Source organism: Phyllobates terribilis, unplaced genomic scaffold, assembly GCF_046119375.1.
Source record: "Phyllobates terribilis strain yellow unplaced genomic scaffold, ASM4611937v1 Scaffold_2__4_contigs__length_985480577, whole genome shotgun sequence".
NCBI lineage: Eukaryota > Metazoa > Chordata > Amphibia > Anura > Dendrobatidae > Phyllobates > Phyllobates terribilis.
The window spans coordinates 43618822-43690910 of NW_027362762.1; the positions used below are offsets into that span (position 1 = coordinate 43618822).

Below are 72089 nucleotides of genomic sequence, written 5' to 3' on the forward strand. Positions count from 1 at the left end.
ACCCCCGTAATCGCTCGGAGAACCTTATCTTTTTTGTTTGTACTTTCCACGTCTCGTATTTTCTGTATATTTTATTTCTTTAGTAGAAAAGAGAGATGACTTTGTATCCATAGGACTTTGCGCCATTGCTGGTATTATCCACCCAGTTTGCCGCCATCTGCCGTTTTCTGCGGGCAGACATTTTTGTTGGGCGCTGTTCAGAGCCTCGCTACTTTGTATCTTCTTTGAAGATTTCATTTTTTATCGCCCGTCCCCCGTAATCCCCTCTCTAGCTTCGAGGGGCACGTTTAGAAATATATTATAAGCAGATATTATTTAGCTTTTTATAAAAGGAACATTCAGTAGCCATTTATTCGCCCAACTTGGGGCCGTTTTCAAGCCCGTGGGGCGTAAATTAAGCAAGAGCAATCGCACACCATGGAAGTCACAATTTTTGAATTTTGGTTGCTCCCCAAAAGTTGTATGTAAAAGTTACATTAATAAAAAAAATGGCACACTTTTTTTTTTTTTTTGCATAGGGGGGGGGAGAGAGCTATGGTTTGGCCAGTTTTATTTCTTTTCCTACCTTTAAGATAAGTGTTATTTCCAAAATTCTGAAAAAGAAAGAAATTCCGTATGAGCTGCTAACTTTATTTAACAAAAAGTTGTAGAAAAACAAAAAAAAAAGTCTTTGTAACTTCATATTGGACATGATTCCATATATCACGTGTACAGCGTCAATGCAGAGCGAGCGGGGGTGGGGGGCTTCTTCCTTTGTATTGGCTGTAAAAAGTTTGTATTTATTATGTATAAAGTTGTTGAATAATTAAAAAAAAAAGAAAAAGTGGATCATAGAGGAGACTCGTGATGTCGTCTGATGCTTGTGTGTGCCGATGAGTGAGTGTCGGCTCACCCCGGTTGTATCTGATTTTCTATTGATTTAGATGAAAGAAACCAATTGGGAAGCCTCCTCAGATTATGGTTTTTAGATGGTTCCACAACCCTAAAAAAAAAATGTGTTAATAATGGAAACTAAGAAACCCATGAACATCCCTAAGGGGCATCTCGCGTTCCTTAAATTGGAGTAAAAGATTTTGAGTTCCTTTCGTCAAGATCTGTTACTGGAGATCTGAAGGCTCCTACCTTGAGGTCTAGTCTAGTTTGGTGGCCCTTTGTTCAGAACGTCCAGTGATGTCATTTAAAGAAATTTAGAAAAAGTCAGGAGCTGGAGCGATCAAGTGATTGACCAAAGTCCCGTTCCGGTTACCCACATCAGTCACTTTGACCTGGGAAAAGCCACAAGTCACCTGGAAATGTGGTGTCACATGTGGCCATTCCAAATTCCAACCTTGGCTCCAGTCTTGCAGAAGTGGAGCCACTCAGACTTAACAGCTCTTTATTTTGGTTCGTAGAGGGCAGTTGATCCCAAACGAGAGACCCCGCTTCTATGAATTCCATATAAAATATGCATCTGGACAGGAATGATATTTGAGAGCTTGGTGCCAAAAGAGGTTCAAGTATATTCATTTTAGGCCAACGTGTTCTCCTGACGAGAGTCCAGGATGTCTATTGACAGTGGCAAATGAAGCATTGTTGGCACCTTTCTCACTCACTATGCATTATCATCCTTCTAGAAGACCTTCTGAGCCAAATATTACTGGGTTTTGGCTTTGGATCCAATAGGTCCCTCTTTAAGTTGAATGTATAAGCCACCACTACTGAAGTAAACTTTGGTCACCATAACTTGCCTTGCGTCACTTCCAAGAGGTTGTCACCACCACCAACACCACTGTTGGACCAGATATGGTTACATTGAGCCAGCTGAGAAGAACGAAGGTTTGGGGTTTGGATATTTCAGCCTATGGGCTATGCAGATATCTGGAAAACCTTGGATTTTTTTGACCATGTATCACCACCACTTCTTCCCCAATTTTCAATGGGATGACACAATCTGTGATAACTTTTATGAAGTGCTGACGATTATTTCACGTCGTCCTTTCCTGGCACATCTGTCCGCCATCCTATATAATTGAGGTTGTTGCATAGGATTACTTTGGCGTCTTCTTCAGGGACCCCCATGAATGAAGTTGGTTAACACCATCAACTGATACTTCGACTTGCCCCGGGGACGGTGGAGAACTTGTAAAGAATCCTATTGTTCTGTAGAGAATGTAGACTCGTGGGATCGCTGAATTTTTCATGTACGGCCGAGGGCTGCAGGTAACGACTTGTTCTAATCATAATGGAGGTTTACTGCCCTCCGGATACATAAAATAATACACTATATGGCCAAAAAATGTGATCCCCCAACCCCCCTTACCCCATTCCAAATTATTGCATTTGAGCCAAAGCCATTAGTATGGTGGTGCCTCCACTGCACCAGAACTAATAAGCTGGTGGCACGGGGTTTACTGGTCTGACTGCGGCGCAAGTTGGTGTCTCTGCATGCCACCCTGTGAGGACCACACGGGCAGACTCAAAATTGTTCCCTTGGGCTCGTCGTCCCTTTTGCCCATTTTTATTATTCCAAGCTAAAGAGCATAAACTGAAAAATCAAAAACGCCATTAAAAAATAATTTCCACTCGATCTCCCAGAGACACCGCAGGACCATTCTAGCCGCACACTGATGCCAAATGCAAAAAGACAACAGCCATTAAGGGTCTGCGGCTGGAGCGACGGGCGCGTTCTGTAAGTGCAGGGACCCCCCTCCCGGATAGCGGATGCCTCCATTGTCCCGGCCGTGAGATTTTTCGTCCATACAGTATTCCATTGTGTAGAGACAAAGAAATATCTGCTCACATTAAATTCAGACCTTTTTACACACGACAATGGCCCCCAGTCCTTTCCAGCCATAAAAGGGATTAGTAGGAATTTTCCTCCTTTTCAGGGGGGCGAGTGAGCCACCTGCTGCCATATATCACCCGCTGCATGGCAGCCGCTTTGTTTTCTGCTTAATTAAAAGGATGTTTTGCTTCTTGGCCGCCCCGGATCAGAGATAAAGGATGATAAGAGGAGGGGAAAAAAAAAGTTCTGTCTCTGCCCAAAAGTTGCAGCCAAACAAACTGTGATCAGGGACTTTGAGGAAAGTTCACGTCGGAGCGGATTCTCTCCAAAAACTGCAAAGCTCTACCTATTTATTTCTATGAATAATCCACATTGCTGTCCATATGAGATCTTTTATAAGGTTTTTTTTATTTTAAGTGCTTGTCAGTTCTTTGAAAAGGATCTTGTTAGAATCTGCTGCAAACTCTGCACTGACCACTCAAGACTGCAAAAAAAACGCTGCAGGAAAAGAAAATGCAGTCCAAAAGATGCCTGAAAAATCGCTCAAAAAACTCTTAAGACTTTTCCTTTTCTTTTTACGGTTAAACCACTATGCTGTTTATATGTTCAGTCTTTTTAGCTTTTTTTTTTTTTCTTCTACATCAGGTTTTGAAAAACACTTGTTGGGAAAAAGCAAAGTATTTGTCACTTCTGGAAATCGTCTGTCGATGGAATCCGCTCCAAACTAAGCACCGATCAATCAGAAGGCTACAAAAATACACTTAAAAAAAACTTGAAAACCACATTTGGAAATTAAAAACTCCTCCAAAAAAGCAGCGTTTCCTGAAGCAGTTTCCACTAGAAAACGCAGCAATTTTGATTTCTCAAAAAAACTCTTGTGCCCCGAGCCGTAGGGGTCTTCCAAGACATTTCATAATTTGGAAGAGCAAAGGGATTATTAATAATATTGCGTACCACCTGCCCTAGACCACCAGGGATACTGATATTAACTGCATCCTGCCCTGACCACCAGGGATGCTGATATTAACTTCATCCTGCCCTGACCACCAGGGATGCTGATAGTAACTCCGTCCTGCCCTGACCACCGGGGATGCTGCTATTCACTCCATCCTGCCCTAGACCACCGGGGATGCTGCTATTCACTCCATCCTGCCCTAGACCACCGGGGATGCTGCTATTCACTCCATCCTGCCCTAGACCACCAGGGATACTATTAACTCCATCCTGCGCTAGACCACCGGGGATGCTGATATTACCTCCATCCTGCCCTAGACCACCAGTAATGCTGATATTAACTCCGTCCTGCCCTGACCACCAGGGATGCTGATATTCACTCTGTCCTGCCCTAGACCACCGGGGATGCTGCTATTCACTCCATCCTGCCCTAGACCACTGGGGATGCTATTAACTCCATCCTGCCCTAGACCACCAGGGATACTGATATTACCTCCATCCTGCCCTAGACCACCAGGGATACTGATATTAACTCCGTCCTGCCCTGACCACCAGGGATGCTGATATTCACTCTATCCTGCCCTAGACCACCAGGGATACTGATATTCACTCCATCCTGCCCTAGACCACTGGGGATGCTATTAACTCCATCCTGCCCTAGACCACCAGGGATACTGATATTAACTCCGTCCTGCCCTAGACCACCAGGGACACTGATATTCACTCCATCCTGCCCTAGACCACCAGGGATACTGATATTCACTCCATCCTGCCCTAGACCACCGGGGATGCTGATATTAACTCCGTCCCGCCCTAGACCACCAGGGATGCTGATATTAACTCCATCCTGCCCTAGACCACCAGGGATATTAATAATTCCTTCCTTCATAAAACAGCAGGGGTGCTGTCATTAAAGGGGTATTCCCAACTCCAAGATCCTATTCCAACATTGCAGTAGGTGTAATATTAATAATATTAGCAAATACCTACAATTAGAAATGTATAGTTCTCCTGATTAGCTGTGTTATTTACCCCATGTGCAGGGCATTGCAACAGCTTAGGTATCCTGGTTAGGACCACTAGCTGTCACTATATGAGTGGTCATAACCATGGATACCATAGCTACAGCAATGCCCTGAACATGGGGTAAGCAACATAGCGAATCAGAAGAACCGTACTACATTTCTAACTGGGGGTATTTTCCAATATTATTATTATTACACCTACTACATATTGAGATAGGATCTTGGAGATGGGAATACCCCTTTAACTCCTTCCTGCCTTAGACCACCAAGAACAATGTGATGCAGCTTATTGGAGATGGACTAATAAGATAGCGGAGACCACCATAGAAATTCCTATCATCAACAAGAGACCTGAAGACCAACCAGACGGCAGGAGCCAGTGGCCATCGAAACCTAATAATGACTACTAATATACTGACTTCCAACTGGAGACCGTCAGTAAGTAGCTTCAGTCCATTATAGCAGTTCCTCTGCTGTTCCTGAGGAGGCGAAGAAGGAAGCCTAGGGCTAAACAATCCTCCATTACCAGCCGTCTTGCTTTCCGGGGTCTTGTTGTGAAGACGACTTGTAGATTTAAATTTCCTCCAGGAATTTCCTGTTAGAAGTTGGGAGAAAAATGTGTTCGTAAGAAGATTGGGGGTCAGATCCCTGCCGGGGGTCAGTCTGCATGGAAGACGATGGAGTCCTGGAGCGAAACGTATTATGGGGGGACTTCAGCCACATCCAGACTGCGAAGGAACGGGGACTGGTGAAGGTTTTCCTGTGTGCGGACCCCCGAGGTAAGAAAGCTCAGAGCCGAAGATCTGTATAGGAGCAGATTAGATACAGTATCACACAGGACAGGATTAGATACACAGCTCAGCAGATAGTATCACACAGGATAGGATTAGATACACAGCTCAGCAGACAGTATCACACAGGATAGGATTAGATACACAGCTCAGCAGACAGTATCACACAGGATAGGATTAGATACACGGCTCAGCAGACAGTATCACACAGGATAGGATTAGATACACAGCTCAGCAGACAGTATCACACAGGACAGGATTAGATACACGGCTCAGCAGACAGTATCACCAGAGGATAGGATTAGATACACAGCTCAGCAGACAGTATCACACAGGATAGGATTAGATACACGGCTCAGCAGACAGTATCACACAGGATAGGATTAGATACACGGCTCAGCAGACAGTATCACACAGGATAGGATTAGATACACGGCTCAGCAGACAGTATCACCAGAGGATAGGATTAGATACACAGCTCAGCAGACAGTATCACCAGAGGATAGGATTAGATACACAACTCAGCAGACAGTATCACACAGGAGAGGATTAGATACACGGCTCAGCAGACAGTATCACACAGGATAGGACTAGATACACGGCTCAGCAGACAGTATCACACAGGATAGGATTAGATACACGGCTCAGCAGACAGTATCACCAGAGGATAGGATTAGATACACAACTCAGCAGACAGTATCACACAGGATAGGATTAGATACACAGCTCAGCAGACAGTATCACACAGGAGTGGATTAGATACACGGCTCAGCAGACAGTATCACACAGTATAGGATTAGATACACGGCTCAGCAGACAGTATCACACAGGATAGGATTAGATACACGGCTCAGCAGACAGTATCACACAGGATAGGATTAGATACACGGCTCAGCAGACAGTATCACACAGGATAGGATTAGATACACAGCTCAGCAGACAGTATCACACAGGATAGGATTAGATACACAGCTCAGCAGACAGGATCACACAGGAGAGAATTAGATACACGGCTCAGCAGACAGTATCACACAGGATAGGATTAGATACACGGCTCAGCAGACAGTATCACACAGGATAGGATTAGATACACGGCTCAGCAGACAGTATCACACAGGATAGGATTAGATACACGGCTCAGCAGACAGGATCACACAGGAGAGGATTAGATACACGGCTCAGCAGACAGTATCACACAGGATAGGATTAGATACACGGCTCAGCAGACAATATCACACAGGATAGGATTAGATACACGGCTCAGCAGACACTGGTGGTTTGGTTCCTTAGTCCCTGGAGTCTGGTGGTTTGGTTCCTTAGTCCCTGGAGTCTGGTGGTTTGGTTCCTTAGTCCCTGGAGTCTGGTGGTTTGGTTCCTTAGTCCCTGGAGTCTGGTGGTTTGGTTCCTTAGTCCCTGGAGTCTGGTGGTTTGGTTCCTTAGTCCCTGGAGTCTGGTGGTTTGGTTCCTTAGTCCCTGGAGTCTGGTGGTTTGGTTCCTTAGTCCCTGGAGTCTGGTGGTTTGGTTCCTTAGTCCCTGGAGTCTGGTGGTTTGGTTCCTTAGTCCCTGGAGTCTGGTGGTTTGGTTCCTTAGTCCTTGGAGTCTGGTGGTTTGGTTCCTTAGTCCCTGGAGTCTGGTGGTTTGGTTCCTTAGTCCCTGGAGTCTGGTGGTTTGGTTCCTTAGTCCCTGGAGTCTGGTGGTTTGGTTCCTTAGTCCCTGGAGTCTGGTGGTTTGGTTCCTTGGTCCCTGGAGTCTGGTGGTTTGGTTTCTTGGCCCCTGGAGTCTGGTGGTTTGGTTCCTTGGCCCCTGGAGTCTGGTGGTTTGGTTCCTTGGCCCCTGGAGTCTGGTGGTTTGGTTCCTTGGCCCCTGGAGTCTGGTGGTTTGGTTCCTTGGCCCCTGGAGTCTGGTGGTTTGGTTCCTTGGCCCCTGGAGTCTGGTGGTTTGGTTCCTTGGCCCCTGGAGTCTGGTGGTTTGGCTCCTTGGCCCCTGGAGTCTGGTGGTTTGGTTCCTTAGTCCCTGGAGTCTGGTGGTTTGGTTCCTTAGTCCCTGGAGTCTGGTGGTTTGGTTCCTTAGTCCCTGGAGTCTGGTGGTTTGGTTCCTTAGTCCCTGGAGTCTGGTGGTTTGGTTCCTTAGTCCCTGGAGTCTGGTGGTTTGGTTCCTTAGTCCCTGGAGTCTGGTGGTTTGGTTCCTTAGTCCCTGGAGTCTGGTGGTTTGGTTCCTTAGTCCCTGGAGTCTGGTGGTTTGGTTCCTTAGTCCCTGGAGTCTGGTGGTTTGGTTCCTTGGTCCCTGGAGTCTGGTGGTTTGGTTCCTTGGTCCCTGGAGTCTGGTGGTTTGGTTCCTTGGTCCCTGGAGTCTGGTGGTTTGGTTCCTTGGTCCCTGGAGTCTGGTGGTTTGGTTCCTTGGTCCCTGGAGTCTGGTGGTTTGGTTCCTTGGTCTCTGGAGTCTGGTGGTTTGGTTCCTTGGTCCCTGGAGTCTGGTGGTTTGGTTCCTTGGTCCCTGGAGTCTGGTGGTTTGGTTCCTTGGTCCCTGGAGTCTGGTGGTTTGGTTCCTTGGCCCCTGGAGTCTGGTGGTTTGGTTCCTTGGCCCCTGGAGTCTGGTGGTTTGGTTCCTTGGCCCCTGGAGTCTGGTGGTTTGGTTCCTTGGCCCCTGGAGTCTGGTGGTTTGGTTCCTTGGCCCCTGGAGTCTGGTGGTTTGGTTCCTTGGCCCCTGGAGTCTGGTGGTTTGGCTCCTTGGCCCCTGGAGTCTGGTGGTTTGGCTCCTTGGCCCCTGGAGTCTGGTGGTTTGGCTCCTTGGCCCCTGGAGTCTGGTGGTTTGGCTCCTTGGCCCCTGGAGTCTGGTGGTTTGGCTCCTTGGCCCCTGGAGTCTGGTGGTTTGGCTCCTTGGCCCCTGGAGTCTGGTGGTTTGGTTGTAATAATCATCTATTTCCTGTGATTACTCCTGTTCAGACTCCATGAAGGCGAGAGCGGCTCTGCACACCGAGGTCTGCCCCAAGCTGCGGGAGTACTGCCGCCATCAGCACGGGGTGGAATTTCAGGTAAAATAATGCAAGAAAAACTCCTTCTATCCGGCATCTATGTGTCCAGCATTTATATTGCTAATAGCAGTGGTATAAATGACACCGCCTCCCCCGTCCTCTCCACGTCTTGATTTCGGATCTTCAGGCTGTTGATCTACTGTAGCTGAATATAATGGTGGAGCAGGGAGCCATCGATTCCCTGCTCCACCATTCAGCCTGTGTCTCATTCTCAGCAGATTGTGGCTTCTGTGCAGAACCTCAGTGCACAGAGCGGAGCAGCGCTTCGGGGGGACAGGATGAGGAGTGGGGGTACACTATATTATGGGGCACCATATAGTGCTGGGGGCACCGTGGAGTCATCATACAGGAGGTGAGGGGGGTACTATGGGGGCAAATTGTGTGGTGGATACTGTGGGCTCACCATACTGTGTGAGTGGCATTCTATGCCATGAAAGGGGTATATAAATGGATGAGAACACGAAGGGGCTTCAGTAAAGACACAATCACTGTGTGTGTACATGCCAGGTATTCCTTCTGCAACTGCACCTATGCGACATGAACCCCTCTACTCTGATTTTTTTTTTGGGGGGGGGGGGTTTAGGGGTAAGAGAGTGCCCTTTTGCTATAGGTGCCCATAGGATGTATCATCTACATATTATTCCCTGCAGGTCATAGACGGATATCATGGAATTCATCCTGGAGACTTTTACAGCACAAAAGTCCAACAGATCCGTATGCAGCTGCTGGAGGAATGTCTGCACACCTCAGCGGGGCCATGCTTCGTGGTAAGGAGAAAGCAGCACTCAGGACAGCAGCAGAGGGATTGGGGAGGGAGCAGGACTCACAGACTTTCTCTATGATTGGGGGGGAGCAGGACTCACAGGCTTTCTCTATGATTGGGGGGGAGCAGGACTCACAGGCTTTCTCTATGATTGGGGAGGGAGCAGGACTCACATGCTTTCTCTATGATTGGGGAGGGAGCAGGACTCACAGGCTTTCTCTATGATTGGGGAGGGAGCAGGACTCACATGCTTTCTCTATGATTGGGGAGGGAGCAGGACTCACAGGCTTTCTCTATGATTGGGGGGGAGCAGGACTCAGGCTTTCTCTAAGATTGGGGGGGAGCAGGACTCAGACTTTCTCTGAGTGGGTGAAGAAAGCAGGACTCACAGGCTTTCATTATGAGTGGGCGGGGAAGCAGGACTCGCAGGCTTTCTTTGTGTGGGCGAGGAAGCAGGACTCACAGGCTTTCTTTGTGTGGGCGAGGAAGCAGGACTCACAGGCTTTTTCTATGAGTGGGAGGAGGAGGCAGGACTCACAGGCTTTCTTTATGAGTGGGTAAAGAATGCAGAATTCACAGGCTTTCTCTGAGTGGTAAGAGGATGCAGGACTCAAAAGCTTTCTCTATGATTGGGGGGTAGGACTCACAGGCTTTCTTTATGAGTGGGTGGAGGAAGCAGGACTCACAGGCTTTCTCTATGATTGGGGGGGCAGGACTCGCAGGCTTTCTCTATGAGTGGGCGGAGGAAGCAGGACTCACAGGCTTTCTCTATGATTGGGGGGCAGGACTCACAGGCTTTCTCTGACTGGGCAGAGGAAGCAGGACTCACAGGCTTTCTTTATGATTGGGCGGAGGAAGCAGGACTCACAGGCTTTCTTTATGAGTGGGCAGGAAAGCAGAACTCCCAGGCTTTCTCTATGAGTGGGAGAAGGAAGCAGGACTCACAGGCTTTCTCTATGATTGGGGGGGTCTGGACTCACAGGCTTTTTCTGAGTGTTTGGAGGCAGCAGGACTCACAGGCTTTCTCTGAGTGGGTGGAGGAAGCAGGACTCGCAGGCTTTCTCTGAGTGGGTGGAGGAAGCAGGACTCGCAGGCTTTCTCCACGAGTGGGTGGAGGCAGCAGGACTCAGACTTTCCCTATGAGTGGGCAGAGGAAGCAGGACTCACAGGCTTTCTCTATGAGTGGGCAGAGAGAGCAGGACTCACAGGCTTACTCTGAGTGGGTGGGGGTAAGTTGCATTTCTGGCAACTGTGCAACAATTGTTTACACGGGATATCCTAGAATATTACTTATGTCCAAACTTAACCCCTGAGAGGTTTAATGAATGGCCTCTTTTCTTGATACTTGTGTTTTTTTAAAGGGACCTGACATCAGGATCTACTCTAAGAAAGTATTAGGAGCACTTTATTAGCCTTCTAATACCTTCTTTAATATTGTCCGTATTATCCCTAAACCCTAAATGGAAGGGTTTTATGATCGTGTCTGCTCTCTTTGCCTGCAATCAGTGGACAAGTCCAGGACTGGTGTCAATCAATGTGAGTGCCATCCTGGTGTGTGCAGGGAGGACAGGGACTGCCTTTACCTTGTCTCTACCACTTATTGTATTTCACGGAGAAAGTAAGGTGTTTCTCAAGTTCCTTAACTACTTTCCCACATCTGAGATCCCTGGAACAAACTGTACAACATCTGGATACAATGGATATTATGTTTTCTAGGCTCTTATAGGAGAAGAATATGGACAGCCATGTCTACCCACAGAGATTGACTGTCAAGAGTTTGAGAATGTTCTAACCATTGCTGAGGAATATAAGATCTGCACAAAGCTTCTCCAGACCTGGTACATCCGAGATGAAAACGCCACCCCGCCAACCTATAATCTACTGGATGAGGGGGAACAGTTGCAGTGTGATCTAGGGCAGGTACCGACATCAAAACTGTAACCAACATGTCAAGATTCTATATACAAGAATATAACTACTACAATACTGCCCCCTATGTACAGGAATATAACTACTATAATACTGCCCCCTATGTACAAGAATATAACTACTATAATACTGCCCCCTATGTACAGGAATATAACTACTATAATACTGCCCCCTATGTACAAGAATATAACTACTATAATACTGCTCCCTATGTACAAGAAAATAACTACTATAATACTGCCCCCTATGTACAGGAATATAACTACTATAATACTGCCCCCTATGTACAAGAATATAACTACTATAATACTGCTCCCTATGTACAAGAAAATAACTACTATAATACTGCCCCCTATGTACAGGAATATAACTACTATAATACTGCCCCCTATGTACAGGAATATAACTACTATAATACTGCCCCCTATGTACAGGAATATAACTACTATAATACTGCCCCCTATGTACAGGAATATAACTACTATAATACTGCTCCCTATGTACAAGAAAATAACTACTATAATACTGCTCCCTATGTACAAGAATATAACTACTACAATACTGCCCCCTATGTACAGGAATATAACTACTATAATACTGCCCCCTATGTACAAGAATATAACTACTATAATACTGCTCCCTATGTACAAGAAAATAACTACTATAATACTGCCCCCTATGTACAGGAATATAACTACTATAATACTGCCCCCTATGTACAGGAATATAACTACTATAATACTGCCCCCTATGTACAAGAATATAACTACTATAATACTGCCCCCTATGTACAAGAATATAACTACTATAATACTGCTCCTATGTACAAGAATATAACTACTATAATACTGCCCCCTATGTACAAGAATATAACTACTATAATACTGCCCCTATGTACAAGAATATAACTACTATAATACTGCACCCTATGTACAAGAATATAACTACTATAATACTGCTCCCTATGTACAAGAATATACCTACTATAATACTGCTCCTATGTACAAGAATATAACTGCTATAATACTGCTCCTATGTACAAGAATATAACTACTATAATACTGCCCCCTATGTACAAGAATATAACTACTATAATACTGCCCCTATATACAAGAATATAACTACTATAATACTGTCCCCTATGTACAAGAATATACCTACTATAATACTGCTCCCTATGTACAAGAATATACCTACTATAATACTGCTCCTATGTACAAGAATATAACTGCTATAATACTGCTCCTATGTACAAGAATATAACTACTATAATACTGCCCCCTATGTACAAGAATATAACTACTATAATACTGCCCCTATATACAAGAATATAACTACTATAATACTGTCCCCTATGTACAAGAATATACCTACTATAATACTGCTCCCTATGTACAAGAATATACCTACTATAATACTGCTCCCTATGTACAAGAATATAACTACTATAATACTGCCCCCTATGTACAAGAATATAACTATTATAATACTGCCCCCTATGTACAAGAATATAACTATTATAATACTGCTCCTATGTACAAGAATATAACTACTATAATACTGCTCCTATGTTCCAAGAATATAACTACTATAATACTGCTCTTGTGTACAAGAATATAACTACTATAATACTGCTCCTGTGTACAAGAATATAACTACTATAATACTGCCCCTATATACAAGAATATAACTACTATAATACTGCCCCCTATATACAAGAATATAACTACTATAATACTGCCCCCTATGTACAAGAATATAACTACTATAATACTGCCCCTATATACAAGAATGTAACTACTATAATACAGCCCCCTATGTATAAGAATATAACTACTATAATACTGCCCCCTATGTATAAGAATATAACTACTATAATACTGCCCCCTATGTACAAGAATATAACTACTATAATACTGCCCCTATGTACAAGAATATAACTACTATAATACTGCACCCTATGTACAAGAATATAACTACTATAATACTGCTCCCTATGTACAAGAATATACCTACTATAATACTGCTCCTATGTACAAGAATATAACTGCTATAATACTGCTCCTATGTACAAGAATATAACTACTATAATACTGCCCCCTATGTACAAGAATATAACTACTATAATACTGCCCCTATATACAAGAATATAACTACTATAATACTGTCCCCTATGTACAAGAATATACCTACTATAATACTGCTCCCTATGTACAAGAATATACCTACTATAATACTGCTCCCTATGTACAAGAATATAACTACTATAATACTGCCCCCTATGTACAAGAATATAACTATTATAATACTGCCCCCTATGTACAAGAATATAACTATTATAATACTGCTCCTATGTACAAGAATATAACTACTATAATACTGCTCCTATGTTCCAAGAATATAACTACTATAATACTGCTCTTGTGTACAAGAATATAACTACTATAATACTGCTCCTGTGTACAAGAATATAACTACTATAATACTGCCCCTATATACAAGAATATAACTACTATAATACTGCCCCCTATATACAAGAATATAACTACTATAATACTGCCCCTATATACAAGAATGTAACTACTATAATACAGCCCCCTATGTACAAGAATATAACTACTATAATACTGCCCCTATGTACAAGAATATAACTACTATAATACTGCTCCTATATACAAGAATATAACTACTATAATACAGCCCCCTATATACAAGAATATAACTACTATAATACTGCCCCCTATGTACAAGAATATAACTACTATAATACTGCCCCTATATACAAGAATGTAACAACTATAATACAGCCCCCTATGTACAAGAATATAACTACTATAATACTGCCCCTATGTACAAGAATATAACTACTATAATACTGCTCCTATATACAAGAATATAACTACTATAATACAGCCCCCTATGTACAAGAATATACTGTAACTACTATAATACTGCTCCTATGTACAAGAATATAACTACTATAATACAGCCCCCTATGTACAAGAATATACTGTAACTACTATAATACTGCTCCTATGTACAAGAATATAACTACTATAATACTGCCCCTATATACAAGAATATAACTACTATAATACAGCCCCCTATGTACAAGAATATACTGTAACTACTATAATACTGCTCCTATATACAAGAATATAACTACTATAATACTGCCCCTATGTACAAGAATATAACTACTATAATACTGCCCCCTATGTACAAGAATATAACTACTATAATACTGCCCCCTATGTACAAGAATATAACTACTATAATACTGCCCCCTATGTACAAGAATATAACTACTATAATACTGCCCCCTATGTACAAGAATATAACTACTATAATACTGTCCCCTATGTACAAGAATATAACTACTATAATACTGCTCCCATGTACAAGAATATAGCTACTATAATACTGCTCCCATGTACAAGAATATAGCTACTATAATACTGCCCCTATGTACAAGAATATGACTACTATAATACTGCCTCCTAAGTACTAGAATATAACTACTATAATACTGCTCCTATGTACAGGAATATAACTACTATAATACTGCCCCCTATGTACAAGAATATAACTACTATAATACTGCCCCCTATGTACAAGAATATAACTACTATAATACTGCCCCCTATGTACAAGAATATAACTACTATAATACTGCCCCTATGTACAAGAATATAACTACTATAATACTGCTCCCATGTACAAGAATATAGCTACTATAATACTGCTCCCATGTACAAGAATATAGCTACTATAATACTGCTCCCATGTACAAGAATATAGCTACTATAATACTGCTCCCATGTACAAGAATATAGCTACTATAATACTGCTCCCATGTACAAGAATATAGCTACTATAATACTGCCCCTATGTACAAGAATATGACTACTATAATACTGCCTCCTATGTACTAGAATATAACTACTATAATACTGCTCCTATGTACAGGAATATAACTACTATAATACTGCCCCCTATGTACAAGAATATAACTACTATAATACTGCCCCTATATACAAGAATGTAACTACTATAATACAGCCCCCTATGTACAAGAATATAACTACTATAATACTGCCCCTATGTACAAGAATATAACTACTATAATACTGCTCCTATATACAAGAATATAACTACTATAATACAGCCCCCTATGTACAAGAATATACTGTAACTACTATAATACTGCTCCTATGTACAAGAATATAACTACTATAATACAGCCCCCTATGTACAAGAATATACTGTAACTACTATAATACTGCTCCTATGTACAAGAATATAACTACTATAATACTGCCCCTATATACAAGAATATAACTACTATAATACAGCCCCCTATGTACAAGAATATACTGTAACTACTATAATACTGCTCCTATATACAAGAATATAACTACTATAATACTGCCCCTATGTACAAGAATATAACTACTATAATACTGCCCCCTATGTACAAGAATATAACTACTATAATACTGCCCCCTATGTACAAGAATATAACTACTATAATACTGCCCCCTATGTACAAGAATATAACTACTATAATACTGTCCCCTATGTACAAGAATATAACTACTATAATACTGCTCCAATGTACAAGAATATAGCTACTATAATACTGCTCCCATGTACAAGAATATAGCTACTATAATACTGCCCCTATGTACAAGAATATGACTACTATAATACTGCCTCCTATGTACTAGAATATAACTACTATAATACTGCTCCTATGTACAGGAATATAACTACTATAATACTGCCCCCTATGTACAAGAATATAACTACTATAATACTGCCCCCTATGTACAAGAATATAACTACTATAATACTGCCCCCTATGTACAAGAATATAACTACTATAATACTGCTCCTATGTACAAGAATATAACTACTATAATACTGCTCCTATGTACAAGAATATAACTACTATAATACTGCCCCCTATGTACAAGAATATAACTACTATAATACTGCCCCCTATGTACAAGAATATAACTACTATAATACTGTCCCCTATGTACAAGAATATAACTACTATAATACTGCTCCCATGTACAAGAATATAGCTACTATAATACTGCTCCCATGTACAAGAATATAGCTACTATAATACTGCCCCTATGTACAAGAATATGACTACTATAATACTGCCTCCTATGTACTAGAATATAACTACTATAATACTGCCTCCTATGTACAGGAATATAACTACTATAATACTGCCCCCTATGTACAAGAATATAACTACTATAATACTGCCCCCTATGTACAAGAATATAACTACTATAATACTGCCCCCTATGTACAAGAATATAACTACTATAATACTGCCCTCTATGTACAAGAATATAACTACTATAATACTGCCCCTATGTACAAGAATATAACTACTACAATACTGCCCCCTATGTACAAGAATATAACTACTATAATACTGCTCCTATGTACAAGAATATAACTACTATAATACTGCACCCTATGTACAAGAATATAACTACTATAATACTGCTCCCTATGTACAAGAATATACCTACTATAATACTGCTCCTATGTACAAGAATATAACTGCTATAATACTGCTCCTATGTACAAGAATATAACTACTATAATACTGCCCCCTATGTACAAGAATATAACTACTATAATACTGCCCCTATATACAAGAATATAACTACTATAATACTGTCCCCTATGTACAAGAATATACCTACTATAATACTGCTCCCTATGTACAAGAATATACCTACTATAATACTGCTCCCTATGTACAAGAATATAACTACTATAATACTGCCCCCTATGTACAAGAATATAACTATTATAATACTGCCCCCTATGTACAAGAATATAACTATTATAATACTGCTCCTATGTACAAGAATATAACTACTATAATACTGCTCCTATGTTCCAAGAATATAACTACTATAATACTGCTCTTGTGTACAAGAATATAACTACTATAATACTGCTCCTGTGTACAAGAATATAACTACTATAATACTGCCCCTATATACAAGAATATAACTACTATAATACTGCCCCCTATATACAAGAATATAACTACTATAATACTGCCCCTATATACAAGAATGTAACTACTATAATACAGCCCCCTATGTACAAGAATATAACTACTATAATACTGCCCCTATGTACAAGAATATAACTACTATAATACTGCTCCTATATACAAGAATATAACTACTATAATACAGCCCCCTATATACAAGAATATAACTACTATAATACTGCCCCCTATGTACAAGAATATAACTACTATAATACTGCCCCTATATACAAGAATGTAACAACTATAATACAGCCCCCTATGTACAAGAATATAACTACTATAATACTGCCCCTATGTACAAGAATATAACTACTATAATACTGCTCCTATATACAAGAATATAACTACTATAATACAGCCCCCTATGTACAAGAATATACTGTAACTACTATAATACTGCTCCTATGTACAAGAATATAACTACTATAATACAGCCCCCTATGTACAAGAATATACTGTAACTACTATAATACTGCTCCTATGTACAAGAATATAACTACTATAATACTGCCCCTATATACAAGAATATAACTACTATAATACAGCCCCCTATGTACAAGAATATACTGTAACTACTATAATACTGCTCCTATATACAAGAATATAACTACTATAATACTGCCCCTATGTACAAGAATATAACTACTATAATACTGCCCCCTATGTACAAGAATATAACTACTATAATACTGCCCCCTATGTACAAGAATATAACTACTATAATACTGCCCCCTATGTACAAGAATATAACTACTATAATACTGCCCCCTATGTACAAGAATATAACTACTATAATACTGTCCCCTATGTACAAGAATATAACTACTATAATACTGCTCCCATGTACAAGAATATAGCTACTATAATACTGCTCCCATGTACAAGAATATAGCTACTATAATACTGCCCCTATGTACAAGAATATGACTACTATAATACTGCCTCCTATGTACTAGAATATAACTACTATAATACTGCTCCTATGTACAGGAATATAACTACTATAATACTGCCCCCTATGTACAAGAATATAACTACTATAATACTGCCCCCTATGTACAAGAATATAACTACTATAATACTGCCCCCTATGTACAAGAATATAACTACTATAATACTGCCCCTATGTACAAGAATATAACTACTATAATACTGCTCCCATGTACAAGAATATAGCTACTATAATACTGCTCCCATGTACAAGAATATAGCTACTATAATACTGCTCCCATGTACAAGAATATAGCTACTATAATACTGCTCCCATGTACAAGAATATAGCTACTATAATACTGCTCCCATGTACAAGAATATAGCTACTATAATACTGCCCCTATGTACAAGAATATGACTACTATAATACTGCCTCCTATGTACTAGAATATAACTACTATAATACTGCTCCTATGTACAGGAATATAACTACTATAATACTGCCCCCTATGTACAAGAATATAACTACTATAATACTGCCCCTATATACAAGAATGTAACTACTATAATACAGCCCCCTATGTACAAGAATATAACTACTATAATACTGCCCCTATGTACAAGAATATAACTACTATAATACTGCTCCTATATACAAGAATATAACTACTATAATACAGCCCCCTATGTACAAGAATATACTGTAACTACTATAATACTGCTCCTATGTACAAGAATATAACTACTATAATACAGCCCCCTATGTACAAGAATATACTGTAACTACTATAATACTGCTCCTATGTACAAGAATATAACTACTATAATACTGCCCCTATATACAAGAATATAACTACTATAATACAGCCCCCTATGTACAAGAATATACTGTAACTACTATAATACTGCTCCTATATACAAGAATATAACTACTATAATACTGCCCCTATGTACAAGAATATAACTACTATAATACTGCCCCCTATGTACAAGAATATAACTACTATAATACTGCCCCCTATGTACAAGAATATAACTACTATAATACTGCCCCCTATGTACAAGAATATAACTACTATAATACTGTCCCCTATGTACAAGAATATAACTACTATAATACTGCTCCAATGTACAAGAATATAGCTACTATAATACTGCTCCCATGTACAAGAATATAGCTACTATAATACTGCCCCTATGTACAAGAATATGACTACTATAATACTGCCTCCTATGTACTAGAATATAACTACTATAATACTGCTCCTATGTACAGGAATATAACTACTATAATACTGCCCCCTATGTACAAGAATATAACTACTATAATACTGCCCCCTATGTACAAGAATATAACTACTATAATACTGCCCCCTATGTACAAGAATATAACTACTATAATACTGCTCCTATGTACAAGAATATAACTACTATAATACTGCTCCTATGTACAAGAATATAACTACTATAATACTGCCCCCTATGTACAAGAATATAACTACTATAATACTGCCCCCTATGTACAAGAATATAACTACTATAATACTGTCCCCTATGTACAAGAATATAACTACTATAATACTGCTCCCATGTACAAGAATATAGCTACTATAATACTGCTCCCATGTACAAGAATATAGCTACTATAATACTGCCCCTATGTACAAGAATATGACTACTATAATACTGCCTCCTATGTACTAGAATATAACTACTATAATACTGCCTCCTATGTACAGGAATATAACTACTATAATACTGCCCCCTATGTACAAGAATATAACTACTATAATACTGCCCCCTATGTACAAGAATATAACTACTATAATACTGCCCCCTATGTACAAGAATATAACTACTATAATACTGCCCTCTATGTACAAGAATATAACTACTATAATACTGCCCCTATGTACAAGAATATAACTACTACAATACTGCCCCCTATGTACAAGAATATAACTACTATAATACTGCTCCTATGTACAAGAATATAACTACTATAATACTGCCCCCTATGTACAAGAATATAACTACTATAATACTGCCCCCTATGTACAAGAATATAACTACTATAATACTGCCCCCTAAGTACAAGAATATAACTACTATAATACTGCCCCCTAAGTACAAGAATATAACTACTATAATACTGCCCCCTATGTACAAGAATATAACTACTATAATACTGCCCCTATGTACAAGAATATAACTACTATAATACTGCCCCTATGTACAAGAATATACAGTGCCTACAAGTAGTATTCAACCCCCAGCAGATTTAGCTGGTTTGATAAGATGCAAATAAGTTAGAGCCTTCAAACTGCAAACGAGAGTAGGTTTTATGAACAGAAGCATAAATCTTACAAAACAAAAAGTTATGTTGCTCAGTTGAATTTTATTAAATTTTAAACATAAAAGTGTGGGTCAATTATTATACAACCCCTATGTTTAATATTTTGTGGAATAACCCTTGTTTGCAATTACAGCTAATAATCGTCTTTTATAAGACCTGATCAGGCCGGCACAGGTCTGTGGAGTTATCTTGGCCCACTCCTCCATGCAGATCTTCTCCAAGTGATCTAGGTTCTTTGGGTGTCTCATGTGGACTTTATTCTTGAGCTCCTTCCACAAGTTTTCAATTGGGTTAAGGTCAGGAGACTGACTAGGCCACTCCAACACCTTGACATTTTCCCTCTTGAACCAGGCCTTGGTTTTCTTGGCTGTGTGCTTTGGGTCGTTGTCTTGTTGGAAGATGAAATTACGACCCATCTTAAGATCCTTGATGGAGGAGCGGAGGTTCTTGGCCAAAATCTCCAGGTAGGCCGTGCTATCCATCTTCCCATGGATGCGGACCAGATGGCCAGGCCCCTTGGCTGAGAAACAGCCCCACAGCATGATGCTGCCACCACCATGCTTGACTGTAGGGATGGTATTCTTGGGGTCGTATGCAGTGCCATCCAGTCTCCAAACGTCACGTGTGTGGTTGGCACCAAAGATCTCGATCTTGTTCTCATCAGACCATAGAACCTTGAACCAGTCTGTCTCAGAGTCCTCCAAGTGATCATGAGCAAACTGTAGACGAGCCTTGACATGACGCTTTGAAAGTAAAGGTACCTTACGGGCTCGTCTGGAACGGAGACCATTGCGGTGGAGTACGTTACTTATGGTATTGACTGAAACCAATGTCCCCACTGCCATGAGATCTTCCCGGAGCTCCTTCCTTGTTGTCCTTGGGTTAGCCTTGACTCTTCGGACAAGCCTGGCCTCGGCACGGGAGGACACTTTCAAAGGCTGTCCAGGCCGTGGAAGGCTAACAGTAGTTCCATAAGCCTTCCACTTACGGATGATGCTCCCAACAGTGGAGACAGGTAGGCCCAACTCCTTGGAAAGGGTTTTGTACCCCTTGCCAGCCTTGTGACCCTCCACGATCTTGTCTCTGATGGCCTTGGAATGCTCCTTTGTCTTTCCCATGTTGACCATGTCTGAGTGCTGTTCACAAGTTTGGGGAGGGTCTTAAATAGTCAGAAAAGGCTGGCAAAAGAGATCTTTAATCCACACATGTGAAGCTCATTATTCTTGGTGCCTGAACTACTTCTTAATACTTTAGGGGGACCAAACAGAATTCTTGTGGTTTGAGGGGTTGAATAATAAATGACACTCTGAATTAACTTTTAACGTTTTAAAAAAAAATAAAAAATTTGCTGCAGTGCATTTCCCACTTCCAGGCTGATCTACAGTACAAATGTCACAATGCCAAGTTAATTCCGCATGTGTCAACCAGCTAAATCTGCAGGGGGTTGAATACTACTTGTAGGCACTGTAACTACTATAATACTGCTCCCTATGTACAAGAATATAACTACAATAATACTGCTCCTATGTACAACAATATAACTACTATAATACTGCTCCCTATGTACAAGAATATAACTACTATAATACTGCTCCCTATGTACAAGAATATAACTACTATAATACTGCTCCTATATACAAGAATATAACTACTATAATACTGCTCCTATGTACAAGAATATAACTACTATAATACTGCTCCTATGTACAAGAATATAACTACTATAATACTGCTCCCTGTGTACAAGAATATAACTACAATAATACTGCTCCTATGTACAAGAATATAACTACTATAATACTGCTCCTATGTACAAGAATATAACTACTATAATACTGCCCCTATGTACAAGAATATAACTACTATAATACTGCTCCCTATGTACAAGAATATAACTACAATAATACTGCTCCTATGTACAAGAATATAACTACTATAATACTGCTCCTATGTACAAGAATATAACTACTATAATACTGCTCCTATGTACAAGAATATAACTACAATAATACTGCTCCTATGTACAAGAATATAACTACTATAATACTGCTCCTATGTACAAGAATATAACTACTATAATACTGCCCCTATGTACAAGAATATAACTACTATAATACTGCCCCCTATGTACAAGAATATAACTACTATAATACTGCCCCTATGTACAAGAATATAACTACTATAATACTGCCCCTATGTACAAGAATATAACTACTATAATACTGCCCCCTATGTACAAGAATATAACTACTATAATACTGCTCCCTATGTACAAGAATATAACTACTATAATACTGCTCCTATGTACAAGAATATAACTACTATAATACTGCTCCCTATGTACAAGAATATAACTACAATAATACTGCTCCTATGTACAAGAATATAACTACTATAATACTGCTCCTATGTACAAGAATATAACTACAATAATACTGCTCCTATGTACAAGAATATAACTACTATAATACTGCTCCTATGTACAAGAATATAACTACTATAATACTGCTCCCTATGTACAAGAATATAACTACTATAATACTGCTCCTATGTACAAGAATATAACTACTATAATACTGCTCCCTATGTACAAGAATATAACTACAATAATACTGCTCCTATGTACAAGAATATAACTACTATAATACTACCCCCTATGTACAAGAATATAACTACTATAATACTGCCCCTATGTACAAGAATATAACTACTATAATACTGCCCCCTATGTACAAGAATATAACTACTATAATACTGCTCCTATATACAAGAATATAACTACTATACTGCTCCCTATGTACAAGAATATAACTACTATAATACTGCTCCCTATGTACAAGAATATAACTACTATAATACTGCTCCTATGTACAAGAATATAACTACTATAATACTGCCCCCTATGTACAAGAATATAACTACTATAATACTGCTCCCTATGTACAAGAATATAACTACTATAATACTGCTCCTATGTACAAGAATATAACTACTATAATACTGCCCCCTATGTACAAGAATATAACTACAATAATACTGCTCCTATGTACAAGAATATAACTACTATAATACTGCTCCTATGTACAAGAATATAACTACTATAATACTGCTCCCTATGTACAAGAATATAACTACTATAATACTGCTCCTATGTACAAGAATATAACTACTATAATACTGCTCCCTATGTACAAGAATATAACTACAATAATACTGCTCCTATGTACAAGAATATAACTACTATAATACTACCCCCTATGTACAAGAATATAACTACTATAATACTGCCCCTATGTACAAGAATATAACTACTATAATACTGCCCCCTATGTACAAGAATATAACTACTATAATACTGCTCCTATATACAAGAATATAACTACTATACTGCTCCCTATGTACAAGAATATAACTACTATAATACTGCTCCCTATGTACAAGAATATAACTACTATAATACTGCTCCTATGTACAAGAATATAACTACTATAATACTGCCCCCTATGTACAAGAATATAACTACCATAATACTGCTCCTATATACAAGAATATAACTACTATAATACTGCTCCTATGTACAAGAATATAACTACTATAATACTGCTCCTATGTACAAGAATATAACTACTATAATACTGCTCCCTATGTACAAGAATATAACTACTATAATACTGCTCCTATGTACAAGAATATAACTACTATAATACTGCCCCCTATGTACAAGAATATAACTACTATAATACTGCTCCTATATACAAGAATATAACTACTATAATACTGCTCCTATGTACAAGAATATAACTACTATAATACTGCTCCCTATGTACAAGAATATAACTACTATAATACTGCTCCCTATGTACAAGAATATAACTACTATAATACTGCTCCTATATACAAGAATATAACTACTATAATACTGCTCCTATGTACAAGAATATAACTACTATAATACTGCTCCTATGTACAAGAATATAACTACTATAATACTGCTCCCTATGTACAAGAATATAACTACAATAATACTGCTCCTATGTACAAGAATATAACTACTATAATACTGCTCCTATGTACAAGAATATAACTACTATAATACTGCTCCTATGTACAAGAATATAACTACTATAATACTGCTCCCTATGTACAAGAATATAACTACTATAATACTGCTCCCTATGTACAAGAATATAACTACTATAATACTGCTCCTATATACAAGAATATAACTACTATAATACTGCTCCTATGTACAAGAATATAACTACTATAATACTGCTCCTATGTACAAGAATATAACTACTATAATACTGCTCCCTATGTACAAGAATATAACTACAATAATACTGCTCCTATGTACAAGAATATAACTACTATAATACTGCTCCTATGTACAAGAATATAACTACTATAATACTGCCCCTATGTACAAGAATATAACTACTATAATACTGCTCCCTATGTACAAGAATATAACTACAATAATACTGCTCCTATGTACAAGAATATAACTACTATAATACTGCTCCTATGTACAAGAATATAACTACTATAATACTGCTCCTATGTACAAGAATATAACTACAATAATACTGCTCCTATGTACAAGAATATAACTACTATAATACTGCTCCTATGTACAAGAATATAACTACTATAATACTGCTCCCTATGTACAAGAATATAACTACTATAATACTGCTCCTATGTACAAGAATATAACTACTATAATACTGCTCCCTATGTACAAGAATATAACTACAATAATACTGCTCCTATGTACAAGAATATAACTACTATAATACTGCTCCTATGTACAAGAATATAACTACAATAATACTGCTCCTATGTACAAGAATATAACTACTATAATACTGCTCCTATGTACAAGAATATAACTACTATAATACTGCTCCCTATGTACAAGAATATAACTACTATAATACTGCTCCTATATACAAGAATATAACTACTATAATACTACCCCCTATGTACAAGAATATAACTACTATAATACTGCCCCTATGTACAAGAATATAACTACTATAATACTGCCCCCTATGTACAAGAATATAACTACTATAATACTGCTCCTATATACAAGAATATAACTACTATACTGCTCCCTATGTACAAGAATATAACTACTATAATACTGCTCCCTATGTACAAGAATATAACTACTATAATACTGCTCCTATGTACAAGAATATAACTACTATAATACTGCCCCCTATGTACAAGAATATAACTACTATAATACTGCTCCTATATACAAGAATATAACTACTATAATACTGCTCCTATGTACAAGAATATAACTACTATAATACTGCTCCTATGTACAAGAATATAACTACTATAATACTGCTCCCTATGTACAAGAATATAACTACTATAATACTGCCCCCTATGTACAAGAATATAACTACTATAATACTGCTCCTATATACAAGAATATAACTACTATAATACTGCTCCTATGTACAAGAATATAACTACTATAATACTGCTCCTATGTACAAGAATATAACTACTATAATACTGCCCCCTATGTACAAGAATATAACTACTATAATACTGCTCCTATGTACAAGAATATAACTACTATAATACTGCCCCTATGTACAAGAATATAACTACTATAATACTGCTCCTATGTACAAGAATATAACTACTATAATACTGCTCCCTATGTACAAGAATATAACTACAATAATACTGCTCCTATGTACAAGAATATAACTACTATAATACTGCCCCTATGTACAAGAATATAACTACTATAATACTGCCCCTATGTACAAGAATATAACTACTATAATACTGCCCTCTATGTACAAGAATATAACTACTATAATACTGCTCCTATATACAAGAATATAACTACTATAATACTGCTCCTATGTACAAGAATATAACTACTATAATACTGCTCCTATGTACAAGAATATAACTACTATAATACTGCTCCTATGTACAAGAATATAACTACTATAATACTGCCCCCTATGTACAAGAATATAACTACTATAATACTGCTCCTATATACAAGAATATAACTACTATAATACTGCTCCTATGTACAAGAATATAACTACTATAATACTGCTCCTATGTACAAGAATATAACTACTATAATACTGCCCCCTATGTACAAGAATATAACTACTATAATACTGCTCCTATGTACAAGAATATAACTACTATAATACTGCTCCCTATGTACAAGAATATAACTACAATAATACTGCTCCTATGTACAAGAATATAACTACTATAATACTGCCCCTATGTACAAGAATATAACTACTATAATACTGCCCCTATGTACAAGAATATAACTACTATAATACTGCCCCCTATGTACAAGAATATAACTACTATAATACTGCTCCTATATACAAGAATATAACTACTATACTGCTCCCTATGTACAAGAATATAACTACTATAATACTGCTCCCTATGTACAAGAATATAACTACTATAATACTGCTCCTATGTACAAGAATATAACTACTATAATACTGCCCCTATGTACAAGAATATAACTACTATAATACTGCTCCTATGTACAAGAATATAGCTACTATAATACTGCCCCCTATGTACAAGAATATAACTACTATAATACTGCCCCCTATGTAGAAGAATATAAGTCCTATATTAATGCTCTTGTATACCGCTATGTATATTTGATTGCTATTCCCTACCGTCGTTATTATTAGTATATTATTATACATCGCTGCTGTGTATTCATGTAATTTACGCTTCTTCACAGATCACAAATAACTTTGCCTTTTATGAGGCATCTCAGGAGATTACACAGATTTTGTGCATGATCATTCCGTTATGTGTGAAGAGAGGGATTCTGGGAGAGGACCAGGCGCAGAAGTATTTTACATCCGGTAACATTGAGACTTATTTACTGAATCCATTTAATAACATGTAAGAAATAACTCGCAGATAGTGCTCTGTCGCCTCCATGTGGCTGAAATGTGGAACTGCAGCTCTACAGAAAAATATTGTTTCACTCAATAACATTGTGTAATATCTAAAAATCAATGCAGGACAGAATTACTGCACCCTCTCCCTGGGGTCATGGAATCTGAGACGTTTCCAGGATCCAGTCAACCTACTACTACAAAACAGCAAAAAGTCGCTAATGAGTGCATGCACTAGATGAAATAAATCTGCAGCATAGGTTTCAATGTACATTCTTAATTTTTTTTTTAGCTCTGGAACATGAACTTTTATTTGGCCTACAAAACAGTCCAGTACGTGACCTGGAGAGAAGCATCTGCTACATACACAAGGTGCCCTATAGAGCGATCTGGAAACAAAGGGGGAAAGCAGAGACATCTGGGAATGGACCATCTGAGGGTTACTCCAGGCTGTGCTACCTTCGAGATGTCTTCATTCCAGACCTGTCCTACACTGAGGCTCTTCATGTCTACAGTACCACCACAACATGTGACATCAAGGTGGGCTACACGGAAGAGAAGGAGCAGGTCTACGTAGAGGGGCTGTGCAGACAGTTCTTTGGAGACATGGTGAAGATGATTGACCGTCATGTCTGTAGATGTCCCGGACCCCTGAAGAACGGTTCAGAGGAAGTTCTCTATCATCTCTCCCTGTGTAGGATGTATTCAGACCTGCAGGAATATGAGATCAGAGAAGAAGAGAGTATAAGAAGGTACATTGTGCACGATGAGTCCCGGAAACCAATGGTCGTGTCTGGAGAACCAGGCTGTGGGAAGACTCTTCTTCTGGCCTCGTGCGGGAAGAAGGTAACGTCCTGACATTGACAGCTTCTTACTTTGCAATATTTTTTCCCCCAACAACTTAAAACTTTTGCACAGTTTTGTATCCGACAGATCGGCTGTTGCCAATGCAAATCTGAGCCGATGCCCCCCCCAATGAGTGGGTCCTGGCTCTTGTCCTGACTAAAAGACTCCCCTAGGAAATGCGTTGTCCATTTCTTACCATTAAATCTACTTTTTTTTTCTTCTTTCAGGTACGCTTATGGCTCAGAGACGCGGACCCAGCAGTTGTCATTCGCTTCGTCCCACCGTTTGGTGAACCTTTGACGCTGAGCAACTTGTTAATGGGACTGTGTCAGCAGTTATCCATTATTTACAAGAAAGTTGTTCCAGCCTATGTTGAGGACACGGCCATGTTGGTGGAATCCTTTTATAGCCTTCTTTCAGCATCTTCAAAGCAGAACCCACTAATCCTGATACTGGATGGTGTGAAGAACCTGATACATTGTAGCGATGAAGAACGTTTTTGCTGGTTGCTGCCTTCTCTTCCACAATTCACGAAGATTATTGTATCCGTCGCCGAAGATAAAAGTTCAAAGCAAAACCAACGTTGCCAAAATCGAAACAAAGTTTTTCTTCTTCACATGAAGCCAACCAGAAAACAATGCAATGACAATCTAAAGATGAAACTCTTGAGTAACCAGAGAAAAATAACTTCGGGTCAACAGGTTTACGTTAACAGATCCTTGGGAAGCCACACTTCCCCGCTGCAGATGCTTCTGCTCTTTAAGGAAGTCAAAGAATGGAAATCCCACCAAGATATTGACAGTCAAACTCTTGGCGAAAATGCTTATCAGTCAACTGAAAGATTTTTCCAAAAACTTGAAAAGAAATATGGTTTTGAGTTCATTTCCAGGATGTTGAGTTATATCACACTGTCTAGATCCGGAATCGGAGAAGTCGAGCTTGTTGATGTATTGTCGGCCGATGATGTGGCCCTCACCCAACTCTACCACGTCCATGACACTGTGGGCACGTTGAGAGTGCCAGACTGGCTTATTGCAAATATCTTACGTGACTTGAAAGACTGTATTGCCTCCAGAGTTGTGACTGGATCCAGATTACTATGGTGGACAAATAGACTTTACCAGCAAGTGGTGGCTGAACGATATCTCCAAAGTCAAGAAGTGATTTGCGGGCTACATGCAAACATGTGCGACTACTTTGGGGGCCGTTGGGCAAGTGGAAGAGCTAAGTCGTTATCTGCAAATCAAAGAAAAAACCCACAACCAAAAGAAAAGAACTTAAAATCTCTTTCGGCCGCAGTTAACAGACTGGTCAAAATTTACGTTGACCGTCAACTTCCATCTCAACCGTGGTCCTTCAACGGTCAACATATGGCCATTTACAATATAAGAAAGGCTTTTGATCTTCCTTATCACCTAAGAGAAAGTGGCAAACTGGACAATCTCTACAATGACGTAATAATGGTGGTGCCATTTTACAAGACCCTCTTAAACACCGGTCACATAAATTCGTTGATCCATATTGTAGAAAATGCAGCTGTAACACTAGAAAGAGAAGAAGTCAATCTCATCCATGACATGCTGAAGCAAACAAGATGTCTCCTGCATGAAAATCCTGATGGTTTTGACATGATCCTTCAGTCAAAAGTGGTGCCACTCGTATTTCTTTATCCATGCCTCTCGAGGTTTGCCAAACAAATATATAGCGAGGCCATGAAAAATTCCCTCTTGATAATCTTGAATTCAGCCCAAATTCAACTGGCACCTACTAAAGTTGAGTTCCGAGAGTCACCAAAAATCGTCACCATATTAGAGATGACAGCAAAAACTCAACTGGTTGTAGCACTCCGGGATGGCAGGATTTATACTTGGAGCAGAAGAAAGAAACCAGCTTTGGTCTATCAACTACCCCAAAACATGGACGTCATTAGTGCTACTTTAGAAAATGAGGGTCTACATCTGGCGATTTCTACCAGTCAACGTTCAATTGTCCTCCTTGATTGCTCCACTTGGACTTTTCTCAATGAAATTTGTGACACCACTAAAGAAGCCAAGGAGATTCCTCGAGGTCATCTCCTATATGGATCAATGCTATTTTTGTGTTTCGAGGATTCTCCAGTGGTTAGCGTTTACAACGTTCGTTCCGGTGATCTTCTTAAAGAAGTCACTTTTACCCAAAACGTTACTTATTTTGCATCTGTTGGCAACGGAGATATCGTTATAGGTCAAATTGGTGCAATTCTCATTTACGATGTTAATTTTTTTCCAGAAAACGTTTCTTTGCAGTTGGACACTTCAAAAATGTGTATATGTGACGTATATATGCATGGATCAGATGTGTACGTCGTCGATATACTGGGTCATTTCAGGGTCTGGAGCACAGCAGATCCCTCTAAGGCAGAACTTTTGGTTCAATGTTATTCCGATGAAGTAAACACTCATGTAATATCTACAGAACTTTTTACAAAGTATCTACTGATATGCAAGGCGACGACTCTTGACTTATGGGAAACCTTAACGTTGGAGAAAAACAGTTTCAGGCCTCCTCGTAAAGGCAAATTTATTTCCTCTGTTCTTACACCGAGTGAGGAACAAGTCATTGCCATCCTAGAAAACTTCCCATCACTCTTCATTTGGAGCTTAAAGAGTGGACACTGTATTTCCATGATTGATGTCCGTGCGGGAATACTTAAACACATTATCAAGAGCCATAAGCTAAATGTATTAGGGGCAATAAATCAGAGTAACGCCCTATTATTGTGGGATTTGGAAACCATTGCAAGTCCAACCTCTTACTTCAAAACAGGAAGACCAGTGAGATCAATACATCTTTGCCCCGAGGAAGGCAATGCCTACACATCCGATGGTTCTGACACAGTTTGCCAATGGGACGTCCCTAGTTCTAAAATAAAGTCCTTTTTCCAGCACAGGGATCCAGTCGAAATTATTAGCGTTACCTCCAACGGTGAGTTTCTCATTACATGGGGAACATCAAGACATTACGTCTGGGAAACAAATACGGGAATCAATAGACATTGTATCCAATGTACGTCCGTTTCCCAATTGCTCATAGTTCCGAATAGTAATTTTGTGGTCACGTTGTGTAAAGATGGAGTTTCTAGAGTATGGAGGCCCAAAACTGGGACAACGGTGTGCAAAATCCATACTCCATTAAAACAGGGTGTCGTGACCGATGAGGGAACGTTTGTGGTGGGCTTCAATGATAACAGACTCTTAGCTATAAGTTTATGGTCTGGTTTTGTCAGTAAAGAGTTCCGCTCTACTAATGACCAAGACTCCATTGTGGCTTTCCGGTGTCTTCACAGCAACCCAGATTTTGTTGTCTTGTTGACCTCAAGTGTGGAAATCTATATATGGAACATGGTAGAAGAAACCTTTTCCCACTTTTCCAAAGTCTCCATCCCATCGCCCATCCTCGGCTGTTCCTTTGAAGTCTCATCTAATGGAGACATCATAATTATCACGGTGGGTGGTGAAGTCAACGTGGTACAGACTGTTGACCATAAACATTGCGTCTTACGTAATTCTACCTCTATTTTACATCAACATTTGACCAGTGATGGTCGGTACCTCATTTACATCCTTCGCAACAATCCTGTGCGTCATTGCAACTGTGATTTCCATAGGAATCCAACTTTGAATGTTATGGAAGTCATGAATGGAAGACGAGTTGCCTATAGCCACCTCGGTAAAACGCCTTGTGCCATGACCGTGTCCGATCACGATGGGTTGGTCTGCGTTGGATTTGAAGATGGCACCCTTGGCTTGTACTCAATAGCTGGGAGGGTGAAAGGGAACAGAAGGATTGAAACTTTTCTTACTTTTAGCAATAAGGATGAGTCAAATGTAACTATCTACGAGGGGAAAACGTCTGCGGAGATAATATGGAACGAGTCTAACAGTCCTAGCTCCAGTCCAGACTGTTCAGGAGATGAAGAACCTCTTTCGGACAAAAAGTAATGTTTCATAAAATACATGTTGCCTACAAACAAAAGGAGATGATGGGGTAAATTCTTTTTTTTTTTTTGGGGGGGGGGGGAGGGGTCAACTGAAATGTCCATCAACTGGGGGCACATAAGAAAAACATCCAGTTCAAACCTACGAAGCCCTAATTCTGCCATATACCAACCTCAGCTCTGCCAGGGACAACTTCTTCTTCTTCTCCTCGTAGAAGACTTATCTTGTGCTTCCCCTCTTTTCTGTATTTTTTTTTTCCCTTGTTCTTTCCGTCAACCAAACTTTAAAAACTTGAATCTTCTGACGAGCCCATATCCACGCCATTAATAATACTAATGTGCTCGTCAAAGGAGAAAGGGTCTATGTCACGCAAGGGTGTGGGAAAGACTTGGTGCAACACAGACGGAAAAGGGAAAGGGAGCCCAGACACTAGGGAAAGGGTGAGTAGAGACCTCCTAGTCTGGTCTAGCGTCACCCTGTCTCAACTACCGTCCCTATATTGCCTCATGCGTGCCTCGCCCTGACTCTCCCTGGCGTATGGCTAAGGCTAGGGATGGGAGGAGATGAGCACTAGTTGACCTCCACTAAACTCTATAGGCAACAAAGGGTAGACAAACGGGGGAATTGCTTAGCTTTAGACGACTCCAAACAAATGAGAACTCGGCCTCAAGCTCCAGGGAGGAAAAAGTACTGCTCCTGCTAAGCCTCACAAATAGTAATGAATATCGCCGGCACCTGCCTCTGGCACACAGCAGGTATTTATACATGCAGGCCAGGGAGCTAATCAGCCAGAGGGAGGTAGCCGCTGGGTCCTAGAGACAGCCTTTAGAAAGATGTCTGTAATGCCAAACGTAGAGATCTCCTGCAACCAACTGTCTGTCACTTCTGATACACCCGTGACAGTCTGCTGCAATCTCTGCACCCCTTATACCTATCCCTCTGGCTTCCACTTAACACATTCACAGATGCCAACTAGTTTCCTGGCGTTTTGGTATTGATAAGGAAAATAATCAATACAGCTCTTATAATCTAATTTGCCAATACGTAATAATACTTGTTATATGCCGGCTATATACCAGCTTTATAAAATCATGTTTCGTTACTGTATTTTGACTCTATCGGTCCTTGAGAACTAATAATTGTTTATGCTTTGTTTAATTATTACTGATGTGCAACATTCATTGTTTTGGGCATGAGAAGAAACTCCAAAGCTGTGAGCCGGAATATTTACTTAAAGGGGTATTCCCATCTCTAAGATCCTATCCCATTATGTAGTAGGCGTAATAATAATAATATTAGCAAATACCTCCAATTAGGAATATAGTGTAGTTCTCCTGATTAGCTATGTTGCTTAACTTATGGCAGGGCATTGCAGTAGCTTAGGTATCCATGGTTATGACCACTAGCCAATAACTGTTACTATATGAGTGGTCGTAAATATGGATACCTAAGTTACTGCAATGCCTTGCGACATAGCTAATCAGGAGAACTATACTACATTACTAATTGGAAGTATTTGCTAATATTAGTATTTTGCCTAGTATTGTGTACACGTTGAGTTTTTGTTGAGGATTTTTTTTTTCTGCAGAAAAGAATTAGCATTTTACAGCATCAGCAAAAGCTATGAGAATTCAGAAATCTCACGCACACGGTTGTTTCCCTTTTTTTTTTTCCTGATTGAATTTGGGCAGTGCAGCGCTTTCAAAATTTGCAACTAATCAATTTTTCCAGGGTTTTTTATTTTTTTTTCACTCAAAGAAAGTAACTAGCTTCATTAAACTTGTACCATAAACAAATCACAAATGTAATCCGTACCCAAAAACGCAGCAAAAAAGCAGCAAAAACACAGCAAAAAAGCAGCAAAAAAAGCAGCAAAAACACAGCAAAAAAAGCAGCAAAAACCTGGGTTTTGAAAGCAGCATGTTTACTGCTAAGAGGGCAGAAAATAACGCTGTGTGTGAACATAGCCTTAAGCTGTTGGCCATACACATTAGGTAGCTGGACACTTATTTAGCGGACAGCTATCTCTGCCGAAAAGATTGTAAAAATGAAAAAGAAAAAAAAAATTAATTAAAAAATGTATGAAAAAATGACAGGAAAACATTTTGCCTTTAAAAACTTATTCTCCAGGCGAGTGTGAATGCAGCGATATTTACGGTAACTTTATTTTAATTCCATTTTTTTTTATAAAGTGAAATGTATTAAAAAAAATATATATATATATATATATATATATATATATATATATATATATATATATATATATATATATATATATATATATATATATATATATATATATATATATATATATATATATATATATATATGTTGGTGTTTGTCGCCATTTTCTCTGGACTTTTTTATTTTTGTAACATCTAATTTTTGAGTTTCAGCCCTGGTTACTCATAGGGTGTATTTTGAATTGAGAAGTTTTATTGTATTTTTATATTTTTCTTCCAATTTTTTCCCTTTTTGTGGAGAGGAGCAGCGGCAATAAAAAAAAACAAAAAAATTCTGGCGTAATGATTTTTTTTTGCTTTGCAGGATTTAACATGTGGGTTAAGTGATTTTATATTTTGATTGCACTTTTGCGATGCTGAAAATAATTATTTTTAATAGGAGAGAATTGATCGAATTTTTATAACTTTTTGATTTTTTTGTTATTTTTTTCAAAAATTTTTTTTTTTTTTTTACCTTTTTAACATTATTTCACAGCATTCTTTAGGGGATTTGAACCTGTGATTGTTTGATTACTTGTTCTATATATGGCAATATTTAGCATTGCAGCCATAGTGAAAATGACTGTCTACTATGAGATGTCATAAGGCAGAATTGGCTATGATTATATCCCCTGATGAAGCCAGATCTATGGTGAAACATGTTGGGGAGGCTTATGTTTGTGTTTTAGATATTTTGAATAAAAGTTACATTTTAGGGTCTTTAGTTGGGGTTTTTGTTGTTGATTCTGGTGACCGGCCATCATCTCCATCATCAGATTCTGGTGACCGTCCCCTCCATCATCAGATTCTGGTGACCGTCCATCTCTTCCATCATCAGATTCTGGTGATCGCCCATCTCTTCCATCATCAGATTCTGGTGATCGCCCATCTCTTCCATCATCAGATTCTGGTGATCGCCCATCTCCTCCATCATCAGATTCTGGTGATCGCCCATCTCCTCCATCATCAGATTCTGGTGATCGCCCATCTCCTCCATCATCAGATTCTGGTGACCGCCCATCTCCTCCATCAGTATCGGCCTTTTTATTATTATTTAGAATTGGTGTGTAAAGATAAGGCTGCCTTCACAGATCCGTTTTCTTCTCGCACAGCACACGGACCCATAGAGTTTCAATGATCCATACGCACATATATAAGACGTATCCGTGTCTCCGGTCAGTGAGACTCTTGCCCTATTCCCATCTGTTTTGAGGATCAGACTCGGCCATTAACCCCTTCCCCATATTGGTCGTACTGGTACGTCCCATGTCAGGTCCCATTGTATGATGCAGGCTCAGGAGCTTACGATCTATTATACTTGGCAGATGATGGCTGTATGGGCCCTACAAGCTGTGGCAAGGAGACAGCCTCAGCTTCATTAAAGAAGATGGACCGCGAGGGTGGTACGCTGTAGCAGTGACCGGGAACCCACCGGAGGAGGAAGATCCTCAGATAGCACGACCAGAAAGGGTGAATACCCAGGCAGCCGCTCAGCTGCGACCGGAGGTACCCGCAGCCTGGGACCCGGAACACCTCACAGTCCCGAGCTCTCCGGCACCACAGAACGGACCCCAAGAATAGCGGAGAGACCGGGTCCAGCACCGCCTCCTCCACCACCAGCGTCAAAGACACGGCCCTGGCTGAAGCGGCCAGTGCTCTGGCCACAGTGATCATGTCCCAGGACCCCCACGCAACCAGCTACGTTGGGCCTAATGGAGCAAGGGAGCTCTGGGTGTGAAGGCGGCCGCAGCATCCAACATGGCGACCCGAAAACTCAAGGTCAACTCTGAGCAAGTTTGAAGTTGTGCTTGTTCCACGGAAAGGAAAAGAGTAAACGAGAAGGGAACTGTTCCGCGTTCTTGTGGGTAGGTGGACCTAAATGTGCTGGTAACTCCCGGGTTTTGGCCTGCTGTCTCAGACCCTTTCTGCCCCTATGGACTGTGACTCTGTCCCATCGCCCCATGAACTCTACCTCGTTTTTCCATGAACTTTGCCCCCAGGGACTGCGAGCCTGATACGAGGGCAGAATTGTGCAATTTAAAGGGACTGTTGCTCACAAAACGGGGAGGGGAGGAAACAGACGAACCGATATTCGAGCCAGGTCCGGACTGTGTGAACTGTACCCTTGTCTTAAAGGACTGATGAGGGACTGTATGGACTCTACTCTTGGACTGTTGGAACTATTGATATGTTGGCCAACGGGCCTTTGGTTACAAAAAACTTGGGACACGCCGTGTCAGGGTCTCCAAACTAGTGAGACCAGGGTCACGTGCACTCATGGAGACAAATCGACGACCCGATGTCCCTACCGCATTGAAGAAACTGGATGCTGCCCATGGACTGTTGGGCAACTGTTGTTGTGTGAGTCTAAGGGCCATTGTTTTACAGGAAACATAGACTCAGATAGTTCTGAGAGGACCGACTAAAGTATTGTGAAGGAGGAGAACTTGGTAAGCGCCCAAGGCCTGCTGGACGGTTGTTATGTTGGCTTACCAGCCCAAGAACTTGAGCTCTTCTATTCTGGGGTCATTCTGACCCATCAAGGAAAGGGACACTATACATCCCAGGAAGAGAGACCATTGTATGTGTGGCATTGTGTTTCAGGTGTTGCTGTCCTGCAGCTTCCAGCATGGTCGAGGACGACTATGGTTAAAGAGGGGGGAGGAATGTAAGAGGTGAGGACAATGACTGTTGCATTGCTTTCCCTGAAAACAACACTCGGGCTAGGTATATAGTGTCTTGTGATTTTATATATAATGTGAATAGTGATGTGCGTGTTGTATAGTGTGTGATGGTAGTGTACAGCATGTAAGTAATGTAAAGTGTTAATGTATGATGTGGGTAGTGCAGAGTGCAGGGTAAGCACAGGATTAGATTAGGGATAGAATTAATAGTATTGTTTATATAGTACGTGGCTTAGCAATGTTATGGGACAAGAACAATAGGTTTAGTCTATAGGATAGGATATAATAATAGTAGTAGCCCAGTGGGTGATGACTAGTGTTAATAAAAGGTGGGCACTTTCTGCTAGTGAGGGAGATAGAGAAGTGTGGTAACAAGTCCACGTCCAGTGGGCTGCTAGGGTCAGCATGTGTCCACCATTCAAGGCAGGGGGACGCCAAACTGGAATCCTGAGTGTACTCTCCTGCGTCACCTGGAGCCCAAGATCTGGCATAGGGGCTGCCTGGCACATTGTGTCCTTTGGCATACAGCGGAAGATGGAGAAGGACCCACCAAGACGGGAAGTAATGGCTCCCGGGTGCACTGCCGAACGGAAAGGGAGCTCCCTGGGGCTAACAGAGCCAGTGGGCGAAGGGCTGCTCAAGGAGGGACGAATGCTGGGGTTAAAGATGTGTTGTGCTAAGAAAGTAAGGAATACGAGGTGCTGTGCCCTATCCAACGTGTCACCACTTGATGAACTTGGACTGACTGGTAAATGTTTGCTTGTTACAATGAACTCTGTGTCCCAGGAATTGTGTCCGGCGGCTCCTGAGGACGGAGGCCTGGAGACAGCGGAGTCCTGTGGCCTACAAGTGAGTGTGATGCCCCCTGTACCCTACAGCACACTGGGACTGGGACACCCCTTGTCTGTAAAGTGCAGTGCCAGAGCGTAACCAGACGACAACACTGTTGCGACTACCGCTCTGCCGCACTTTACTGCTGCATCCATAATAGTCCGCTCTATCAAAGTATAAAATTAATTAACCCAATAGGTTAACGGTGCAAAAGTAAAAAAAATCCTAATTATTTTTCTTTTGGTTGCTGCAACTACATAAAAATATGCAATAAGAAGCGATCGAAACGTCACGTTTACCCCAAAATAGAATCAGTAAAAACGTTCATCCAAAAAACAAGCACTCGCACAGCGCCACCTACGGAAAAGTGAAAACATTACAGGTCTCAAAAATGACGATACAAGGAAAAGGTTTCTTCTTTGTTTGTTTGTTTGTTGTTGTTTTTTTTTACAATTTTCCAAATCTGAAACAAATAAACGAAACGGTTGCAACACGGAGGCATTACAGGAGACACAGGGGGAAAACGGACCGCTTCTCACGGATGCCTAAACCCCAAACTACAGAAATAAATACAGACCCCAGACTGGACCCCCTGATATAAATACAGACCTCAGACTGGACCCCTGATATCAATATAGACCACAGAACGGACCCCTGATATCAATATAGACCACAGAACGGACCCCTGATATCAATATAGACCACAGGCCGGACCCTTGATATAAATACAGACCCCAGACCGGACCCCTGATATCAATATAGACCACAGACCAGACCCCTGATATATAGACCCCAGACCAGACCCCTGATATAAATACAGACCCCAGACCGGACCATTGATATCAATATAGACCACAGACCGGACCCCTGATATCAACATAGATCACAGACCGGACCCTTGATATCAATACAGACCCCAGACCGGACCCCTGATATAAATACAGACCCCAGACATAAATACAGACCCCAGACCGGACCCCTGATATAAATACAGACCCCAGACTGGACCCCTGATATCAATATAGACCACAGAACGGACCCCTGATATCAATACAGACCACAGACCGGACCCCTGATATCAGTATAGACCACAGACCGGACCCCTGATATCAGTATAGACCACAGACCGGACCCCTGATATCAGTATAGACCACAGACTGGACCCCTGATATCAATATGGACCACAGACTGGACCCCTGATATCAATATGGACCACAGACCGGACCCTTGATATATAGACCACAGACCGGACCCCTGATGTAAATACGGACCACAAACCGGACCCCTGATGTAAATACGGACTCCAGACCGGACCCCTGATGTAAATACGGACCCCAGACCGGACCCCTGATATCAATATAGACCACAGACCGGACCCCTGATATCAGTATAGACCACAGACCTCTGCTATCAATATAGATCCCAGACCGGACCCCTGATATCAGTATAGACCACAGACCGGACCCCTGATATCAGTATAGACCACAGACCGGACCCCTGATATCAGTATAGACCACAGACCGGACCCCTGATATCAATATGGACCACAGACCGGACCCCTGATATCAGTATAGACCACAAACCGGACCCCTGATATCAGTATAGCCCACAGACCGGACCCCTGATATCAATATGGACCACAGACTGGACCCCTGATATCAGTATAGACCACAAACCGGACCCCTGATATCAGTATAGACCACAGACCGGACCCCTGATATCAATATGGACCACAGACTGGACCCCTGATATCAGTATAGACCACAGACCGGACCCCTGATGTAAATACGGACCCCAGACCGGACCCCTGATGTAAATACGGACCCCAGACCGGACCCCTGATGTAAATACGGACCCCAGACCGGACCCCTGATATAAATACGGACCCCAGACCGGACTCCTGATATCAATATAGACCACAGACCGGACCCCTGATATCAATATAGACCACAGACTGGACCCCTGATATCAGTATGGACCACAGACCGGACCCCTGATATCAATATGGACCACAGACTGGACCCCTGATATCAGTATAGACCACAGACCGGACCCCTGATATCAGTATAGACCACAGACCGGACCCCTGATATCAATATGGACCACAGACCGGACCCCTGATATCAGTATAGACCACAAACCGGACCCCTGATATCAGTATAGCCCACAGACCGGACCCCTGATATCAATATGGACCACAGACTGGACCCCTGATATCAGTATAGACCACAAACCGGACCCCTGATATCAGTATAGCCCACAGACCGGACCCCTGATATCAATATGGACCACAGACTGGACCCCTGATATCAGTATAGACCACAGACCGGACCCCTGATGTAAATACGGACCCCAGACCGGACCCCTGATGTAAATACGGACCCCAGACCGGACCCCTGATGTAAATACGGACCCCAGACCGGACCCCTGATATAAATACGGACCCCAGACCGGACTCCTGATATCAATATAGACCACAGACCGGACCCCTGATATCAATATAGACCACAGACTGGACCCCTGATATCAGTATGAACCACAGACTGGACCCCTGATATCAATATGGACCACAGACCGGACCCTTGATATATAGACCACAGACCGGACCCCTGATGTAAATACGGACCACAAACCGGACCCCTGATGTAAATACGGACTCCAGACCGGACCCCTGATATCAACATAGATCCCAGACCGGACCCCTAATAATAACACGATAATAACCGTCCCCAATGTACTGCACACAAGGACGCAGCCGCAGAACTACACCTCCCAGCAGGCTTCGCGCTGCAGCAGCATCTCTTTCCGCTTCCGGTTGGCAGTATATAGAGACTTCCGCCGGAAGTGCTTTCCCTTTCCTTTCAGCAGCGCGGTGGAAGATGGCGGTGCAGATCTCGAAGAAGAGAAAGGTGAGCGGCTCCCGGCCGATATCAGGGGGTGACCCCATAAATATCGGGGCGATGTGATTCCCGGGATCTCCCTGGTTGTGGTGGCGGTGAGTTCCGCGATGGTGACCAGGGAAGGGACACGGATTAGGGCGGATTGTTTGCGGCCTGTGCTCCCGGCCGACATGGCCGCCTCCTGTGTGTGTGAGAGCCGGGCTGGAAGTAGGGGGGCACTGGGCCTGTGTATATGCAGCCCCCGGAGTGCGAAGTCTGTGGATTGTTTTGGAGACCGGATTGTGGGTCCCCGAGATCCTGCGCTAAATGTAGCGGTGTATGGGGGGGTCCTCTGTAATCCTGGCCCCTGTATAGCGGTGTATGGGGGGGTCCTCTGTAATCCTGGCCCCTGTATAGCGGTGCGTGGGGGGGGTCCTCTGTAATGCTGCCCCCTGTATAGCGGTGTATGGGGGGGTCCTCTGTAATGCTACCCCCTGTATAGTGGTGTATGGGGGGTCCTCTGTAATGCTGCCTCCTGTATAGCAGTGTATGGGGGGTCCTCTGTAATCCTGGCTCCTGTATAGCGGTGCGTGGGGGGGGTCCTCTGTAATGCTGCCCCCTGTATAGCGGTGTATGGGGGGGTCCTCTGTAATGCTACCCCCTGTATAGTGGTGTATGGGGGGTCCTCTGTAATGCTGCCTCCTGTATAGCGGTGTATGGGGGGTCCTCTGTAATGCTGCCCCCTGTATAGCGGTGTATGGGGGGGTCCTCTGTAATGCTGCCTCCTGTATAGCGGTGTATGGGGGGTCCTCTGTAATGCTGCCCCCTGTATAGCGGTGTATGGGGGGGTCCTCTGTAATGCTACCCCCTGTATAGTGGTGTATGGGGGGTCCTCTGTAATGCTGCCCCCTGTATAGCGGTGCATGGGGGTCCTCTGTAATCCTGGCCCCTGTATAGCGGTGCGTAGGGGGGGTCCTCTGTAATGCTGCCCCCTGTATAGCGGTGTATGGGGGGTCCTCTGTAATGCTACCCCCTGTATAGCGGTGTATGGGGGGGGTCCTCTGTAATGCTGCCTCCTGTATAGCGGTGTATGGGGGTCCTCTGTAATGCTGCCCCCTGTATAGCGGTCCTCTGTAATGCTGCCCCCTGTATAGCGGTGTATGGGGGTCCTCTGTAATGCTGCCCCCTGTATAGCGGTGTATGGGGGGTCCTCTGTAATGCTGCCTCCTGTATAGCGGTGTATGGGGGGTCCTCTGTAATGCTGCCCCCTGTATAGCGGTGTATGGGGGGGTCCTCTGTAATGCTGCCCCCTGTATAGCGGTGTATGGGGGGGTCCTCTGTAATGCTACCCCCTGTATAGTGGTGTATGGGGGGTCCTCTGTAATGCTACCCCCTGTATAGCGGTGTATGGGGGATCCTCTGTAATGCTACCCCCTGTATAGCGGTGCGTGGGGGTCCTCTGTAATGCTGCCCCCTGTATAGCGGTGCGTGGGGGTCCTCTGTAATGCTGCCCCCTGTATAGTGGTGCGTGGGGGTCCTCTGTAATGCTGCCCCCTGTATAGCGGTGCGTGGGGGTCCTCTGTAATGCTGCCCCCTGTATAGCGGTGCGTGGGGGTCCTCTGTAATGCTGCCCCCTGTATAGCGGTGCGTGGGGGTCCTCTGTAATGCTGCCCCCTGTATAGCGGTGCGTGGGGGTCCTCTGTAATGCTGCCCCCTGTATAGCGGTGCGTGGGGGTCCTCTGTAATGCTGCCCCCTGTATAGCGGTGCGTGGGGGTCCTCTGTAATGCTGCCCCCTGTATAGCGGTGCGTGGGGGTCCTCTGTAATGCTGCCCCCTGTATAGCGGTGCGTGGGGGTCCTCTGTAATGCTGCCCCCTGTATAGCGGTGCGTGGGGGTCCTCTGTAATGCTGCCCCCTGTATAGCGGTGCGTGGGGGTCCTCTGTAATGCTGCCCCCTGTATAGCGGTGCGTGGGGGTCCTCTGTAATGCTGCCCCCTGTATAGCGGTGCGTGGGGGTCCTCTGTAATGCTGCCCCCTGTATAGCGGTGCGTGGGGGTCCTCTGTAATGCTGCCCCCTGTATAGCGGTGCGTGGGGGTCCTCTGTGTAATGCTGCCCCCTGTATAGCGGTGCGTGGGGGTCCTCTGTAATGCTGCCCCCTGTATAGCGGTGCGTGGGGGTCCTCTGTAATGCTGCCCCCTGTATAGCGGTGCGTGGGGGTCCTCTGTAATGCTGCCCCCTGTATAGCGGTGCGTGGGGGTCCTCTGTAATGCTGCCCCCTGTATAGCGGTGCGTGGGGGTCCTCTGTAATGCTGCCCCCTGTATAGCGGTGCGTGGGGGTCCTCTGTAATGCTGCCCCCTGTATAGCGGTGCGTGGGGGTCCTCTGTAATGCTGCCCCCTGTATAGCGGTGCGTGGGGGTCCTCTGTAATGCTGCCCCCTGTATAGCGGTGCGTGGGGGTCCTCTGTAATGCTGCCCCCTGTATAGCGGTGCGTGGGGGTCCTCTGTAATGCTGCCCTCTGTATAGCGGTGCGTGGGGGTCCTCTGTAATGCTGCCCCCTGTATAGCGGTGCGTGGGGGTCCTCTGTAATGCTGCCCCCTGTATAGCGGTGCGTGGGGGTCCTCTGTAATGCTGCCCCCTGTATAGCGGTGCGTGGGGGTCCTCTGTAATGCTGCCCCCTGTATAGCGGTGCGTGGGGGTCCTCTGTAATGCTGCCCCCTGTATAGCGGTGCGTGGGGGTCCTCTGTAATGCTGCCCCCTGTATAGCGGTGCGTGGGGGTCCTCTGTAATGCTGCCCCCTGTATAGCGGTGCGTGGGGGTCCTCTGTAATGCTGCCCCCTGTATAGCGGTGCGTGGGGGTCCTCTGTAATGCTGCCCCCTGTATAGCGGTGCGTGGGGGTCCTCTGTAATGCTGCCCCCTGTATAGCGGTGCGTGGGGGTCCTCTGTGTAATGCTGCCCCCTGTATAGCGGTGCGTGGGGGTCCTCTGTAATGCTGCCCCCTGTATAGCGGTGCGTGGGGGTCCTCTGTAATGCTGCCCCCTGTATAGCGGTGCGTGGGGGTCCTCTGTAATGCTGCCCCCTGTATAGCGGTGCGTGGGGGTCCTCTGTAATGCTGCCCCCTGTATAGCGGTGCGTGGGGGTCCTCTGTAATGCTGCCCCCTGTATAGCGGTGCGTGGGGGTCCTCTGTAATGCTGCCCCCTGTATAGCGGTGCGTGGGGGTCCTCTGTAATGCTGCCCCCTGTATAGCGGTGCGTGGGGGTCCTCTGTAATGCTGCCCCCTGTATAGCGGTGCGTGGGGGTCCTCTGTAATGCTGCCCCCTGTATAGCGGTGCGTGGGGGTCCTCTGTAATGCTGCCCCCTGTATAGCGGTGCGTGGGGGTCCTCTGTAATGCTGCCCCCTGTATAGCGGTGCGTGGGGGTCCTCTGTAATGCTGCCCCCTGTATAGCGGTGCGTGGGGGTCCTCTGTAATGCTGCCCCCTGTATAGCGGTGCGTGGGGGTCCTCTGTAATGCTGCCCCCTGTATAGCGGTGCGTGGGGGTCCTCTGTAATGCTGCCCCCTGTATAGCGGTGCGTGGGGGTCCTCTGTAATGCTGCCCCCTGTATAGCGGTGCGTGGGGGTCCTCTGTAAACTTGCCCCCTGTATAGCGGTGCGTGGGGGTCCTCTGTAATGCTGCCCCCTGTATAGCGGTGCGTGGGGGTCCTCTGTAAACTTGCCCCCTGTGTAGCGGTGCGTGGGGGTCCTCTGTAAGCCTGCCCCCTGTGTAGCGGTGCGTGGGGGTCCTCTACATCTCCTCTTTTGTCTGTCTGTAGTTTGTCGCTGACGGCATCTTCAAAGCCGAGCTGAATGAGTTCCTGACCCGGGAACTGGCAGAAGATGGCTACTCCGGCGTGGAGGTCCGAGTCACCCCGACCAGGACGGAAATCATCATTCTTGCCACCAGGTAATCACCCACTGCCAGTGATCTGATCTATTCCAGTGAGCCAGGACTATAGACCCCTTCTGACTTAGTCCTCGGCTTTAGCTGTTCCCCATCGTTGAGTATCAGCCGTGGATCCGTAACCATTGTGTGCATTTTCCTGCAGGACCCAGAACGTCCTCGGTGAGAAGGGGCGCCGTATCCGTGAGCTGACCGCGGTGGTACAGAAGAGATTCGGCTTTCCCGAGGGCAGCGTTGAGGCAAGTTCAGCGCTTACAGCTCCATGTTATCCGTACGACAGAACTCTGAATCTTCAGTGATGATCCGATGACGAGTCTGACAGGGCGAGTCCTTCTCTCCTGGGCTTTGTCTGCGGCACGTTCTGTGCTGCCGGCGTCCGCTCGGTAGTGCGAGGGGCCGCCCGTCACTTGATGTCTTTGAGGCATTTGTCTGAGAAGGTTCTAGAGACTGAAAGTCGAAACGCCAGAAATAGTTTTTCAGTCGCTTTTCGACCCCCAATAAAAAACTAATATAAAATTGGGAGCAATGAAAACGTCTGCTCATCATGCAAAAAAAATGCTCCTCGTCCTCTCCTGAAAAACATACATTTCGGAATCTCTTAAAATGGCGACAAAAACCCCAATTTATTTTTTCCCCAACTATTCAAGTTCGGTCTCACTGTAACGTCTCCAGGGTCGCTTTTAATGAAATAGGAAAGTCGTAAAAAAACTAAAAATAAAATGCAGCGAGTCAATTGCTATATATATCTTTTTCATAACATTTTGCTGAACTTTCACATTTTTTAATTTTATTTTAAATACTGGGTTTAAACCGATGTCTGGCGTCCGTTCGCGTGCTGAGAAAATATTTCTGAGACCCAGTGACAATTACATACTGTGGTGCCCGATTACTAAAACTGGGTCGAAACCTAATAACTCTCGGTTAGAGGGGCTGTCCGGCACCGCTCTAACACTGGGCTGTGAGCTGATGACGTCCTATATACATGCTAGCTGTGGACGCCACTTCCACATTTGGACGTACAGCGAGCAGCGCCGTATAACCCTGTCTGTCCTTTTTTTTTTTAGATAATGCTTTTTTTTTTTCTGCCCATCTAATCCTTTTAATTGCTTCCTGCAGCTGTATGCCGAAAAAGTTGCCACAAGAGGTCTGTGTGCCATCGCCCAAGCAGAGTCCCTGCGCTACAAGCTCCTGGGAGGCCTGGCGGTGAGGAGGTGAGGCCGGGGTTTACCCTCTGCTGTTTGACCTGCATTCTCTTGCTTCGGTGATGATTTCGATGACGAGTCTAACCTCATTCCTATGTGCCCCGGGTGGTGAGGGGGAGCGGCGTTCTGCTCGCTGCCTCTTCTGCCCTGACACAGACCGGATGATGGATGAAGACGAGTTACGAGGCATTTGTCTGAGAAGTGACATCTGGGGTCATCCTGGAGTTGGGGGTAGGGGGCGTCCTTGTAGACTGTATATCACTCGGCTCAGGAGATGGGGTGCATCTGTTTATTGGAACCCCTCTCATCCTTAACTTTGGCGACTCGTTTGTTCCAAATCCGAGACTTTGCCTTCGGAAGATACAAAAGATGCAAACTTTTGCAAAGTGAATGGTCAGATTTACAAAATGCAGAGGATTTGCTCTTGTCATTTCCATTATTATCGACCCAGTTACCTCTAGCATGTAGGAGGCATAACTCCTTCTCTCAGGCCGCTGCTACGTGAGATGACCCAAAATCTGTGTAGACAAGGGGTTAATAGCAAACCACAGCTCCATGTTGTGGCTTTTGTGCATTGATTGTGAATGTTTCCCCCCCGCAGAGCATGCTACGGCGTCCTGCGCTTCATCATGGAGAGCGGCGCTAAGGGTTGTGAGGTCGTTGTGTCCGGCAAACTGCGAGGACAGAGAGCCAAGTCCATGAAGTTTGTGGACGGTCTGATGATTCACAGCGGAGACCCCGTCAACTACTATGTGGACACAGCCGTGCGCCACGTCCTGCTCAGACAAGGTGAGATGTCAGCTGTCGTAGATGATGGCCGTCGGTGCTTCCACCTTTCGGTGATGATCCGATGACGAGTCAGATGGGGACCGTATCTGTGGAGGAGCCGGTGCAGTGTCACGTTCTGTGTCTGTGTTTGGGCGACCTCCACTTGACGCGCGTCCCACCTACTGATTGATTTAGAGGCATTTGTCTGAGAAGGGTGCAAGGGGACGGCGGGGAGAGATGAGGGCTCTGATGTACCTGTATTGACAACTGATGGATTTATGCTGCAGGTGTTCTGGGCATCAAGGTGAAGATCATGCTCCCATGGGACCCAAGTGGAAAGATTGGCCCTAAGAAGCCCCTGCCAGATCACGTCAGCATCGTGGAGCCCAAGGAAGAGATCTTGCCGACAACCCCCATCTCTGAGCAGAAAGGAGCCAAGCCAGAGCAGCAGGCGCAGCCCCCAGCCATGCCTCAGCCCGTGCCCACCGCATAATGGGTAAGTGCAGAGCGGGCGCGCAGACTCGGAGCCTTCAGTGATGATCCGATGACGAGTCTGACAGGGCGAGTCCTTCTCTCCTGGGCTCTGTCTGCGGCACGTTCTGTGCTGCCGGCGTCCGCTCAGTAGTGCGAGGGCCGCCCGTCACTTGATGTCTTTGAGGCATTTGTCTGAGAAGGTTTTAGAGACTGAATACGGAGAAAGTGATTGTGGTCATAGCGGCCGGGTTTCCCAGCGGCTCGGTGTAAAAAAAATATGTATATTTATAGATGGGTGATATCAGTGGTCTATATGTCTCAAGTTTAATCTGTCAGTCTAAAATTATTTAACCCATAAGGTCATCTAAGAGCAAAATCGAAACGCCAGTAAGTTTTTCCGTTGCTTTTCCACCCCTAATAAAAAAACGAATATAAAATTAAGATCAATGAAAACCTCTGCTCATCACACAAAATGCTCCTCGTCCTCTCCTGAGAAACACAAATTTAGTAAACTCAGAAAATGGTGACAAACCCCCCCCCCCCCCCAATTTATTTTGTCCCCAACGATGCAAGTTTGGTCTCGCTGTAATGTTACCAGGGTCATTTTTAGTGAAATATGAAAGCCGTAATATAAATAAAATGCAATGACTCAATTACAATATATTTTTGACAATATCTTGCTGCATTTCCCCTTTATTTTAAATGCTTTATATAATGAATGGTGTCATTTAAAAAAAAAAACACTTCCTGCAAAAAAAAAAAAAACACTTGTCGGCTTCATATATGCCTGTGTGGATATCAAGACCCCACAGACAGTCCGTGCATCAAACTGGGGGGTGTCCCTGCAGTCTGTCGTTATCACGCGTGGCTTCGTGTCACAATCCGCTCCATTCCACGGATGTGTTCCCTTCGGGGGGCTGGATCGGTCAGGTGACGGCCCATGTTCCTGTAACTTGCAGCTGTGAATGACCTGATGAGAGCTTCACGGACCTGTGATGTATTTTGGTTCTGACTTTTTTTTTTCTTTCTCTCCACAGGATGCTGAACTCGAGGACGTGAACACTCATGGACGTTTCTGCATACGGCCCAATTCTGTAAAATAAAAAAACTTAGCCGGCTTTGTGATGCTATAAATTTTAATGAGAAATGCTGAACGTTCTTGTGGAATCTCAGGCCAGGTGGTGATCCCCCCCCCCCCCCCCCCCCCGGGGAAGAGATCCACACGAGCTCTCAGTAATGTTACATGGGATCTGCCAGACATGAAATTCTGTGGTCTCAGGGGGGGTCCGGTGTCCACCGTTGTAGTAAGTGGGATCTGCCAGCCAACTGCTCAGGACTGGTGCTGAGCGAGCGTGCTCCTTACTCGCCAAGCATCAGCTGTGCGTTAAAGCATACAGCCAGACTTGGTTGATTTGACTAGCATCACTATATAGTGCAAGCAGTGAAAAAGTTCATCTGAGGTGTGCTAAATTTGCTGCAATACAAATACTGCAAAGTTTTCTCAGCAGCGAAATATTGCACATTATTTAAACTGTGCCAGTTGTGCAGTGAAATCATACATCCAGATTTGACCGGTAACCAATAGCATAGCGACATTGCTACTGCTGTGTAACAAGTCCATCTGAGGTGGGCAAAATTTACAGCTGTAAAAATACTTCAAATTGTTTGAAGCAGCGAGATAAGTAATTTTAAAATTGGCAAGGGACAGGGAAGTGGATGTAATGGTGTGCGCAAAGGCCGAGGGCAAGATGAAACTGCCTGGTGAAGGGAGCACAACAAGCACCCACATCTTTTCGCCCGACCTTCCTGTACCACTTTTTAAGGGTCTGCAGAACCCCACGCTTGAAGCCGGAGCAGTGTGAAAAGGTTGTTGGTTGGATTTGCCACCACCACCACCACCCTGTCTTCCACACGGTCAAGTCTCAGTAGCTGAGAGTCTGGACTGCATATTCCTCACCCTGGTCCTCCTTCCTCCCACCATGCCGAGTGCCCGGAGACAATTGATCCCACACTTGGACCCTTCAAAGAGCTGTTCCCTTTTCCATTTATAGATTTGGGCCTCTCGCCCGGTCCACTTGTAGCGGGGCAAGAGGAGATTGCATGTGGCGATGCACAAATATTTTCACACGAAGGCGACTGTGAAAAAGTGTCACGAGGTGGACAATGATGAGACACAATTGCCAGAAAGTCAGGAGGAGGACCAGGGTGCGGAAGTGGAAGACGAGGTGGTGGATGATCTAGTAACTGACCCAACCTGGCAGGAGGACATGCAGAGCGAGGACAGCAGCACACAGGGGGAGGGAGGCAGAGCACCCCAACAGGCAGGAAGAAGCAGTGTGGTGGCTGCAGACAGAAGGCAGGCAACCGTTCCCCGTAACACCAATACGACGGAAGTTGCCAGTACAACTATTAGGTCTTCCCGAGTCTGGTTGTTTTTTAAAGACTGTCGATAACCCCAAAAAGGCCATTTGCACCACCTGCCAGGCCAGCATCAGCAGGGGTGGCAAAAAGACCAGCCTGACCACCACCACCATGATCAGGCACCCGACTTTGTGGGCCGAACCCCAGGGTCCACGAACAGTGTCTGCAGGTGACACCACTGCTTCTTCTGCTGTTGTGCACGCAAGCCAATCCCCTGTCCATGATACAGGTGAAGATGCCTCCTGTTGCAGACTTGCACCAGTCCTTGTCCCAGCGCAGCGTTCAGTTGTCCCTACCTCAGTCCTTGGAATGCAAATACACAGCCACCCACAGGGGAGAATTCTAAACTGCCACCATTTTTGACTGCTTCCCTGGAAATGTTGCCTTTTAGGCTCGTGGAGACTGAATCTTTCCACAACCTGATGGCAGCGGCCGTCCCTCGGTACTCTGTCCCCAGATGCCACGATTTCTACCGGTGTGATGTCCCCGCATTACACAAGCACGTGTCCCAGAACATTAGCCTTGCCCTCAACAACACAGTTACTGGGAAGGTCCCTGTGGCTTACAGGTCTACTAAAATGTTGCAGTACGTAAAGGCCATAGTGGAATTGAAAAACAAATTCCCATCTGAAAACGCTGGCGGTAGAGGTCACAGTTCGTTGGACAACCAAGGAGTACAGGCGAGAGAGACACAACTTCAATCCAGCAGAGGCAGGGGAACACTGTCAAAGTTCTGGGAGAGTTTTCTCAGACCCTCCCATCGCACAGGCCCTGAGGCGCGGGGTACTCTCACAAGGAGTGCAAAGTTTGGGAAGATGCTGAGGGAGTACCTTGCTGACCGTACCAACGTCCTCTGTGACTTATAATTATTGGGTATCCAAGCTGGATACGTGGAATGAACGCTTCAGGATTTCGTCTTTTTTATGTCATCCTTCTCCATTCCATATCAACCGGGTCCTCCTCATTGAAACCCTCCATTATTTTTTTAAGGGTGTTAATGATGCCCGCATTAATCATTTTTAGAGGCCTACCTCTAACATTCTTTGATATATATGTATACCACCCGGGGGTAAATGTTTTTCAGTTCATGCACATTACCAGTCTAGGAGACCAAAGAGAGCCCACCAAAAGAGCCGATGGGTTCTACAATGTGATCCATGGCCTTGGGGGCCGTCAGGTGGTCATCACATAGGGAATTCTCACACTGCAGACAGGATTTCACAACCAGGACACGAGACTTTGTATAATAAGTGCAGAATATCCTTGTCTCCTCCATATCAGACTGAATAGATGTGAAACGCTCCACTATTTTCTCTAGCAGGGTTGCTGAAATAACAATTCTTGACGTTACTACGTTAACCGCTTCCCGACCGCCCACTGTACATAAACGTTGGCACTTGCAGGGTCCTGCAAGTGCTGTGGTTGTGGTTCAGAGCGACAGCTCTGACAGGGGACATCATCGGGACCTGATTGGATCAGGTCCCAATGATGTTGACCCTTTGCTATCTTCTATATGCTGCGATCTATAGTGATCGCGGCATATAGAAGATAGTGAGAGGAGAGGGGGGCGTCCACTTACCTCTCCGACAGCCCCCTGATGCCTTCCAGGACCTGCCGTTGTTATGGCACCTGGAGGTCACATGACCGCCTCCAGATCTGCCATATATGGTGTCCTGCTGAGCTCAGGCTTTCAGCTGAGTCCAGTGTGAAACTGTCGGCAAACTTCTCATGCAATGCAATACATGTCTATTACATTGCATGAGAACAGTGATTAGAAAAATAAAAATTAATGTCCCCTACAGGGACTAAGTAGAAGTGTCTAAAAAATGTTTTCAAACTGTTAAAAAAAAAAAAAAAAAATCACAAAATAAATAAAAAAATATAAAATAAAATATGAAACCAATAAATCCGTATATTTATGCGAACACAAAGAGTACACACATTTGGTATCGCCGCGTCCGAAACAGCCCGATCTATAAAACTGTCACACTAATTAACTACTCCTGTGCACACTGTAATAAAAATAAATAAAAGACGGAGCAAAAAACTATGCTTTTTCATCATATCGCCAAACAAAAAGTAGAAAAAAATGCGATCAAAAAGCAAAATGGAAATAAAAATGGTACGGCTGAAAACGTCATCTTGTTCCGCAAAAAAAGCCACCATACAGCTCCATCAGCCAAAAAATAAAAAAGTTATAGCTCTCAGAATAAAGTGATGCAAAAAAAATATTTTTTCTATAAAATTGTTTTGTGTAAAAGCGCCAAAACATAAAAAAATATACAGTAAGTGTAGTATCGCTGTAAACGTACTGACCCGAAGAATAACGCTGCCTGATCACTTTTACCACACGCAGAACGTCATAAAAAAAAAACCTCAAAAAACAATTCCTGAATTGTTGGTTTTTGTTAATTTTACCTCCCAAAAACAGAATAGAAAGCGATCAAAAAATGTCACGTACCCAAAAATGGTGCCAATAAAAATGTCAACTCGTCCCGCAAAAAACAAGCCGTCACATGACTGTCAGCCGAAATATGGAAAAATTATAGCTCTCAAAATATGGCGATGCACAAACTAGATTTTGCAAAAAAAAAAGCGTCTCTTAGTGTGTGACAGCTGTCAATCATAAAAACCCAATATAAATCTGGTATCTCTGTAATCGCACCGACCCGAAGAATAAAGTAATCTAATCACTTATACCGCACGAGGAACGGCGTAAAAAATAAATAAAACCAATTCTTCACCTGCTACTGATTTGTTTATTATGCCTCTCAAAGATCGCAGTAAGGCTCGGCTCACATTTATCCTGCGCTCTGCGCTGAGCACTTACACCAGAGTTTCCGTGTAAATCTCTGAAATACGTGATTCAGCCGGAACCCATGATGGGAGATTCCCTGTAATGAGGCAGATATAGGCCACTGTGGATGCCGTCTAGCCTGGGATCCCACGGTGTCATTTGTTTTAGGCGTGCATAAAAGTGCGGTTGGCCACAGTTTTGTGCACTTCTGAAAAAAAGGACACCGCTAAACAGAGGCCAGACGGAGTCCAGAGTAACTCTGCTGCCTCATTACAGTGAATGGATCCCGCAGGGGTTTCATCTGAATTACATCACTTGGAAATTTAGATGGAAACCCCGATGTAAGTGCTCAGCCTAGAGCGCCGGGTAAATGTTACGTAAAATGTTCCCAATAAAAGCTTCAACTCAGTCCTCAAAAAAAGCTAGTCCCCACTCAGGTCCATCATCTGTTAAAAATATAAGGGACTTCCAAGTTACTGGTAGCAGAAAGGCTCTGGAAAAGCGAAATGGCCCTTGCCCCCCAAAAGAAATTCAGAAAATCTTGTGCTCCGAAATCCAAATGCCTATTCTACAAAAATTGTGCTGATGTAAAGTAGACATGTGGGAAATGTTATTTATTAACTCTTTTGTGTGACATATCTCTCTGATTTAAGGGCATGAAAATTCTAAGTTTGAAAATTGCAAAATTTTCACCAAACTTCTGATTTTTTTTAACAAATAAACGCATGTGATATCGAATAAATTTTACCACTATCATGAAGTACAATATATCACGAAAAAACAATCTCAGAATCAGTGGGATCCGTTGAAGCGTTCCAGAGTTATTACTTCATAAAGTGACAGTGGTCAGAATTGAAAAAATTGGCCCGGTCATGAAGGCAAAAACAGGCTCTGGCGCGAAGTGGTTAAACTAATAGCTTTTTCAAATAGATTTTATTCTCTAATAATACCGCTTTTATCTGCTCTTCGTGTAGGGTGAGCTGTCGCAGGAGAGATAGCGTATTACTGGCATCTACTCAGCGATAATTTTCTTATAGTCCTTGCTGCTGCAACCAAACAAAAAAAAAAAAGTCTTCCATTCCCTATTAATACTGCTGTAAGCTACTTTTACTGTAGGGATAGGTGCTAGGTATCATCTGCTGGAAATGAGTGTTCATTCTGGTCACATGCATCTCTTCCACGGTTTATAACTTGATTGCTTTTTTTCAAAACACTCTGACAGATTGATAATTTTTACTGTGATCTGTTCTCAGAAATTCATCACAGCAGACAGGTTGCTTGCGTTCCTCCACAATTTGGTGCTGCCACGTAAAAAAATAAATAAATAATTCAGGGCTGATTCAAATCTCTTCTATATTATGCAATATTACTGTATTACCTCTCATCTGCAATATGTGTACGGTGAGCTATCGTACAAGGAATAAAGTATTACTGGCATCCAGTCAGGGATTATTGCCTTATACTCCTTGATGCTACAACCAGAAAAAATAATAAGAAAAAAGTCTATTTTATTCCCTATTAATACTGCTGTTGGCTGCATTTAGTATAGGGATAGGTGCTAGGTAAATGGAAATGAGTGTTCATTTTTGTTACATACATCTCTTCCACTGTCTATAACTTGATTGCTTTTTTTCAAAACGGTCATTGACAGATCCACAACTTTTACGGTGATCTGTACACAGAAATTAAAGTTGACAGAAATTCATTAACGTTAACAAAATTAACTGATTTAATGTGTCCATTCGCAGTTTCTCTCTAACATCTGTATGTAACAGGTAGTGGTGGGAGACATGACATTATTGGAACTGAAATTACCACTTAAGAACTCTCCAGCGCTTTGTTTCCATCCATTTCTGGGGGCTTCTTGAAGTATGTTTGGGGGTCATTGTCCTGCAGGAAGACTAGGATACAATTCCAGCTTTCTGACACTGGGCACTACATTGCGACTCAAAATCCTTTGGGAATTTTCACAATTCCTGATGCCTTGCAAGTCAAGGCACCCTGTCCCAGAGGCATCAAAACAACCTCGAAATATCTTTGAACCTCCACCTTATTTGACTGTAGGTACTGTGTTCTTTCATTTGCATGCCTGCCTCATTCCATTTACAGTAAACAGTTTAATGATGTGCTGCTTTACCAAAAAGCTCTATCTTGGTCTCATCTGTTCCCAAGACGCCTGCTGGTCCTCTAAAAATATTGGAGGCCACCTGCTGGCACTCTATAAATTGTGAGGGCCGCCTGCTGGTCCTCCCCAAGTTTCAAACTACATATTTGCGAAAAAACATTTGACCACCTCAGATGGTTACATTATATTGCAGTAGCAATATACGGCTATGCAAAGCTGGCTGCTGGAACCTCTAAAATTTGAGTGAGAGTCGTCAGATGTACCTCTGACAATAGTGAGGGTAGACTGCTGGCCCTCTGACAATAGTGAGGGCCGACAGCTGGAACCCCCACTTCCCCCTTCAAAAAAAAATTAATGGGACTTTCAGAGTGTCTGATTATGTCTCGCACACCACTTGGGCAGATAAGGTAGTAAAATGTTAATTACATTTAATGGTAATGTTTTTTCACCATTGAAAACAATGCGAACGTGTGAAAACACCACATGTGAATATAACCCAAGGTGTGGAGGTGCAACTTTTTTCTCTTTATTTATTTTGCCTTATATACAAGGCATTATCCTGGAAAGAATGTTTCTTAACATTCTTTCAAGTAAAATCCATTTTATCTTCGGTTTTGTATGTTTTATTGTCAGTCTATAAAAGTGGCGTAATACTCTGATAACATTGACAGCAGGGAGTCAGAAATGCTTCCAGGGGTCTTCCCCATGCCATTTCAGTGCTGTTTCTATCGATCTGACTAGTTATTAGACCCCTCCAAACTTCCGGGGACAAATCAAGTGCACCATTAAAACAGCATTTTTAACGCAGCAAAAATATGCTGCATCCAAAGAGCTGCTGGTTCCTGATTGTGGGGATATACCCAGAAAGGAGACTCCACCTGCTGACTACTACACTTCTCACTGTGTCCAGCAGAGGGCAGTGACTGCTAAATTTGTTTGTGATTTACCAGGTACTGCCATCTGCTGGTCAGAAGGTGAATTGCAGTCTGCTGTATGCAAGTGACTAGAAATTGTAAGAAGTGATGGCACATTCATACAAAGACCTTTTCACTTACCAGCCATTTATAACACATTGGAGAAACTTCAGGAATTCAGGGGAATAGTATCGCTATGTAATCCTGAGAGTTTGATTACAAACCTAAATATAACTCCCAGCGGAGAATAACACTGAACAATACAGGCTGATATCCTTATTGATTGACATATAATAAACCTTATCATGAAACTTGGCTCCTAACTGATTTGCATACTCGGTGCGGTATTATAGTAGTTATATTCTTGTACATAGAGGGCAGTATTATAGTAGTTATATTCTTGTACATAGGAGCAGTATTATAGTAGTTATATTCTTGTACATGGGGAGCAGTATTATAGTAGTTATATTCTTGTACATAGGAGCAGTATTATAGTAGTTCTATTCTTGTACATAGGGGCAGTATTATAGTAGTTATATTCTTGTACATAGGGGCAGTATTATAGTAGTTATATTCTTGTACATAGGAGCAGTATTATAGTAGTTATATTGTGTACATAGGGGGCAGTATTATAGTAATTATATTCTTGTACATAGGGAGCAGTATTAAAGTAGTTATATTCTTGTACATAGGGAGCAGTATTATAGTAGTTATATTCTTGTACATAGGGGCAGTATTATAGTAGTTATATTCTTGTGTACATAGGGAGCAGTATTATAGTAGTTATATTCTTGTACATAGGGAGCAGTATTATAGTAGTTATATTCTTGTACATAGGGGGCAGTATTATAGTAGTTATATTCTTGTACATAGGGAGCAGTATTAAAGTAGTTATATTCTTGTACATAGGGAGCAGTATTATAGTAGTTATATTCTTGTACATAGGGAGCAGTATTATAGTAGTTATATTCTTGTACATAGGGGGCAGTATTATAGTAGTTATATTCTTGTACATAGGGGGCAGTATTATAGTAGTTATATTCTTGTACATAGGGGGCAGTATTATAGTAGTTATATTCTTGTACATAGGGAGCAGTATTAAAGTAGTTATATTCTTGTACATAGGGAGCAGTATTATAGTAGTTATATTCTTGTACATAGGGAGCAGTATTATAGTAGTTATATTCTTGTACATAGGGGGCAGTATTATAGTAGTTATATTCTTGTACATAGGGGGCAGTATTATAGTAGTTATATTCTTGTACATAGGGAGCAGTATTATAGTAGTTATATTCTTGTGTACATAGGGGGCAGTATTATAGTAGTTCTATTCTTGTACATAGGAGCAGTATTATAGTAGTTATATTCTTGTGTACATAGGGGGCAGTATTATAGTAGTTATATTCTTGTACATAGGGAGCAGTATTATAGTAGTTATATTCTTGTACATAGGGAGCAGTATTATAGTAGTTATATTCTTGTACATAGGGGGCAGTATTATAGTAGTTATATTCTTGTACATAGGGGCAGTATTATAGTAGTTATATTCTTGTGTACATAGGGAGCAGTATTATAGTAGTTATATTCTTGTACATAGGGAGCAGTATTATAGTAGTTATATTCTTGTACATAGGGGGCAGTATTATAGTAGTTATATTCTTGTACATAGGGGCAGTATTATAGTAGTTATATTCTTGTACATAGAAGCAGTATTATAGTAGTTATATTCTTGTGTACATAGGGGGCAGTATTATAGTAGTTCTATTCTTGTACATGGGGGCAGTATTATAGTAGTTCTATTCTTGTACATAGGAGCAGTATTATAGTAGTTCTATTCTTGTACATAGGGGGCAGTATTATAATAGTTATATTCTTGTACATAGGGGGCAGTATTATAATAGTTATATTCTTGTACATAGGGGCAGTATTATAGTAGTTATATTCTTGTACATAGGGGCAGTATTATAGTAGTTATATTCTTGTACATAGGGACAGTATTATAGTAGTTATATTCTTGTACATAGGAGCAGTATTATAGTAGTTATATTCTTGTGTACATAGGGGGCAGTATTATAGTAGTTATATTCTTGTGTACATAGGAGCAGTATTATAGTAGTTATATTCTTGTGTACATAGGGGGCAGTATTATAGTAGCTATATTCTTGTGTACATAGGGGGCAGTATTATAGTAGTTATATTCTTGTACATAGGAGCAGTATTATAGTAGTTATATTCTTGTACATAGAGGCAGTATTATAGTAGTTATATTCTTGTACATAGAGGCAGTATTATAGTAGTTATATTCTTGTGTACATAGGGGGCAGTATTATAGTAGTTATATTCTTGTGTACATAGGGGGCAGTATTATAGTAGTTATATTCTTGTACATAGGGGCAGTATTATAGTAGTTATATTCTTGTACATAGGGAGCAGTATTATAGTAGTTATATTCTTGTACATAGGAGCAGTATTATAGTAGTTATATTCTTGTACATAGGAGCAGTATTATAGTAGTTATATTCTTGTACATAGGGGCAGTATTATAGCAGTTATATTCTTGTATATAGGAGCAGTATTATAGTAGTTATATTCTTGTACATAGGAGCAGTATTATAGTAGTTATATTCTTGTACATAGGGGCAGTATTATAGTAGTTATATTCTTGTACATAGGAGCAGTATTATAGTAGTTATATTCTTGTGTACATAGGAGCAGTATTATAGTAGTTATATTCTTGTGTACATAGGGGGCAGTATTATAGTAGTTATATTCTTGTACATAGGGGGCAGTATTATAGTAGTTATATTCTTGTACATAGGAGCAGTATTATAGTAGTTATATTCTTGTGTACATAGGGGGCAGTATTATAGTAGTTATATTCTTGTACATAGCAGTATTATAGTAGTTATATTCTTGTGTACATAGGCGGCAGTATTATAGTAGTTATATTCTTGTACATAGGGGCAGTATTATAGTAGTTATATTCTTGTACATAGGGAGCAGTATTATAGTAGTTATATTCTTGTACATAGGGGCAGTATTATAGCAGTTATATTCTTGTATATAGGAGCAGTATTATAGTAGTTATATTCTTGTACATAGGAGCAGTATTATAGTAGTTATATTCTTGTACATAGGAGCAGTATTATAGTAGTTATATTCTTGTGTACATAGGGGGCAGTATTATAGTAGTTATATTCTTGTACATAGGGGCAGTATTATAGTAGTTATATTCTTGTACATAGGGAGCAGTATTATAGTAGTTATATTCTTGTACATAGGGACAGTATTATAGCAGTTATATTCTTGTACATAGGGGCAGTATTATAGCAGTTATATTCTTGTATATAGGAGCAGTATTATAGTAGTTATATTCTTGTACATAGGAGCAGTATTATAGTAGTTATATTCTTGTACATAGGGGCAGTATTATAGTAGTTATATTCTTGTACATAGGAGCAGTATTATAGTAGTTATATTCTTGTGTACATAGAAGCAGTATTATAGTAGTTATATTCTTGTGTACATAGGGGGCAGTATTATAGTAGTTATATTCTTGTACATAGGGGGCATTATTATAGTAGTTATATTCTTGTACATAGCAGTATTATAGTAGTTATATTCTTGTGTACATAGGCGGCAGTATTATAGTAGTTATATTCTTGTACATAGGGGCAGTATTATAGTAGTTATATTCTTGTACATAGGGAGCAGTATTATAGTAGTTATATTCTTGTACATAGGGAGCAGTATTATAGTAGTTATATTCTTGTACATAGGGGCAGTATTATAGCAGTTATATTCTTGTATATAGGAGCAGTATTATAGTAGTTATATTCTTGTACATAGGAGCAGTATTATAGTAGTTATATTCTTGTACATAGGAGCAGTATTATAGTAGTTATATTCTTGTACATAGGAGCAGAATTATAGTAGTTATATTCTTGTACATAGGGGCAGTATTATAGTAGTTATATTCTTGTACATAGGAGCAGTATTATAGTAGTTATATTCTTGTGTACATAGGGGGCAGTATTATAGTAGTTATATTCTTGTGTACATAGGGGGCATTATTATAGTAGTTATATTCTTGTACATAGGAGCAGTATTATAGTAGTTATATTCTTGTGTACATAGGGGGCAGTATTATAGTAGTTATATTCTTGTGTACATAGGGGGCAGTATTATAGTAGTTATATTCTTGTACATAGGGGCAGTATTATAGTAGTTAGATTCTTGTGTACATAGGGAGCAGTATTATAGTAGTTATATTCTTGTACATAGGAGCAGTATTATAGTAGTTATATTCTTGTACATAGGGGCAGTATTATAGCAGTTATATTCTTGTATATAGGAGCAGTATTATAGTAGTTATATTCTTGTACATAGGAGCAGTATTATAGTAGTTATATTCTTGTACATAGTGGGCAGTATTATAGTAGTTCTATTCTTGTACATAGGTGCAGTATTATAGTAGTTCTATTCTTGTACATAGGGGGCAGTATTATAGTAGTTCTATTCTTGTACATAGGGGGCAGTATTATAGTAGTTCTATTCTTGTACATAGGAGCAGTATTATAGTAGTTCTATTCTTGTGTACATAGGGGGCAGTATTATAGTAGTTCTATTCTTGTGTACATAGGGGGCAGTATTATAGTAGTTCTATTCTTGTACATAGGAGCAGTATTATAGTAGTTATATTCTTGTACATAGGGGCAGTATTATAGTAGTTATATTCTTGTACATAGTGGCCAGTATTATAGTAGTTATATTCTTGTACATGGGGGCAGTATTATAGTAGTTCTATTCTTGTGTACATAGGGGGCAGTATTATAGTAGTTATATTCTTGTACATAGGGGCAGTATTATAATAGTTATATTCTTGTACATAGGGGCAGTATTATAGTAGTTATATTCTTGTACATAGGAGCAGTATTATAATAGTTATATTCTTGTACATAGGGGCAGTATTATAGTAGTTATATTCTTGTACATAGGGGCAGTATTATAGTAGTTATATTCTTGTGTACATAGGGGGCAGTATTATAGTAGTTATATTTTTGTACATAGCAGTATTATAGTAGTTATATTCTTGTGTACATAGGCGGCAGTATTATAGTAGTTATATTCTTGTACATAGGGGCAGTATTATAGTAGTTATATTCTTGTACATAGGGGCAGTATTATAGTAGTTATATTCTTGTACATAGGGAGCAGTATTATAGCAGTTATATTCTTGTACATAGGGGCAGTATTATAGCAGTTATATTCTTGTATATAGGAGCAGTATTATAGCAGTTATATTCTTGTACATAGGAGCAGGATTATAGCAGTTATACTCTTGTACATAGGGAGCAGTATTATAGTAGTTATATTCTTGTACATAGGAGCAGTATTATAGTAGTTATATTCTTGTACATAGGGAGCAGTATTATAGTAGTTATATTCTTGTACATAGAGGCAGTATTATAGTAGATATATTCTTGTACATAGGGAGCAGTATTATAGTAGATATATTCTTGTACATAGGGAGCAGTATTATAGTAGTTATATTCTTGTACATAGGGGACAGTATTATAATAGTTATATTCTTGTACATAGGGGCAGTATTATAGTAGTTATATTGTACATAGGAGCAGTATTATAGTAATTATATTCTTGTACATAGGGGGCAGTATTATAGTAGTTATATTCTTGTACATAGGGAGCAGTATTATAGTAGTTATATTCTTGTACATAGAGGCAGTATTATAGTAGATATATTCTTGTACATAGGGAGCAGTATTATAGTAGATATATTCTTGTACATAGGGAGCAGTATTATAGTAGTTATATTCTTGTACATAGGGGACAGTATTATAATAGTTATATTCTTGTACATAGGGGCAGTATTATAGTAGTTATATTGTACATAGGAGCAGTATTATAGTAATTATATTCTTGTACATAGGGGGCAGTATTATAGTAGTTATATTCTTGTACATAGGGGGCAGTATTATAGTAGTTATATTCTTGTACATAGGGGGCAGTATTATAGTAGTTATATTCTTGTACATAGGAGCAATATTAGTTATATTCTTGTACATAGGAGCAGTATTATTGCAGTTATATTCTTGTACATAGGGGGCAGTATTATAGTACTTATATTCTTGTATATAGGGAGCAGTATTATAGTACTTATATTCTTGTATATAGGGAGCAGTATTATAGCAGTTATATTCTTGTATATAGGAAGCAGTATTATAGCAGTTATATTCTTGTATATAGGAGCAGTGTTATAGTAGTTATATTCTTGTATATAGGGAGCAGTATTATAGTAGTTATATTCTTGTACATAGGAGCAATATTATAGTAGTTATATTCTTGTACATAGGAGCAGTATTATTGCAGTTATATTCTTGTACATAGGGGGCAGTATTATAGTACTTATATTCTTGTATATAGGGAGCAGTATTATAGTACTTATATTCTTGTATATAGGGAGCAGTATTATAGCAGTTATATTCTTGTATATAGGAAGCAGTATTATAGCAGTTATATTCTTGTATATAGGAGCAGTGTAATAGTAGTTATATTCTTGTATATAGGGAGCAGTATTATAGTAGTTATATCCTTGTACATAGGGGCAGTATTATAGTAGATATATTCTTGTACATAGGGAGCAGTATTATAGTAGATATATTCTTGTACATAGGGAGCAGTATTATAGTAGATATATTCTTGTACATAGGTAGCAGTATTATAGTAGTTATATTCTTGTACATAGGTAGCAGTATTATAGTAGTTATATTCTTGTACATAGGAGCAATATTATAGTAGTTATATTCTTGTACATAGGAGCAGTATTATAGCAGTTATATTCTTGTACATAGGGGGCAGTATTATAGCAGTTATATTCTTGTATATAGGAAGCAGTATTATAGCAGTTATATTCTTGTATATAGGAGCAGTATTATAGTAGTTATATTCTTGTATATAGGGAGCAGTATTATAGTAGTTATATTCTTGTACATAGGGGCAGTATTATAGTAGTTATATTCTTGTACATAGGGGGCAGTATTATAGTAGTTATATTCTTGTACATAGGAGCAGTATTATAGTAGTTATATTCTTGTATATAGGGAGCAGTATTATAGTAGTTATATTCTTGTACATAGGGGCAGTATTATAGTAGTTATATTCTTGTACATAGGAGCAGTATTATAGTAGTTATATTCTTGTACATAGGAGCGGTATTATAGTAGTTATATTCTTGTACATAGGAGCGGTATTATAGTAGTTATATTCTTGTACATAGGGGGCAGTATTATAGTAGCTATATTCTTGTATATAGGGGCAGTATTATAGTAGCTATATTCTTGTACATAGGGGGCAGTATTATAGTAGTTATATTCTTGTACATAGGGGGCAGTATTATAGTAGTTATATTCTTGTACATAGGGGCAGTATTATAGTAGATATATTCTTGTACATAGGGAGCAGTATTATAGTAGTTATATTGTTGTACATAGGGGACAGTATTATAATAGTTATATTGTATATAGGGGCAGTATTATAGTAGTTATATTCCTGTACATAGAGGGCAGTATTATAGTAGTTATATTGGTGTATATAGGGGCAGTATTATAGTAGTTATATTCTTGTACATAGGGAGCAGTATTATAGTAGTTATATTCTTGTACATAGGAGCAGTATTATAGTAGTTATATTGTACATAGGAGCAGTATTATAGTAATTATATTCTTGTACATAGGGGGCAGTATTATAGTAGTTATATTCTTGTACATAGGGGCAGTATTATAGTAGTTATATTCTTGTACATAGGAGCAATATTATAGTAGTTATATTCTTGTACATAGGAGCAATATTATAGCAGTTATATTCTTGTACATAGGAGCAGTATTATAGCAGTTATATTCTTGTACATAGGGGGCAGTATTATAGTAGTTATATTCTTGTACATAGGGAGCAGTATTATAGTAGTTATATTCTTGTACATACGCAGTATTATAGTGGATATATTCTTGTACATAGGGGGCAGTATTATAGTGGATATATTCTTGTACATAGGGAGCAGTATTATAGTAGTTATATTCTTGTACATAGGGGGCTTTATTATAGTACTTATATTGTACATAGGGGGCAGTATTATAGTAGTTATATTCTTGTACATAGGGGCAGTATTATAGTAGTTATATTCTTGTATATAGGGGGCAGTATTATAGTAGTTATATTCTTGTACATAGGGGCAGTATTATAGTAGTTATATTCTTGTACATAGGAGCGGTATTATAGTAGTTATATTCTTGTACATAGGGGCAGTATTATAGTAGTTATATTCTTGTACATAGGGGCAGTATTATAGTAGTTATATTCTTGTACATAGGAGCAGTATTATAGTAGATATATTCTTGTGTACATAGGGGGCAGTATTATAGTAGATATATTCTTGTACATAGGGAGCAGTATTATAGTAGATATATTCTTGTACATAGGGAGCAGTATTATAGTAGATATATTCTTGTACATAGGGAGCAGTATTATAGTAGTTATATTCTTGTACATAGGGAGCAGTATTATAGTAGTTATATTCTTGTACATAGGAGCAGTATTATAGTAGTTATATTCTTGTACATAGGGGACAGTATTATAATAGTTATATTCTTGTACATAGGAGCAATATTATAGTAGTTATATTCTTGTACATAGGAGCAGTATTATTGCAGTTATATTCTTGTACATAGGGGGCAGTATTATAGTACTTATATTATTGTATATAGGGAGCAGTATTATAGTACTTATATTCTTGTATATAGGGAGCAGTATTATAGTAGTTACATTCTTGTATATAGGAGCAGTATTATAGTAGTTATATTCTTGTACATAGGGGGCAGTATTATAGTAGTTATATTCTTGTATATAGGAGCAGTATTATAGTAGTTATATTCTTGTATATAGGGAGTAGTATTATAGTAGTTATATTCTTGTACATAGGAGCAGTATTATAGCAGTTATATTCTTGTACATAGGGGGCAGTATTATAGTAGTTATATTCTTGTATATAGGGGCAGTATTATAGTAGCTATATTCTTGTACATAGGGGGCAGTATTATAGTAGTTATATTCTTGTACATAGGGAGCAGTATTATAGTAGTTATATTCTTGTACATAGGGGACAGTATTATAATAGTTATATTCTTGTACATAGGGGACAGTATTATAATAGTTATATTCTTGTACATAGGAGCAATATTATAGTAGTTATATTCTTGTACATAGAGGGCAGTATTATAGTAGTTATATTGTTGTATATAGGGGCAGTATTATAGTAGTTATATTCCTGTACATAGAGGGCTGTATTATAGTAGTTATATTGTTGTATATAGGGGCAGTATTATAGTAGTTATATTCTTGTACATAGGGAGCAGTATTATAGTAGTTATATTCTTGTACATAGGAGCAGTATTATAGTAGTTATATTGTACATAGGAGCAGTATTATAGTAATTATATTCTTGTACATAGGAGCAGTATTATAGTAATTATATTCTTGTACATAGGGAGCAGTATTATAGTAGTTATATTCTTGTACATAGAGGGCAGTATTATAGTAGTTATATTGTTGTATATAGGGGCAGTATTATAGTAGTTATATTCCTGTACATAGAGGGCTGTATTATAGTAGTTATATTGTTGTATATAGGGGCAGTATTATAGTAGTTATATTCTTGTACATAGGGAGCAGTATTATAATAGTTATATTCTTGTACATAGGAGCAGTATTATAGTAGTTATATTGTACATAGGAGCAGTATTATAGTAATTATATTCTTGTACATAGGAGCAGTATTATAGTAATTATATTCTTGTACATAGGGAGCAGTATTATAGCAGTTATATTCTTGTATATAGGGAGCAGTATTATAGCAGATATATTCTTGTATATAGGAGCAGTATTATAGTAGTTATATTCTTGTACATAGGGGCTGTATTATAGTAGTTATATTCTTGTACATAGGAGCGGTATTATAGTAGTTATATTCTTGTACATAGGAGCGGTATTATAGTAGTTATATTCTTGTACATAGGGGGCAGTATTATAGTAGCTATATTCTTGTATATAGGGGCAGTATTATAGTAGCTATATTCTTGTACATAGGGGGCAGTATTATAGTAGTTATATTCTTGTACATAGGGGCAGTATTATAGTAGATATATTCTTGTACATAGGGAGCAGTATTATAGTAGTTATATTCTTGTACATAGGGGACAGTATTATAATAGTTATATTGTATATAGGGGCAGTATTATAGTAGTTATATTCCTGTACATAGAGGGCAGTATTATAGTAGTTATATTGGTGTATATAGGGGCAGTATTATAGTAGTTATATTCTTGTACATAGGGAGCAGTATTATAGTAGTTATATTCTTGTACATAGGAGCAGTATTATAGTAGTTATATTGTACATAGGAGCAGTATTATAGTAATTATATTCTTGTACATAGGGGGCAGTATTATAGTAGTTATATTCTTGTACATAGGGGCAGTATTATAGTAGTTATATTCTTGTACATAGGAGCAATATTATAGTAGTTATATTCTTGTACATAGGAGCAATATTATAGCAGTTATATTCTTGTACATAGGAGCAGTATTATAGCAGTTATATTCTTGTACATAGGGGGCAGTATTATAGTAGTTATATTCTTGTACATAGGGAGCAGTATTATAGTAGTTATATTCTTGTACATAGGCAGTATTATAGTGGATATATTCTTGTACATAGGGGGCAGTATTATAGTGGATATATTCTTGTACATAGGGAGCAGTATTATAGTAGTTATATTCTTGTACATAGGGGGCTTTATTATAGTACTTATATTGTACATAGGGGGCAGTATTATAGTAGATATATTCTTGTACATAGGGAGCAGTATTATAGTAGATATATTCTTGTACATAGGGAGCAGTATTATAGTAGATATATTCTTGTACATAGGGAGCAGTATTATAGTAGTTATATTCTTGTACATAGGGAGCAGTATTATAGTAGTTATATTCTTGTACATAGGAGCAGTATTATAGTAGTTATATTCTTGTACATAGGGGACAGTATTATAGTTATATTCTTGTACATAGGAGCAATATTATAGTAGTTATATTCTTGTACATAGGAGCAGTATTATTGCAGTTATATTCTTGTACATAGGGGGCAGTATTATAGTACTTATATTATTGTATATAGGGAGCAGTATTATAGTACTTATATTCTTGTATATAGGGAGCAGTATTATAGTAGTTACATTCTTGTATATAGGAGCAGTATTATAGTAGTTATATTCTTGTACATAGGAGCGGTATTATAGTAGTTATATTCTTGTACATAGGGGCAGTATTATAGTAGTTATATTCTTGTACATAGGGGCAGTATTATAGTAGTTATATTCTTGTACATAGGAGCAGTATTATAGTAGATATATTCTTGTGTACATAGGGGGCAGTATTATAGTAGATATATTCTTGTACATAGGGAGCAGTATTATAGTAGATATATTCTTGTACATAGGGAGCAGTATTATAGTAGATATATTCTTGTACATAGGGAGCAGTATTATAGTAGTTATATTCTTGTACATAGGGAGCAGTATTATAGTAGTTATATTCTTGTACATAGGAGCAGTATTATAGTAGTTATATTCTTGTACATAGGGGACAGTATTATAGTTATATTCTTGTACATAGGAGCAATATTATAGTAGTTATATTCTTGTACATAGGAGCAGTATTATTGCAGTTATATTCTTGTACATAGGGGGCAGTATTATAGTACTTATATTATTGTATATAGGGAGCAGTATTATAGTACTTATATTCTTGTATATAGGGAGCAGTATTATAGTAGTTACATTCTTGTATATAGGAGCAGTATTATAGTAGTTATATTCTTGTACATAGGAGCAGTATTATAGTAGTTATATTCTTGTACATAGGGGACAGTATTATAATAGTTATATTCTTGTACATAGGAGCAATATTATAGTAGTTATATTCTTGTACATAGGAGCAGTATTATTGCAGTTATATTCTTGTACATAGGGGGCAGTATTATAGTACTTATATTATTGTATATAGGGAGCAGTATTATAGTACTTATATTCTTGTATATAGGGAGCAGTATTATAGTAGTTACATTCTTGTATATAGGAGCAGTATTATAGTAGTTATATTCTTGTACATAGGAGCAGTATTATAGTAGTTATATTCTTGTACATAGGGGACAGTATTATAATAGTTATATTCTTGTACATAGGAGCAATATTATAGTAGTTATATTCTTGTACATAGGAGCAGTATTATTGCAGTTATATTCTTGTACATAGGGGGCAGTATTATAGTACTTATATTATTGTATATAGGGAGCAGTATTATAGTACTTATATTCTTGTATATAGGGAGCAGTATTATAGTAGTTACATTCTTGTATATAGGAGCAGTATTATAGTAGTTATATTCTTGTACATAGGAGCGGTATTATAGTAGTTATATTCTTGTACATAGGGGCAGTATTATAGTAGTTATATTCTTGTACATAGGGGCAGTATTATAGTAGTTATATTCTTGTACATAGGAGCAGTATTATAGTAGATATATTCTTGTGTACATAGGGGGCAGTATTATAGTAGATATATTCTTGTACATAGGGAGCAGTATTATAGTAGATATATTCTTGTACATAGGGAGCAGTATTATAGTAGATATATTCTTGTACATAGGGAGCAGTATTATAGTAGTTATATTCTTGTACATAGGGAGCAGTATTATAGTAGTTATATTCTTGTACATAGGAGCAGTATTATAGTAGTTATATTCTTGTACATAGGGGACAGTATTATAATAGTTATATTCTTGTACATAGGATCAATATTATAGTAGTTATATTCTTGTACATAGGAGCAGTATTATTGCAGTTATATTCTTGTACATAGGGGGCAGTATTATAGTACTTATATTATTGTATATAGGGAGCAGTATTATAGTACTTATATTCTTGTATATAGGGAGCAGTATTATAGTAGTTACATTCTTGTATATAGGAGCAGTATTATAGTAGTTATATTCTTGTACATAGGGGGCAGTATTATAGTAGTTATATTCTTGTATATAGGAGCAGTATTATAGTAGTTATATTCTTGTATATAGGGAGTAGTATTATAGTAGTTATATTCTTGTACATAGGAGCAGTATTATAGCAGTTATATTCTTGTACATAGGGGGCAGTATTATAGTAGTTATATTCTTGTATATAGGGGCAGTATTATAGTAGCTATATTCTTGTACATAGGGGGCAGTATTATAGTAGTTATATTCTTGTACATAGGGAGCAGTATTATAGTAGTTATATTCTTGTACATAGGGGACAGTATTATAATAGTTATATTCTTGTACATAGGGGCAGTATTATAGTAGTTATATTCTTGTACATAGGAGCAATATTATAGTAGTTATATTCTTGTACATAGAGGGCAGTATTATAGTAGTTATATTGTTGTATATAGGGGCAGTATTATAGTAGTTATATTCCTGTACATAGAGGGCTGTATTATAGTAGTTATATTGTTGTATATAGGGGCAGTATTATAGTAGTTATATTCTTGTACATAGGGAGCAGTATTATAGTAGTTATATTCTTGTACATAGGAGCAGTATTATAGTAGTTATAATGTACATAGGAGCAGTATTATAGTAATTATATTCTTGTACATAGGAGCAGTATTATAGTAATTATATTCTTGTACATAGGGAGCAGTATTATAGTAGTTATATTCTTGTACATAGGGGGTTTTATTATAGTACTTATATTCTTGTACATAGGGAGCAGTATTATAGCAGTTATATTCTTGTATATAGGGAGCAGTATTATAGCAGATATATTCTTGTATATAGGAGCAGTATTATAGTAGTTATATTCTTGTACATAGGGGCGGTATTATAGTAGTTATATTCTTGTACATAGGAGCGGTATTATAGTAGTTATATTCTTGTACATAGGAGCGGTATTATAGTAGTTATATTCTTGTACATAGGGGGCAGTATTATAGTAGCTATATTCTTGTATATAGGGGCAGTATTATAGTAGCTATATTCTTGTACATAGGGGGCAGTATTATAGTAGTTATATTCTTGTACATAGGGGCAGTATTATAGTAGATATATTCTTGTACATAGGGAGCAGTATTATAGTAGTTATATTCTTGTACATAGGGGACAGTATTATAATAGTTATATTGTATATAGGGGCAGTATTATAGTAGTTATATTCCTGTACATAGAGGGCAGTATTATAGTAGTTATATTGGTGTATATAGGGGCAGTATTATAGTAGTTATATTCTTGTACATAGGGAGCAGTATTATAGTAGTTATATTCTTGTACATAGGAGCAGTATTATAGTAGTTATATTGTACATAGGAGCAGTATTATAGTAATTATATTCTTGTACATAGGGGGCAGTATTATAGTAGTTATATTCTTGTACATAGGGGCAGTATTATAGTAGTTATATTCTTGTACATAGGAGCAATATTATAGCAGTTATATTCTTGTACATAGGAGCAGTATTATAGCAGTTATATTCTTGTACATAGGGGGCAGTATTATAGTAGTTATATTCTTGTACATAGGGAGCAGTATTATAGTAGTTATATTCTTGTACATAGGCAGTATTATAGTGGATATATTCTTGTACATAGGGGGCAGTATTATAGTGGATATATTCTTGTACATAGGGAGCAGTATTATAGTAGTTATATTCTTGTACATAGGGGGCTTTATTATAGTACTTATATTGTACATAGGGGCAGTATTATAGTAGTTATATTCTTGTATATAGGGAGCAGTATTATAGTAGTTATATTCTTGTACATAGGGGCAGTTTTATAGTAGTTATATTCTTGTACATAGGAGCGGTATTATAGTAGTTATATTCTTGTACATAGGGGCAGTATTATAGTAGTTATATTCTTGTACATAGGGGCAGTATTATAGTAGTTATATTCTTGTACATAGGAGCAGTATTATAGTAGATATATTCTTGTGTACATAGGGGGCAGTATTATAGTAGATATATTCTTGTACATAGGGAGCAGTATTATAGTAGATATATTCTTGTACATAGGGAGCAGTATTATAGTAGATATATTCTTGTACATAGGGAGCAGTATTATAGTAGTTATATTCTTGTACATAGGGAGCAGTATTATAGTAGTTATATTCTTGTACATAGGAGCAGTATTATAGTAGTTATATTCTTGTACATAGGGGACAGTATTATAATAGTTATATTCTTGTACATAGGAGCAATATTATAGTAGTTATATTCTTGTACATAGGAGCAGTATTATTGCAGTTATATTCTTGTACATAGGGGGCAGTATTATAGTACTTATATTATTGTATATAGGGAGCAGTATTATAGTACTTATATTCTTGTATATAGGGAGCAGTATTATAGTAGTTACATTCTTGTATATAGGAGCAGTATTATAGTAGTTATATTCTTGTACATAGGGGGCAGTATTATAGTAGTTATATTCTTGTATATAGGAGCAGTATTATAGTAGTTATATTCTTGTATATAGGGAGTAGTATTATAGTAGTTATATTCTTGTACATAGGAGCAGTATTATAGCAGTTATATTCTTGTACATAGGGGGCAGTATTATAGTAGTTATATTCTTGTATATAGGGGCAGTATTATAGTAGCTATATTCTTGTACATAGGGGGCAGTATTATAGTAGTTATATTCTTGTACATAGGGGCAGTATTATAGTAGTTATATTCTTGTACATAGGGGCAGTATTATAGTAGTTATATTCTTGTACATAGGAGCAGTATTATAGTAGATATATTCTTGTGTACATAGGGGGCAGTATTATAGTAGATATATTCTTGTACATAGGGAGCAGTATTATAGTAGATATATTCTTGTACATAGGGAGCAGTATTATAGTAGATATATTCTTGTACATAGGGAGCAGTATTATAGTAGTTATATTCTTGTACATAGGGAGCAGTATTATAGTAGTTATATTCTTGTACATAGGAGCAGTATTATAGTAGTTATATTCTTGTACATAGGGGACAGTATTATAATAGTTATATTCTTGTACATAGGATCAATATTATAGTAGTTATATTCTTGTACATAGGAGCAGTATTATTGCAGTTATATTCTTGTACATAGGGGGCAGTATTATAGTACTTATATTATTGTATATAGGGAGCAGTATTATAGTACTTATATTCTTGTATATAGGGAGCAGTATTATAGTAGTTACATTCTTGTATATAGGAGCAGTATTATAGTAGTTATATTCTTGTACATAGGGGGCAGTATTATAGTAGTTATATTCTTGTA

At 40.1% G+C, this 72089-nt stretch overlaps 2 protein-coding genes and 3 non-coding genes across 5 annotated transcripts; all 5 read left to right on the forward strand.

Moving 5' to 3' along the window:
• Window positions 1–8426: 8426 nt before the first annotated feature.
• On the forward strand, window positions 8427–32485 carry LOC141249355 (NACHT and WD repeat domain-containing protein 2-like). Its single transcript, XM_073669594.1, has 6 exons — window positions 8427–8565; window positions 9216–9332; window positions 11045–11248; window positions 27428–27554; window positions 27883–28436; window positions 28664–32485. Exons 1-6 carry the CDS (start codon window positions 8482–8484, stop codon window positions 32414–32416), a joined length of 4839 nt encoding a protein of 1612 aa, XP_073525695.1. The 5' UTR covers window positions 8427–8481; the 3' UTR covers window positions 32417–32485.
• An 8431-nt stretch (window positions 32486–40916) lies between these two features.
• Window positions 40917–48530, forward strand: RPS3 (ribosomal protein S3). Its single transcript, XM_073661310.1, has 7 exons — window positions 40917–41059; window positions 44841–44971; window positions 45114–45207; window positions 46085–46179; window positions 46772–46959; window positions 47226–47434; window positions 48450–48530. Exons 1-6 carry the CDS (start codon window positions 41030–41032, stop codon window positions 47429–47431), a joined length of 744 nt encoding a protein of 247 aa, XP_073517411.1. The 5' UTR covers window positions 40917–41029; the 3' UTR covers window positions 47432–47434; window positions 48450–48530.
• Window positions 45259–45406, forward strand: LOC141256918 (small nucleolar RNA SNORD15). The gene has a single exon (XR_012317857.1). It is a non-coding gene; the product is annotated as a small nucleolar RNA SNORD15 (small nucleolar RNA).
• On the forward strand, window positions 47005–47152 carry LOC141256919 (small nucleolar RNA SNORD15). Its single transcript, XR_012317858.1, has one exon. It is a non-coding gene; the product is annotated as a small nucleolar RNA SNORD15 (small nucleolar RNA).
• Window positions 47467–47613, forward strand: LOC141256916 (small nucleolar RNA SNORD15). The gene has a single exon (XR_012317856.1). It is a non-coding gene; the product is annotated as a small nucleolar RNA SNORD15 (small nucleolar RNA).
• Window positions 48531–72089: the final 23559 nt, after the last annotated feature.

Bases quoted from the DNA above. Each gene is read 5' to 3' on its own strand.
- LOC141249355 (XM_073669594.1), top strand. From the start codon at position 8,482: ATGAAGGCGAGAGCGGCTCTGCACACCGAGGTCTGCCCCAAGCTGCGG. The intron at 27,555-27,882 runs GTAACATTGAGA...TTTTTTTTTTAG, and splicing joins GCAGAAGTATTTTACATCCG to CTCTGGAACATGAACTTTTA. The intron at 28,437-28,663 runs GTAACGTCCTGA...TTCTTCTTTCAG, and splicing joins TGGCCTCGTGCGGGAAGAAG to GTACGCTTATGGCTCAGAGA.
- RPS3 (XM_073661310.1), top strand. From the start codon at position 41,030: ATGGCGGTGCAGATCTCGAAGAAGAGAAAG. The intron at 45,208-46,084 runs GCAAGTTCAGCG...TGCTTCCTGCAG, and splicing joins TTCCCGAGGGCAGCGTTGAG to CTGTATGCCGAAAAAGTTGC. The intron at 46,180-46,771 runs GTGAGGCCGGGG...TCCCCCCCGCAG, and splicing joins GGAGGCCTGGCGGTGAGGAG to AGCATGCTACGGCGTCCTGC.